The sequence below is a fragment of the Danio aesculapii genome, chromosome 24 (genome assembly GCF_903798145.1).
Source record: "Danio aesculapii chromosome 24, fDanAes4.1, whole genome shotgun sequence".
NCBI lineage: Eukaryota > Metazoa > Chordata > Actinopteri > Cypriniformes > Danionidae > Danio > Danio aesculapii.
This window is the reverse complement of record NC_079458.1, coordinates 31,422,889-31,474,496: the sequence shown is the minus strand read 5'-3', so window position 1 is coordinate 31,474,496 and position 51,608 is coordinate 31,422,889. Positions and strand designations below refer to the sequence as shown.

Below are 51,608 nucleotides of genomic sequence, written 5' to 3'. Positions count from 1 at the left end.
GAATTTAAGTTACATTGCATCTACATGCCAACTAATTTTCATTAGATTATAAGTAGACTGTTAGGTTAGGGTTAGTGTAAGTTGACATGTACTTGCAAAGTTTCTCATAGTCAATTAAATGTCTGTTGAAGGAGTAAGTGCTAATCAAGAACTAATGAATGTGTCACTCGTGTGAATAATGGCTGCCACTTATATGTATGTTAATTAATTTATTAATTAACACTTTAGTTTAAGCTAAACGTAACTCTCTGTATGAGAGAGTATTAATTAAATGTACAACTTGACCAGCATAAACTCATGACCTGTTAATGTATCATCTCATGACTTGGAGGGGCACACTATTATTATTATTATTTTTATTATTATTATTATTATCATCATGTTTTATGCATTACAAAAGTGTTGCTACTTTTTATATGGTCAAGCAAAATTAGCTTTGTGGTTAAAAAGAAAAGAAGAATGGATTGTTTCTACTGGCGTTCCCAACTTTAAGAGGTTTAATATCTGCTCAGATTATTGTTTTGCATACTTTTGCATAATATAAAATAATTGGTGGTGACCTTTTATTTGGGATTTGAAATATGTTTTTGGTCAATTAGAAGATGGAATTTTTACAACCCCAAATCAGAAAAAGTTGGGACAGTATGGAAAATGCAAATAAAATAGAAAGTGATTTCTAAATTTAATTTCAGAGCAGACAATATAACAGAACATTATTTAATATGTTCCTTATGATTTTTTTTTTAATAAACACGTCTTCCCATTTTGGTTCTTGCAACACATTTAAAAAAAAAAGTTGGAACAGCATTTACCACGTTGTAATGTTGCCATTACTTCTCACAACACTTAAAGATGTTTAGGGATGGAAGAAACCAAATGCTAAAGTGTTTCAGGAGTAATTTTGTCCCATTCTCCCTCCAAACAAGTCTTAAGCAGTTCACACACCGCATGCGCCGCTACATGGCACGCACATGACAGTTGGAAGTATCGCACTCCAGACGCGCACATTCGCATCCTATTTAAAATTCAACTATTCAGATTGCGCTTTGAGGCGCAGCAGAAATATGAAGTGTCCTGAGTCATGGCTGGGTGCAATGGACAGACGCCGACTTGTGGCGCCGGTGTGTGTAGCCTGATAGAAACCTATTTAGAATTCTGAAATGCATGTCGCCGAACATCGCTTCTGGTGTGTGACCCCCTTTAAGGTGGGCAACAGTACAGGGTCATCGTTGTCGCATTTTGCGCTTCAAAATGCACCACACATTCTCAATTGGAGACAGGTTGGGACCACAGGCAGGCCAGTCAATTACCTGTATCCTCTTCCTCTACAGCCAGGACTATATACTGTGTGTAGAATGTGGTTTAGCATTGTCTTGTTCAAATATGCATGGGTGTCCCTGGAAAAGAAGGCAGTATATTGTGCTCCTAAATCTACTTGTACTTTTCAGCATTAATGGTGCCATCACAGAAGTGCAAGTTACCTTTGCCAAGGGCACTGACACAACCCCATACCATGACAGACCCTGGCTTTTGGACTTGTTGCTAGTAACAGTCTGGATGATCCTTTTATTCTATGGTCCGAAGTACATGGCGTCCATTTTTTTCCAAAAAAATGCCTGAAATACCTGATTCAGTACACGTTTCTACTGTGTGATGGCCCATCTCAGATGCCTCGGAGCCCAGAGAAGTCAGCGGCACTTCTGGAAACTGTTAACATAGGGGTTCCTTTTGGCCCAGTACAGTTTTACTGGCAGTAAACTGGCATTTGCAGATGTATTATGCTGATCAATTAAACTTAACTACTGTGAAGAAGTTCAGCATTGTTTCATTACTAGTTCTAAAGTAACATTTATCAAATTACAAAAGAGGGTTTTAATGTTTTTTTTATTTATCTTTACACAACAAGACGGTCTACTGATCTTTCTTTTTATTTATACACTTGTGCCACTGATTTGTTGCATGAAAGTAATATCACATTCATGTGTGTGGTATACAGTACCAACACAGTTGTTATTGTGAAAAGTATTGTAGTGTTAAAATATCCCAGTGGTTGTTTAAGATTTAGTTTTAAATATAGCATTAAAATGTTATAAAATGGGTGTTATTTTTTAATACATTAATATATTTTTCTTGTATGCAACAAGTGATTGTAAGACTTCATTAAATACTTATTATCCGGTATGGTTTATTGCTGTACAAGTTTTCAACTGAAGAGGAAATGAACTGATTAACAAGCAACTGTTGCTGACTTCAAACCAGATATTTATTTCATAAGCTGTCACTGCCAGCGAATCGTTCATGGGATCAGCTGGAAACTATAGGGCCAGTGAGGGGGTAGAGGCGTGTATTTTGGCTCACTCTGTATTCGCAGCAGTTTATCGGCTCACTCATTTAATCTGACAGGTTTAATATAAAACAGGTGAAGTTTGTGGAGCTCTGAATCTCGGCTTGTTTTGGCAGAGACATGTGTGGCCTCTGCTGCCATTTCATCAAGACAAAGCGACTCTTTTACCTCCCCTCGGGTACTGACAACGGCTCATGTGTGAACATGGAAAAAGAAGCGAAATGAAACCCATTTTATAAACAGAGAAAGGTCAGTGGTGACGTGGATGAGTAGCACAAACTCACTCAGCTCACCACAGTTTGTGACCAGAAATGCGTCTTGCAATCTGCTATAATGCATGTCAACCAAATAAACAGACCTTTGCATATATTAAATGACACAGAGGCTATAGTAGGTTTTTATTAAAGTAATAAAATTTTTTTAATTATATATTTTAAATTATAATCTAAAATTAAAGGGCACCTATGATGCAAAACGAACTTTTGGAAGCTGTTTTAACAGAACTGTGTGTAGGTATAGTGTATCCACAGAGTGAAATAACCACAACAAGTCTCTATATTTTTATTTCCTGACATTATAAATAGAATCAAAATGCCAGTGATGTCTCTGTAGTAACCTATATAAACATGTCCACAGAACAGGGCTTGTAAAGAAACGGGGATCAAAAGATCTGTTCCAATTCTCTGTGATCAGCTGACCATCAAGGTTGAGTTTTATAAGTTTATAATGTCTTTATATCAGTTCATGTTTGTAATTGCGAAGAGAGTAAAACATTAAACATTCATAACCGATGGAATCACCACAGCCGCACTGTGTCAGTACAACATTGTATGAGAGCAAAAACAGTACAAAGCATTGGTGTTTAGTGCAAAATTTGGTAACAGCATGTGTGAGACTCATCATTTCAGAAAGGCTTGAATAAACTCAACTAATTTTGACTAATCAGCTGGATTTCTGTTTCGTTTGTGTGATCTCTGTCACTGACGGCTGTTTATCTGACAAAGTGAAGGATAAGCAGACACAAACGTTGGAAGGTGAGATGGAGAACCAGATGATTTGCATTTAAAGACACAAGATAGAAAACCAGCCACACTTTGTTGTGAGGCCATAATGGCCATATTCTACTTTGTATGATAAATAATCTGATGTGTATTTGAGCTAAAACTTTACAGACATATTCAAGAGACACAAAAGACTTATCTTACATCTTGTAAAAGGATTAAAATAAAGCCATTTAAAACTCACCAAGTGCCAAATGTAAGTGACATTGAATATTTATAGCAGCATCAAATTTTTAAGAATTACAATGGAATGTTGTGAGTAGTCAGTTTTTCTTTTAGATTTGCTTTTTCAGTATTGAAAAAGGCTCAATGCCTTTATCTAGCTCAAGGCTTGCAATCTATCTCAGCTGTGATGAATAATATTTATAAAGTACATTGTACAGTATACAGATATATAATAATGTCATAAAGCAGATGCTGAACAACAGAGTTGAGGATCTATGTGCAGAGTTATTAAAGAGTGGTCGTACAGGAAATGGTCAAACACAGGGCTAAACAGGTACATAAAGGCAAATCCATAAGCGTAGTCAAGTCACAGGCCTGAAATAATTGACCAAACTACCTAATACTGTTAATCACTGTTGTCGGAGAATTTTGCTTTCACAATCCAAAATAAATAAAAAAACAACATTGAAATCCAACGTCGATAACTCCACCCAGGGGCGGACTGAGACAGCATTTTCACCTGGGAAAAGTTATTGTAGCTTAGGCCGCATGTTGTGATCAATAAGTGAAGGGGGGTTGGGTTAGGCGGCAGGCCAGAGTCATGGTGGCAGGCCGGATTGACCATCAGGCCACCGGGAAATGTCACAGTGCTCCCTATGCCCAGTCTGTCCCTGACTTCGCCCCTTCCGCTACGTGAGCAAAGCTGTGTTAGTTGAGTGCGTGAAGTGTCCATCATTCCAAACTTGATTGTGGCGGTTGAATAAGTGCGTTATTGGCTATTTACAGTGCACTTACTATTTTTAGTCTTCAGTGTGAATGCCCTACTAGCATTAATTATATTACAAAATGGCGTAGAATATTGCATGAGTATAGGATTTGGGATGCACCTTGTATGTGTGGGCTGTTTATATGGTCCATGTAATCAGTCTTGAGTAACTCCCAACTGTGTGATTGTGTAATCAATGGAGACCCAGAACAGGTGTGTGTGTGTGTGTGTGGTGCCTGAAGGGAGATGTAGTTCACATGGTAGCAGAATTAGAGTGAAAGTGAATGTTCTCAAGCGATCTATAAGGGTTAGATCGCTGGTGATCGTGAAAATTACATAATGTACATTATTAATTGTACATAACAACAACAAAAGAGAAACTATGAAAACATGACATGACAAATATAGTATATAGTGTATGCATATATGTATAGAAAAAAGTTATTTTGGGCTTTTCTGAGTCATTATTGTAATATAACATGAATAAATATGCCTAATCATACTTTCCTTCAGAAAATAATTTCATATATTCACTCATTTCCAGCTTGATTTCTTCTGTATTTGATTTGAAGAAATAACAATATTCTTCCCATCATCATCCTATTTGACCTAGATTCCTTCTCAAAGGAAGGCCAAAATAGACAGTGCTCTAAAGTCTGCGCCATTTCCTGTAGTTAACGCCACTTCCTCATTTCACCAATGTGCCATTGCTTCAGTAAAACAGTAAGACAGCAGGACTTATTGTCTTTAAGATCAACAAAGTAACTTTTGGGTCTGCAGTTTAAGAATAATAATATGTGAGAAAAGTACACCATATGCATTTACCAAGACTTTCATCATAAATCTTTCCTTGGATCCGATTATTAATTCACAAACACCAGCAGCTGGGAATCTCCTGAGAGAAGAACTCGGATATTAGATGTTCTTGTGTGCTTGCTTTAAGAGACCGTACATATGGTTCACACCTGAAGCAAAACTTTGTTATGGTTATAATCTGACATCCTGTAAGAAAACGGTACAGTTTTTGTTACTCAAATGAGCAAATGTTTTCCTTGGGCTTTTGTTGATGGAGTTTTTGCATGTAATAGAATGTATGGCAGCAATTACAATTACTTCCAAGGTGGAAATGAAAAAAAGAAAATTTTTGCTTATTTAAAGATAACAATAACAGTCTTATTATTTTAACCAGTTCTAGTACATTTGAGTAAAATATCATACAAAAACCATGGCACAGAATATGTTCAAAGGAAAAGGTTTACTCAGCACAAAATGGCTGCATTCAAGTGGAAACAAGAGAAGCTTTATTTACAGGGTTCTAGGTCGTAGACTTTCTGGAATATCATGGAATTTTAAAGGTTACTCCAGAGATGGAAAGTCAGTGATTAGAGTTATGGAATATCAAGAATTTTTTTGTTTGTCATTTTTACATCCCATTTGTTGAGATTTTTTTCTGTACTATTTATAACATATAAATGGCCTATTGTTATGGTTAGACTATTTTTTACTGCATTTTTTTTCCCATTTGTCAACTGTTAAACCTGTTAAAATACCTGTACCCATTGGTGGGTGTTTTTTTTTTTTTTTTTGCAGGGGAAAATAAACTAACTGCCTAAAAATGATTTGCGTCACGTTGACCTATCTCAAAATTTAGGTCAATATTTCTACCATTTCTTTCTAGTTCTTTTTTCTTTTTGACTTTAAGAACTATATGCAAGAACTATATTCAAGAACTTATATAAATGGAACGCTTAAAGAAACAAGGAGAGAAAGTCTTTAACTCTTAACAATAACTGTGGTAAAATCTCTCCAACAATAGCTTCATGTTAACATTTTTGATATGAGAAACAGAGATTTGTTAGAGTAAGATTTGACCTACTCCTTATTGTAAAAATTTCAACCCAGGCTCATTCTGAAAACGTAGTCCTATATACATTTCTGGAAAGCACCAAATACATCACAGGAGCTACATTTTTTTGTTTTTGTTTTTGTGAATCCACCAGAGGATGTGTATGCTTTTTGAAATCTCAAATTTCTCTCGTAAATGCTATTCGCACCTGCTCTTCTCACGTACAGTTGAAGTCAGAATTATTAGCCCCCCTTTGAATTTTTTTTCTTGTTTTAATATTTCCCAAATGATGTTTAGCAGAGAAAGCAAATTTTCACAGTATGTCTGATAATATTTTTTCGTCTGGAGAAAGTCATATTTGTTTTATTTTGGCTAGAATAAAAGCAGCTTTTATTTTTTTAAACACCATTTTAAGGACAAAATTATTAGCTCCTTTAAGCTATATATATTTTCTATAGTCTACAGAACAAACCATCATTGTACAATGACTTGACTAATTACCCTAACCTGCCTAGTTAACCTAATTAACCTAGTTAAGCCTTTAAATGTCACTTTAAGCTGTATAAAGTGTCTAGAAAATATAGTCAAATATTATTTACTGTCATCAAGGCAAAGATGAAGTAAATCATTTAATAAAAATGAGTTAATAAAACTATGATGTTTAGAAATGTGTTGAAGAAAAATCTTCTCTAAACAGAAATTGGGGGGGGGGGGGGAATAAACAAGGGGGCAATAATTGAGGGGGGCTAATAATTCTTACTTCAACTGTAGCTGTTGACAGACTGACTGACTGACTAACTGACCAACCAATCGATATCCCCACCCACCCCCTTCCCTAAACCCAACTGATAATATTTGATAAAGCACTGATTGATCAGCACCCATCCACTTCCCTAAACTCAACCAACAGTGTTTTGAAAAGCAATCCATAAAATAAAAGCTCCTGATTTTTACCATGTTTTCAGATTTTACCACATTCTCACCCTGTTATTTACTTTATTTTACATTTTGGCTTTTGTTTTTGTCTTACCTGGTTTCTGGAACCGTTCTTCACCAAACTTGAACCCCATCGTCGCAGTCAACTCCACTTTGCGTCTTAAGTCTGCCAACGTACACCGCAAGCAACTATACAAACTGATAACATCGGGAAAGCTATCCATATGGCGGTAAGCGGTCAGCTGGTAAACGAAAAGGAACGGCATCATACCACCTCTTAGGTTTGTTTAATGACTAAATGCAGCCATGTGTACTTCTGGCTACATAATTTGTGATCTCCAAAAGTCTATACAGGGCTACATTTTCAAAATCAGCCTTCAAATGACGCATCTAAAACAGGTCATACACCAAAGAGCATCAACATGCCTTGTCTATGACAAATCAAGGTATTAAACACCAGGAGACCATCTTCCATACAAAAATTTAATTTAATATGAAACCAGGCAGATGGTGTGAAAGGAATGTGAACAATGTCCAGGCTGGTCCAATTTTAGCAAATTCTGTCCTCCTCTTATTTTTGCACTATTTGCTTAATTTTGCAACACATTTTACATTAAATTCAGTGACCGCAGAATCATTACATTCTAGAGTGACTGCACAACATAATCACTTTACAATTTCTAAAATTATTAATTATACTGTAGGTCATGGAAATTAAGCTTTATTGTTTGTGAAAGACATGGGAAAGTAAAGGAATTTGACATTTGGCTCAGAACGGGTACCTTGTATTTACTCAATATGAAGCACATCTGACACCTCATCTGCTGTATGGATTGTTCATTGCTGTCAATTTGCTCCCTTTTCTGTATTTGCTGTTTTTCTATTTTGAATGACAGGTTACTTTGTGTGAAATTTGTGGTAAGTTGCAAAAGGAACAGTCTTGTTATTTTCATTTGAACAAATAGGATGCTGACTGTACTTGGAGTGAGGTGTTATTAGTTCTGTTAACATGTCAGAAGTAATAAATCAAATCACTTATTCACGTGAACGTTCGCATTAATTTAAAACGTGCTGAAACAATCTGGAGTTTGTGTTTCGGTAGCCTAGATTGTAATTAAATAATATTTTAAACTCTTTCATATTTACTTTGGGTTTCTGTCTGAAATAGGTCTAATTATAAGACTTATTTGGCAGGTCAAGAGAAGCTCCTTCCACTCAAAATATATTCAATTTGAGAGTCATATTTTTAGCGCTTCCCTTCATCCGTAAGTTCAATTCTGATGCCAAGGAAAAGGTGGGCGTAAAAAGGCAGACATTACCTCTGGTCACCATAATATTTCAATTCATCGTCAACAACCTTGAGCTTGCCAGACTGAATCACTTTCAAAGGTTTAGGAAAATGTAGCATGTAAATAGAAAAACGAATGAGTAAGATTGTTGAAGATATTCCAAAGAACAGAAAGAGAAAAATATGCTGCTCTCGATTCAGTTCATCACACTGCAGCTTAGAAAGTTATTAATGGTGACTGTTATTACAAATGACTCTCAAAAAAACATAAGTCCTGAGGTTTGTCTTTCATCACTCGTACAAACATCTTCAATCTGCTGCTGCCAACCGCTGCACGTGTGTCGATGGAAAGTTGTGGGAACACCCAGCCTCATTTGTCCTGCATGAACTTCTGATTTCCAAAGACAGTCCTACATGCGCTATTTGGTCAACTGGCCCTTTTCATTACACACATCCTTCTGTTTGGATTTATACAGTAACTGCCAGTTTTTTTTTATGTACCTATTATGTACAAATATCTAATCAGTAAATCCAACCCAGACTCGTTATTGAAACGTACCCCATATACATTTCTGGAGATTACAAAATACATCCCAGGAGGTGTGTTTTTGTTTTCAGAAATCCATCAGAGGCCGCTGTGTACGCCTTTTCAGATCTCTAATTTTTTTATGAGTGCCATTCGCATCTGTGGTTCTCGCGTAAATCCCCCAGAGGCTGCTGTTGACCTACTGACTGACTGACCGACTGACTGATCCCCCCACCTACCGTCTTCCCTAAACTCAACCAATGATGTTTTCAAAAGCACCGATTGACCTGACCACCCCCTTCCCAAAACCCAACCGACAGTTTTTTCAAAAGCAATCCAGAAAAAGAAATGTCCTCACAGACACAGAATTTCTACCACATTTTTAGGTCTTACCATGTTTCCACCCTGTTATTTACTTGTTTATTTTATGTCTGGAACCGTTCTTCGCCAGACTTGAACCCTGTCACCGCGGTCAACTTCTCTCTGCGTCTCAAGTCCACCGACGTACCAAACTACTGGGCAAACTGGTAACACTGGAAAAGCTGTCCACATGGAGGTAAGCGGTCAGCTGGTAGCATGAAAAGAAGCAGAAGTTGACAGCGGAGTCCATACCGCCCGACACAGTTTGTTTTAAAGATGAAATGCAGCCATACATAGCTTTGGCTACATAATTTGAACTCCCCAGAAGACACGTTGCCACTATCACACCCTAAGCGAGTGAGCCAGGGTCAGTCGCATTTCCACTGTCACTTCCGGAGCAAGAGGGCCAGCTGGGGCTTCGGGCGGAGTGAAAGGAGAGGCGGAGAGTCTGCCCAAGTCTGGTAAAGATGGCGTGCTGCCATTACTAGTTTTCCAATCGCACAGGAGTACATGCACCAAAAAAATAATTAAATAAGGGAAAGAAAAACATTTAGCTGGTCAGTTTAAGATTCCATAAATAACCTTATAGGCTAGGGGTCTTTTTGCTTATAATCACCCTTATGTTTCCCTTTTAAATGTAAGGGTGTTGCATAAAATGATAAAGTAGTTTTAAGTATATTTTATTTCTTGCTCTTATGTCCTGAAACTCTTAACGGTTTCCTTTACATTTTTCTAATACATTTTATACTGAGTTATTACCGGATAAATTCTGTGGTTTTGAATTATGGATGGTGCGCTGGGTCATCCCTCCATTAGTGGCGAGACCACTCAATGTACAATGCCAACAGTCGGTCGGCGAGTAAACAAATATAATGAATGAAAATACATAGGCTTGTGTCATTTGTTTGTTTCGGTTGTCTCCGTTTTAATCGTTTCATGATGATGCGATGGTGTGCTGTATCTATCTGCCTGATTCTTGCTGAACTGGGCGGGTTGTGTGACGTTTGATTCAGGGGACGTTCTGGGGGCGGGGTTTGCATGACGCGCTGCAAGCTACTAGCCCGACAGTGGAAACGTGACATGATTTCGGCCTCACTGCTCATGCTCCCGGGCTATTGGCATGGCCCGGCCTGATAAAAGCCCTGGCTTGCACTGGCCTGACAGTGGAAATGTGGCTAATGAGCCTGTGTTGTGTAAATCTTATGGCAGCAACTCAATGCATTTAGGCATATTAGCTGTGTTTCCGTCTAAAGATGCAAAGTAGACTTATGCACAAAACTGGATTATTGCATAAAAAAAACATCTTCCAAGAGGTAAATTGTTTCTAACAAATAAAAGGGACCAAACGCTGACCTTTGTGGTGCACCGTAACTAGGACAGTGGTTAACTGAGAACTTGGCTCATTTGGAGAGAGCTCCATGAACTGAACTGAATGTGTCAGATAACAGATTTACAAAATGTGCAAGAAAAAAAGAAAAGAAAAAACAAACAAAGGAACAAGCAAAACACAATGCATTATAGGACAACAATTTTTCAGTGTGCTTGGTTGCAGAAATAATAAACTCTATTAGTCATGAATCAAGTTATGAGGTAAATATCATTACAAATTTTGATTTTAACTCAAAAAGATAAAATTGTTGCGTCTAATTAATTGTTAATTTTCCTAAATTAATTGTTTGGGCAACATGGTGGCGCAGTGGGTAGCGCTGTCTCCTTACAGCATGAAGGTCGCTGGTTCAAGCCCTGGCTGAGTCAGTTGACATTTCTGTGAAGTTTCGATAAGTTAAATTGTCCGTAGTGAATGTGGGTATGTCCTGTTCCTCCAGGTTGTGGGGTTGGACTAACAACGTACCGTGTGAAAAATTAGATGTTAACAACAGCATGGTGTGGCTAAATATTCATTCATTCATTTTCTTTTTGGCTTAGTCCCTTTATCAATTCGGGGTCGCCACAGAGGAATGAACTGCCAACTTATCCAGCACATGTTTTACGCAGCGGATGCCCTTCCAGCCGCAACCCATCTCTGGGAAACATCCACACACTCACCCACTACGGACAATTTAGCCTACCCAATTCACCTGTACCACATGTCTTTGGACTGTGGGGGAAAACCGGAGCAACCGGAGGAAACCCACACGAACGGAGGGAGAACATGCAAACTCCACACAGAAACACCAACTGACCCAGCCGAGGCTCGAACCGGCGACCTTCTTGCTGTGAGGCGACAGCACTACCTACTGTGCCACTGCATCACCCTGCAGCTAAATATTAACATAGATAATATTACCCTGGGAGTAAGTAATTAATTGTTTACTTTTGTGGCAAGTATGTAATAAGTGGTATAATGTTCATCAAGCCAATTGATTTGACTGAATAAAGTTTTTTTATCTTTGCTGATTAGCACATAAGTCTTTATTCTGTGAGAACAATTAGCTAGATGTACATTGTTGACTCTGCTTTAAGAAAGCAATGGCAACACTTATCTACATTTCCTACGTTATTGCTTTTTGGAGTAACTTCCCAGCAGACACACATTGTCATAAGACATTAATATTAGGTTGTATTTATGTTGCCAGCGTCTAAGGACAATGTCATTTTGACGTTCAATAATGATGTGAAATGTGACCAAAATTGAACATCGAGCCAACATCTCAGACCAACGTCATATTGATGTCAAATACTGACTTTTTTTCTCAACTAAAATCCAACATCTGATAGATGTCATATTGGTAACGCCCACACAATGTCAAGTAGTAACGTCATTAGACAATGATATTTTGTTGTGTTTAGGTTGCGGTGGAAAGTAGACGAAATACAATATCTATCCGACGTTGGACATTGATGCTCGCCTAATGTTGGGTTCTGACTTCAACCCGCTTTTCATTTCCAATAAAAATGCAATGTCACACGACGTTGGGGTACAATATCATTCTGATGTCATGTTGACATCCTGTGTCTGCTGGGTTCCATCCAAAGAGACCTAACTCCAATAAACTGGCAAAGTTAGTTATCAAGGTGTTGAAATTGTGTCATTACTATGTTAGTGGCACTTTATATTATAAGCATATGTTAGTGTGGCAGTCACCCTGCATTACTCTGTTTTGTTATGATGTCAGTGTGCTGGCTAGTAATTACACTTAAGTTGTTTCTGGAGCACAGGTGTTCAGGTGGAACACAAGCTGGATGGAGAATGATGTTTTGGACTTTGGCCATAAATAATGACTTTCAATGGCGCAGCAGACTGCGACTGTGGCAGATCTGAAAAGAGTCAGGCAGCACTGACAAAGTGGACTTCTAATAAACAAGTTATTTAAAATAAGGCATGGAGTGTATGAAACTGCAGCTGTCTAATACTCAACTAGAAGCACCTGGTTTAGTAGTTATCTACCCATCCTTCTTACCGAGAAGACATTCAATTCTTCTGGTAAATTAGATCTACTGAATCCATCAACCTGAATGAATGAAAGTAATGTGCAATTGTGCTGCTCAATAAAACGACTCTATAATCCGTGAGGGAATTGTTTTTGGGGTGAGAGAGCAGTAAACACTGAAAATTATTCCATCTGGTTTTCATTACAGACAGATGGCCTCAATCGTTTCTCTGGGTCCATGAATTGTGCCAGTCCTGGTTTTCCAGAAAATAATTACAACAATAAAAATCACATCATTATCTGAAAACACACAATATTTTTAGACATTAGGTGGGATTACTGAAGTTTATTGAATTTTTATTTTAATCAATGTGAGGTAGAAAACACAAAATAGTATGTACAGAACAATCATGCATACATTATCCAACATTGTAAAGTGCCAACTGCTAGATTGTTTATTGTTGTATCTCAATTCAATTGTAAATATTTCTATCATTCCAAATAAAGCAGAAAAGAGCACCATTTGCAAAGTTAAGGGTGTGTTCACACTTGCAGGTTTGGTTCTATTGTAGGTCTTGTTCAATACCTCTGTTAAAGCTCATGCACACTGGGATGATTATCATCCGTGATTTTTGCTGACATTTAATGCCTCATGTTTCTCAGTACTGGGCCGGAAGAGCTGTGTAAAACATATGCTGGAATAGACTTATTTCATGTGGCGCCATTTTAAAAGAGAAGTTGAGGCTGTGGTGAGAAGAAACCCAGAAGTGTTTAGCTCTGGTTTCCTCCCAAAGGAACATTGTGAACCTGGCTGTATATCTTATCAGCAAAGAGAAAGTGACACACATTTATCATTTCACCACCTTCCGAGTGACGCGACGGTCCTTTCGAAATGGATAGCGAAAATACAATGGGATTCATTTTCAGCTAAGTTAAGGAAAATGGCACTAGTTAGATAACGATTTCTTTCCCAAACACACGTTTTAGATGCCATTTATCAAACTCAAGTTAACGAACTGATTCTTTCACTATATTATACTTGTCATGAAACTGAATTTTGGAAAAACATCAATTTCCTGCTAACATTTAAGTGCTGTTGAGCATGTTCTCTAACAGTGCTAATTTGCCATAGTATTTACCATTGCTCAACAGAAATTCACCGATGTTTACCGAGTGCAAACACAGACGAGTGATCCGCTGATGACTCGACTCGACTGGCTTTAAAACGATCCAGTGTCCCTGTATCTGTGTTTGTACTTGGTGAAGAGCAGTGGACTGATGACCTTCATGGACAATCACAGTCACAAACTAATTCTGGACCAGATCACTTGAATGAGGACCTACAAACCAGGCTTTATCACAATATATGATTTATAATGTAGCTTCTATAAGTTAGTTATTATGTACACTGAGTAAATATAGCAAGGTTTGTTTTACCAATGCCTCTGAATGAAGTTATTCTGGAGCAAAAATACTGTGAAAAGCCTAACAAAAAATTTGGTTCCAAAAACATACAAAATGATAAACAATATAATGTCAGCTGCAAGGATAGCCACCAAAAGCACATAGAGGTGGTGTCCATTAATTGTGATGGATGACTGATATGAGTGGAATCCAGGAACAGGTGTGCTCTGATGAGATAAGTGTTAACCTACATATGACAAATTCTGCTCCATATACTGTAGAAATATTGCCTCATAAAACCAAATGAACTATGAAAATATTTAATATTGTAGCAGAACAGTGATTTTTGTGAAAATGCTAAATGTCTCTTAATATTTTTGGATCTAGACCAAACAAACCAAGGGAACCAACAACAAGTCTAAAATTGCCTGTCAGGGGTGTTCCTAAGATTTAATCTTCCTGAAATTTCGCTAACACCACTGCACCTTAAAGTGCCACTGTTATGCTTTTATTTCTCTAAATATTAACTTTCTTAAAGCGTTTATAGCGGTTTGGTAAAATGTAGGTTTGTTCCAAATTAAAGTAAAACCAGCTTGTGGCTTCCTGTGATTGCTTTATTTGTACTTGAGGCCTGAAAAAGTCTGGCTCACATTTTCGACATGTCCAGAAGATGCTCTTTCATTTACTGCAAAAGTAATTCCACTTTTCATGCATTTCTAAAATATGAAGACTCAGGCTCTGATACGCTTAAATCGACACCATCATTACTGTTCATATCACTGCAAAAAAAAGAGGAAGCCTCTGGAGCTGAAATTCAGATATGGTAATGATGGTAATCAGAGCATAGAAGACTCTTTTAGATCCTTAAATGAACTTTGTTAAATGACATGTAAAAAAAGAGGTGATTCTGCAATGTCTATTATGAGAAAATGAAAGTTTTTTTTTTTAACTGGATTTACATGAATGTAAATGTACAAGTATTTACTGATGAATTAGAAAATCTTTAAAATAGCAAAAAAGGGCACTTTTAGGTAGTGGGTGACAATTCACTACTAAAAAGGAACCTATTTTAAATGATAATACAGTTGAATTCATGGTACACTACATACAGTAATCTATGAACAATGCAATTCAATTCAATAGGGTATATGCACAGCTAGTGTTTCTTCCCATACTGATAAACAGTTAATGTGACATTTCAATTTTATACGGTTCCTTTTACAGCATCGATGTTGTGATATAATTAAAACACAATCAGTTAAATAGACTTCAGCATTCATTTAGTTGTCCAAGCGTAAAACCAGATAAAAAGCCATTGAACATACTGGGGTAAAATAAATGTTCATGATTTAAAGACATGGCGAGGGAAAATGTAATTTAATGCAGAGCTTCTTGTACATTCTGAAACCCACTTTATATCGTATAGTGCATCGGGAAAGTATTCATATCGCTTCACTTTTCCACATTTTTTTATGTTACAGCCTTATTCCAAAATGAAATCAATTCATTAATTTCCTCAAAATTCTACACACAATACCCCATAATGACAATGTGAAAAAGATTTTTTGAAATTGTTGCAAATTTATTAAAAATAAAAAACCTAAAAAAATCACATGTACATAAGTATTCACAGCCTTTGTCGTGAAGCTCTAAATTGAGCTCAGGTACATTCTGTTTCCACTAATCATTCTTGAGATGTTTCAGCAGCTTAATTGGAGTTCACCTGTGGTAAATTCAGTTGATTAGACATGATTTGAAAAAGCATACACCTGTCTTTATAAGTTCGCATGGTTCACAGTGCATGTCAAAGCCCAAACCAAGCATGAAGACAAAGGAATTGTCTGTAGACCTCCGAGACAGGATTGACATTGTCATTATGGACTATTGTGTGTAGAATTTTGAGGAATTAAATGAATTTAATCCATTTTGGAATAAGGCTGTAACATAAAAAAAATTGGAAAAAGTGAAGCGATATGAATACTTTCCGGATGCATTGTAAATCAATCAGGCAGTGGACATCATTGATTTTTAAAAGCAGACCTTAAATGCGCAGATTTTGTAATGTCATACAGTTCACCAGAAATGCTTGACCCAGGTTACTAAAAAAAAAACTAAAAGTCCTTCCGCATACTTCTGCATATACCCTACTAATAATTCTATAGACAAGCTTTTCGCGACAAGCTATTTACAGTGTTTAACAATGTGGACGTTTCATACAAGTTTATTTATTTATTTATTTTTTGATGTTCTTAAAATTTAGATGCAATCTCCTGCCCTGCAGGATTATCCACATTCTTCATTATCATCAAAATAATTTGCAAAAACCTTAACAAAACCTTATCAGCAGTCTTTTCTTGCCTTAAAGCAATATATAAAAATAAATACAGTTACAAAAAATAATAACGAAACTATAAATGGATGAGAACTTCCCCAACATATAATGAAAATAAAATATATCATAGATACGCTATAAAAGTTTCTGAAATGAAAATTATGCAAGACAAAAAATCCGTAAGTGCTTTTTCTCTGCAAAACAGACACCACATTCCCTGAATCTTCCCTTAATCACATACTTTTCAACCAATAAAATGGGTAATCAGCTTGATGCACTGGAAAGGCTTTCCATCTATACAGCAAATACCTACTTCATTCAACATTAGTGTGAAAGGAAATACAGGTTGGTTAGAGTGAAAAAAAAGCCTCTCAATGGCCAGTATTACAGCCTAATCAACAGAACAGGTTGATGAGTGACCGTGATTTCAGCACATGCTCAAATAACTGCGAATACTCTGAATGCCTTTCCTCCCGCTGGGTTCTGCAGGCTAAGAGAGAATACAGAAGTTAAATAAGCAGAGTTTTCTTAAACAGAACTGTGTTCATAATGACTGACATTTGGTGGAAAGCTTGTTTAATGTAAGAAGATGTAAAGTATTTGAGGCAAATCTGTGGATGGGATGGCTGTTTTTGTTTCATTCTTGTACACTATGGTAAACTAAAATAATTCAAGCTAATTTTGTGCATCATTATTAAACATACATTCTGAGTGACTAACAAAGTTTACTCTGCCATGCTTGGAGTAGAACCACTGGTACGGCTCTACCCTAATCAGCTTTCTCAGTAATGGCCTGTGATTGTAAAAGCTTAGGGAGAGACAGGCCGCCCCTTACTCTGCCTTCCACCGAGTGCACATGAGCCAGTTTTGGGATAAAGCCTACCTTTCTGAGACTATACCATTCTGGTACGATGAAGTGTATTGCTTCCTGTTGTCTGTGGGCATCACGTCGATGTAACCACCTGACTCATTACTTACAACACCAGCATGGATTGCAGACCTGCATATACTAGATTTCTGAAAACAAATGCAGAAAAATGACAAATATTATTTTTTTATAATTCTTTTTTCTTAAAAGGGTTTGTTATATGGCATATATGGCAACATATGTAAATTACATATATGATATTCAATTTGGATTGAATTGGATTGCATATACTGTATATAATTCATATGTGAAACTCATTGCAAATATTGTCATTTAAATTTTATTTGTTTAATTTTCAACCAATGAATTATTTTTTTTACTTATTTGAACTATAATGTCTTATATGTATTCATATATGGCTGTATACATACAGTTAGGTCCAAAAATATTTGGACATTGACACAATTCTAATATTTTTGGCTCTATACACCAACACAATGGGTTTGAAATGAAAAAAAAATGATGTGCTTTAACTTCAGACTGTCAGCATTTATTTTGAGGGTATTTACATCCAAATCAGGTGAACACTGTAGGAATTACAACAATTTTCATATGTGCCCCCCACTTGTTATTGGACCAAAAGTAAGTGGACACTTGGCTTCTAAGCTGTTTCATTTCCAGGTGTGTGTTGTTCCCTCATTATCCCAATTACAATGAGCAGATAAAAGGTGCAGAGATCATTTCAGTTGTGCTACTTGCATTTGGAATCTGTTACTGTCAACTCTTAAGATGGGATCCAAAGAGCTGTCGCTATCACTCAAGCAAGCCATCATTAGGCTAAAAAATCAAAACAAACTCATCAAAGAGAGAGAGATAGCAAAAACCTTAGGCGTGGCCAAAACAACTGTTCGGAACATTCTTAAAAAGAATGAACGCACCAGTGAGCTCTGCAACACCAAAAGACACAGAAGACCATGGAACCAACTTTGGTGGACAACTGAAGAATTCTTTCTCTGGTGGAGAACACACCCTTCACAACCGTTGACCAGATCGAAAACATTCTCTAGGAGGCAAAACTGAAAGGAAAATTCCCCAAGAACGAGCAGGAACTGAAGACAGTTGCTGTAGAGGCCTGGCAGAGCACCACCAGGAATGAAACCCAGCGTCTGGTGATGTCTATGTGTTCCAGACTACAAGCTGTAATTGACTGCAAAGAATTTGCAACCAAGTATTAAAAAAGTGAAAGTTTGATTTATGATTATTATTCTGTCCAATTACTTTTGGTCCCTTAACAAGTGGGAGGCACATATGCAAACTTGTTGTTGTAATTCCTACAGCGTTCACTCTTCAAAAAACAAAGATATTTTTAATCAAGCAATTTATTTTCCTCCATGGAGAGTCTCTAATATTTGGAAACATTTATAAGTCAGACGGACATTATCTTACTTGAAGCACAAGAACAACAATGCATTTTGTTCTACATTTAAACTAATTTTAAAAAGCTTTTAAAAGAATCCAATAAGCATTTCACTTTTAAAACTGTCCATAATGACCCTTCTTTCAAGCATTATTCTGCACAAAGTCTGCAATGACTCTCTCTCTCTCTCTCTCTCACACACACACAAACACACACACACTGGATTTTAGTGCTGAGAATAGTAAGCTTGGAAAACCTGTCCTGGCTCGTTGTGGTCAAATGACTTGATTAAATGAACAAAGTGAAACTGAAATCTACCAGCACATTGAATGATTTTGTCACTAACAGTGAAAACTGTTAAAATAAAAAAGACTACTCTTATATTTTGATCATACATGCAAATGAAAGTACGACATTATTTAAAACTACTTTTCTTTAACAAAACACTGTGTGTTTTGGCCTTTTGTTTTGGCTGTGGAATTATGGTAGCGGGCTTTGTCTTGTATGCACTTCATTTGACCTCAAATGTTATTTGAATTATGAACATTTATTATTGACCAATGTGTATATGTGAATCAAGGTCTAAATTACATGATCTAAAAAAATCTAAAACGCTCCTGAAAAAACTAAATCGATTAATTCAAATGGGTTATTTGTTTAATCTGATTGAATGATTTAATTTTGGGTCAGTAGTCTTCCAATAAAGTGACAAAAACCTCTTTATTTGTGTTCTGAAGATGAACAAGGGTGAACAAACCCTTTTGAATTTGTTTGAATTTGGGAAGAAAAAACTGAACAATGCTTACATCTGAATAAACTCTGGTGCCAATGACTCGAGAAAGCTGGGAATTTTCTTCCAAGCAGTTTCGAGGACAGTAAATCCTTGTGGAAAGACAACACAGGTCAGAAAGGTTCACAATTATAACAGTTCTTTCAAATACAATTGGCAAGGAACACTTCAAAACTAGGTTAAGTCTAAACACTGACAGCAGATTGAGTTTTACCTTGGACAGTGTCTTACAGGCTTTTGGTAAGGACACAGCACTGAAACTGTAGTGTCACAGGTGATAACTTTCACTGGAATAAAAGAAAGATTATGAAATTAATGGTAAAGGTACTGTATTAAATTATTTCAAATTAAAGTAGGTTTATATTGGTATAAAATAAAAAGATTGATACCAAGCAAACAAATGAAGCTGAGCAGAACATAGTAGCCCAATTTTAATTTTAACACAAGCAGTCATACATTTAGCACAGCCATGTCAGAAATGTGTTGTCAATCTAACTGCTCAAAACCATGTATTATATAGAACTATGTAACACATCATAAGATGTTTCATTAGAAAAACTTACCTGTAACTTTAGATACTGTGAAGGCATTTGCACTCTGGTACTTTCTGTGCAATGTATAATATAAAATGTTAGATGGAGTTATTTCTGATGCACTTCAAGGTTAATCTTGAACAGATTGCTCACCCATGGGACTGAAGTCCATTTTTATATGATTTAATGAAGAAGTCCTTTCTGCCCTGTCTTGTGACATCCACCCAGCCTCCATCATTGTCAATGACACCGTAATGAATGCCTGCCCGGCAAATACTGGATTGCTGAGGGCAAAGATATCGTTAGCATGAAGTGCTGAGACTACACATCATATGACACACTGAAATAAAAATGTTGTTTAAATGTTGCCATGTTTACCATGTCATAATACACAGTTCCAACCACTTTTACCATGCTGTCTAAGCAACCAGCAGGGCACTCGTACCTTTAAAGAAAAAAAATATATTTTTGAACAGCAAAAACTGCAGAGAGAAATATCAAGAAGGAAAAACAATAGCAATACTTTATTTTGATGGCTATAAGTAACGTTGTAATGCAATGTTATAATGTTCAACACATGAACTTTAATGACATTGTGATCTTAATCCGTAGGGTTTAATATGGAGTTGCTCCTCGGTTTGCAGCTATAACAGTTTTAACTCTTCTGGAAAGCCATACCATAAGACTGAGGAGACTGATGTTGGACCAGAAGGCATCCCAGTCTCCACTCTTATTTATCCCAAAGGGGTTCTGTCGGGTTGATGTCAGGACTCTGTGCAGGCCAGTCAAATTCCTCCACACCAAATATAGTCATCCCTGTCTTTATGGACCTTGATTTGTGCACTGGTGTGCAGTCATGTTGAAACAGGATTGGGGCATCCACAATTTTCGTAAAAAGTTGCGATATAATTGTCTAAATATCTCATCGCATGCTAAAATATTAAGACGTCCTTTGACTGGAACTAAGGGGCCATGCCCAACCCCTCAAAAACAACCCTGCACCATAATTCCCACTCCACCAAACTTTACACTTGGTGCAATGCAGTCAGGCAAATACCATTATCCTCTTTTAACCACCACCAAACCAAAGCTCATCCATCAGATTACCAGATGGGAGCATGATTCATTATGAATAGAGAAATGGAAATGTCCACAGGAGACTGCATGTGATACTTTTCATTATACTCTATATAAGGCCTGGATGCAGCTACTTAGTCATGGAAACTCATTCCATGAAGCTTTCAACTCATATTTCTTGAGCTAATCTAGAGGCAGCATGAAATTTGTAGGTCTGTAGCTATTCTACTCTGCAGATACTGGCTAATTATGCTCTGATTTTGTGTGGACTACCACTTTGTGGCTTAGTTGCTGTTGTTTCCAATTACTTCAACTTTGTTTTAATACCACAGTTGACCAATATTTAGTAGAGAGAAAATTTCACAAATGGACTTATTGCATACTTGGCAACTTGCAGTATCATGGCACCACACTTAAATTCACTGTGCTCATGAGACCAATCCATTCTTTCACAAATATTTGTACAACCTGCCTGCATGCCGAGGTGCTAGACTGTATACACCTGTGGCCATTGTAGCAACTGGAACACCTGCATTCAATGATTTGGAGGGGTGTTCTAAAACCTTTGGCAAGATAGTGAACCTTCATTAGTTTCATTATCAGTAAACTGTCTAATTAATATCTCCCAACATTTTAGAAACCCTGCTGATTAACGTTTAAAAGATCTCTAAACCCTGCATGTTTTTTTTTCCATTCCACTGGCCTGTTTTTGTGTGTGTGATGTTAACTGATGTATTGGTTTTGTATCGGCCAAAATCCCTACTGATAGTTTGTCTGGGTTGCGTCTGTTACTGGAGGGGCTGAGAGGGGTCTGTTGTCATTATACAGCCAATGTATCTATGGTTAGAGCGACCCCTAAAGATGAAAGTCACTGACAAAATGTTTTGACACCTGATACAGCATGCTGCACAGAGCATGCCTGGAGAGATCACCGTACATGGACAGCATTGACATTTCAGATGATCATTTAAAACACACAGCAAAACCGTATATATATTGTAAACTAAATTACATGTTTTCATCTCTATATAGTAAACACTCACCGACCACTTTATTAGGTAAACCTTACTAGTACAGGGTTGGACCCCCTTTTGCCTTCAGAACTGCCTTAATCCTTCATGGTATAGATCCTTATACAATATGGATTTTGATCCATATTGATATATCCATGATGCGAATCTTCCAATCCACCACATCCAAAAGGTGCTCTTGGACTGAGATCTAGTGACTGTGGAGGCCTTTTAAGTACAGTGAACTCATTGTCATTTTCAAGAAACCCTGTGGTCATAAAGGGATGGACATGGTCAGCAACAGTACTCAGGTAGGCTGTGGCGTTAACACGATAATCAATTGGTACTAATGGGCCCAAAGTGTGCCATGAAAATATCCCCCACACCATTACACCACCACCAGCAGCCTGAACCGTTGATACAAGGCAGAATGGAGCCATGTTTTCATGTTGTTGACACCAAATTCTGACCCTACCATCCAAATGTCGCAGCAGAAATTGAGACTCATTAGATCAGGTAATGTTTTTCCAATCTTCTATTGTCCAATTTTGGTGAGCCTGTGCGAATTGTCGATTCAGTTTCCTGTTCTTAGTCTTCTGCTGCTGTAGCCCATCCACCTCAAGTTTGGACGTGTTGTGCGTTTAGAGATGCTCTTCTGCATACCTTGGATGTAACAAGTGGTTATTGGAGATACTGTTGCCTTTCTATCAACTCGAACCAGTCTGGCCATTCTCCTCTGACCTCTGACATCAACAATCTGGAGAAATAGTAATATTCCCAGTACCTTGTTAAATCTATGCCAGGAAGGATTAGGGCAGTTTTGAAGGCAAAAGTGGGTCCAACCCGGTACTAGTAAGGCATACCTAAAGTGGCCAGTGAGTGTATATATAGTTGTGTATATATAGTGTATATATAGTAGTGTATAATAGAAAATTTGATCACATCACCTCAATTTTATCCTCCTTACACTGGCTGCCTAAACTCTGGAATAGCCTTCCTGATAACGTCCGAGGGTCAGACACACTCTCCCTATTCAAAATCTGTTTAGTAAAGCATACACTCAGTGCACCACTTAGCGGGCTTCCACACAGGTTTCTGCACCTTGTTTATATACACTATGAACAGCAGCTATGCTAATTATTCTCTTTATTCTCCATTTCCACCTGGGGATACTCTTGCCGAGGCCCTCAGACCATGCAGAGTCACTGATTCGATCCAAGACCAACGACGAGATGATCCCAAGGTTTCCATATCCTGGACCGGGCCATATCCCGAGCAGCTACTGTGGTCATGGAGGAGTGGAGAACATGAGACTGATTCCTTTGACGCTCCAGGGACAGACGAATCTTCGCTGAGGCCAGCTTCCAGCCTCCGCCGCTGAGACTGCAGCTCTGCACAAGACGTTTGGCCAGCGGAGAAATTAAAATGGCCGTGCCCAACTGAGTCTGGTTTCTCTCAAGGTTTTTTTTCCTTCACTTTCGCCAATTAGTAAAGTTTTATTTCCCTCTTCGCTGTCGCCACTGGCTTGCTTGGTTCAGGATCTGTAGAGCTGCGCATCGTTGGATTTGCTCTTCAGTGTTTGGACTTTCAGCTGTGATTATTAAACCACACTGAACTGAGCTAAACTGAACTGAACTTAAACACTAAAAACTGAACTACACTGTTCCAATTTACTATGACCTTTTATGTGAAGCTGCTTTGACACAATCTACATTTTAAAAGCGCTATACAAATAAAGGTGAATTGAATTGAATTGACTAAATGCTGCAATATTGTATGAACAACTGATAAAATGGTAATATGGGATGTTAAAACAATATGACAAAAAAACAAGTCAGAGCCAAATGTTATCTTATTTCGGTGTTAAAGTTCACGTTCATATCAAACCGTTTTGGTACAGGACTTTTTTATGTGCGTATGGGTACCAAAAGAAATCCTAATTTTAGAACAAGCATATTTCAAATACGAGTTCCTACATAGCTATATAAAGTAGTGGAGGACCCCCGCCTTGGAGGGCAATGGATTTTAAGCTGTTTTTTAACATTATAATGTCAAAGTTGCATTGCAGCCACTACCATGACAATGCTGTACAGCAATTGCTTGACATTGCAGCTTGATATTATCAATATAAAATGTTGTCAAAAAACATACAAACATATTATTCTCCATGCTTGCATTTCTTCCCCAGTACATGTGTTTCATTTACCTTAAATTTGTACATTTATTTGTATGTTATGTGTTTTAATTTGTACAGCATTAATTAGTTAATGGCAAGTACGGTCCAACCAAGCTATCGTTATCAGCAAAATCCAATACTGGTCAGCCTCTAGTGTGCGTGTTTTTTCATTCAAAATGCATTCTATTTGAAACTCACAGTGTGAATTCCCTTACAGTAAATACAAAGAGTAGCCAGAAATTATAAATATCATAAAAAAAGGCTTTTATGGCATGCTTTTTAAAAAGAAAAACGTTATCTCACCTATTGCATGTGGTCCCTTTACACTGGTCTCTTAGCTTTGTGTCACATGTCACAGTCTGGGCTGCACAACAAAGCAAAGAAGAAACACAGGCGGTTCATTTATGTTTAGACAGGCTGTATAGTTTAGCAGGGCTTCAGAAACGCACAGCTATGTTCCTGCAGTTTTGTAAAAGCAAGCTGTGGAATTCCAGCAGGAGCTCATGGTGGCCAGCAGCAGGAGATCTCAGTTTTCAGTCCAAACCCCCTTTCAGCAAAGGAAGCAATTTAAAACCCACAAGTATTCATCGTCCCTAAAGCAAACATACTCAGCAGGGAGATCACCATTATGAGAAGAAAAAAAAACTCCCCACTGCACAAAGTGACTTGTAACATTAAATATATGTTTGAAAAAGGAGAAAACGTATTGACAAATGCATGCATGGTGATCATCAAAAAAAATCCGAGTTACACAGAACAGAATGTTCTTGGAAAATATTTATATTTTAGATGAAAAAGCAATAACAACTGTAATTTTTAGAATGATCCTGCAAAGTATAATCAGTTAACCATCACTTACACATCTGTTCTTTGCTCACAACTGCATTTGGGTGTCTGGTTGGACTTGGGGCACGTAAACGGGGCCCAGGGCTGTGAGGGGCCTCTGGTTCTATTGAATTTCTTTCATGTGTTTCCTCATTTGGGCTTTGCCTATTTGTTCCATCACCTGAAAGTGAAACAATAAAAAAAAGTCTTTTTATTTTGCCTGGATCTATAGAAATTTCTAATTAATAATTGTATACAATATATGTATATTTTATTTGTGTATGTAATATTTTTTCAGGATTTAGTAAATGGAAAGCATTCAATACAGCATTTATTAGAAACGTATGCATAATGTGTGTACATTAATGATACAATTGATCAGTTTAACAATTTGGCATAATAATCACCTGTTCAAATCAAGAACAATAACCATAAAGGCAACTATATCTATTTTGATATACTCATATGCACAATGTTATTCTATTTATCATAGGTTTTGTTATGTGCCACCTTAAATGTTGCAGCACTTTTAAGCTGCATGGATTCAGTCTTTACCCCCTTTCACACAGTGATACTGGTAAATATCTGGAAAATTTCCAGAATTACTTTACTGGTAAATTTAAAGAAGCGCTGTTCACACAGGCTTCTTTAAAACATTCCAGGATTTTTTCGGAAAAACCATTCACACATCCATTCCAAAATACCGGTAAATTCTAACATCATTAACCAGAAATGAGCTCTAAATGGCTGCGCTTGTATTTGTAATAGAAAGGGTCTGGCTTTTGTTGATGGTTTCACTTTTATTTAAAGCTGTTTTTGTCCCAGAGACATCTAAAGGCAGAAGCGTGAACCACAGCTAAATGTTTACTCATTTGACTACATTCCACATTCTGTGGATGGATAAGTATTGTGAACACATAAGTATTGTGAAAACAAATGGAGGAACACTTTCGCATGTCAAGATGTACATAATATGTGTGTGCGCTGGCGCTCACCAGAGCACACCTTTACGTGCACACACCGCATCAAGCAACCGAAGCAGAGCTTGAAGGTAAACAAACAGCGGTTTATCATAAGCATTTTATCGATATTTTTTTACAAAGCTGGTATTTAGAAGGAACATAGAAACGTTATCTGACTAACATCTAGCAACTAAATGTGTCTGGAAAAATATTCAAAGGCTATTATTTTCATAAACAGCGTGGATGTGAATGCATCTGGATGTTCTGATTGGCTGGAGTAGACGTCTCACATTAGTGCGTTCTAAGCATGAACATGCTCTTTCCGGCAATTTTCCTTCTGCGTTCACACATCGCAGCATTCCAGCAAATTACCAGTAATGTTACAACTTCTCTTTCCAGAAAATTGCCGGAAGGAATTTTACTGGTATTTTCAAAAAGGGCCTGTTCACACATGATCCCTTTCCGGAAAATTTCTGGTAATTTTCCAGGAAGGTCTGTATGTGTGAAAGGGGTTCACGTTTCATTGTTGTTATAATAATGATGCAGACGCATTCTTTCACATGTATGATCATTTCACTACTGTATGACTATAGTTTCAATCCTTGATGTGAATAGGCCTAATTTGGAAAAACAGACAGAAAGAAAAAACTAATATACTGACCCTAATCTTTTGAATGGTAGTTTATATATGTAAATAATGGAAGCTGCAGCTCTAGAAGCTCATAAAAGAAGCAACAAACCTTTATAACAAAGGTTTTCTCTGCACACTCCTCCATAGCTTGGTGGACAGGCAGAGCAAGAGGTGCCGTGTTTATATGGGGCATATCCCCACCAGTTACCTCTGCACAGGACAAAAAAAAACACATAACCAGAGACAACACTGACAAGCTATCATCCTACAAATGACAGAGAACGAGCACAATATTGAATAATGAATGAAGAATCATAAATAAGTAACTCACTTTGGTGAGTAGTTGCACACAAGATAAACAGCTTTTGCCCAGATCTGGCCCCACACATTCATGTTGTAGCACACATTGATCGCACAGCCAATTCGACTACTTGTTGCCCAAACAAGCTGGAATTAATAAGGAAGCAGAACAACTATTATAATGACCTATATGACATATTTAGAACAAGGAATTTGCTCAAGATTCAAGTCTTCTTACATGAGTAATCCCTATTGTCAATTCAATGAGACATTGACCACAAGCTCAAAAAGAAAAAGAAGAAAAACAACAGAATGCACAAATACTTAGCGTTTTGAAATCATAAAAAAACTTTGAGTGAGAAATATATGGAATTTAGGCTGTCATACAACTTATTGCGGTTCATTTTGAAGTCACTTTCACAAGACTTGAAAAATTAAGGGTTTAGAACAGGTTAATAGTCCATCTATGAAGAACATTAAGGCTCAATCCCAATTCTACCCCTTAGCGAAGGGAAGGGCTAGATACCTCTTCAAACTGAGATTGTTGAGGACCATACTTGAAACCAAGGTGTAAGAAAATTTCCCAAAATACACCAGTCCACAATGGCAGCATAGCTGCACCCGGAAGTAAGGAGATCCACAAATTAGTATGTTTTTGTCATTATTATGAATTTTTACAACAAACAAGCACATGTTTTAATATATTCATAATGGCGTTTGTGTTTTACCGTCATGTTTTATAAAAAAAAACACTAAAATAAAAACCGCTAAATTTCGCTATCTATAATCCATAATAATAACTGCTGTATAGCAGTCCCACAACATACTGTCACTCGATGACACTGGAATATTCTGTCAGAAAAGTCTAGTGGCTGAGAATGACCTTTTTACAGTGTCTGCTATAATGTTAATGTTGTTTTGTGTGTTTACATAGATGAATATGGCCACGGTGTAAATGCACAGTACAGTTATGATCTTATTGCCACATTAGATCATTATGATAACATAATATTTGCCTTCAGTGATTTCCTGAAGACAAATGGAATAACTACAGACGTCGCCATTGTCGATCTCATATGAAGCAAGAGATCGTGATGACATATGATGACGTGTACAGGTGCTGTAGTGCTGTCCCATTTCTTAGGGGTACATTTTGAAGCTCTTCCTCTATACACTCTGTTTCAAGGGCCAAGGGGAAGGGGAAAAGGTAGGGGTACAAATAAAGAATTGGGATTGGGCCTAAATCTGCTTGGTAAGAAGAACTTGCAATAGAAATTTGGGACCAAGTTTTAAACTGGTTCACAGATCATCTACCAATAATGAAAGACATTGTCTCATTCAGTTTAAAGTGCTTCATAAGCTTCATTATTCCAAGTGTAAATTGAATAAAATATTTTCAGAAGTGTCACCATTGTGTGACAAATGTCAGTTTTTAGATTCCAATCTGTTTCATTCTTATGCTACGTGTCCCAAATTACAGAGTTTCTGGAACAAAATATTTCAATACATTAGACCTTTCGATTGAACCAGATCCTAGATTAATTATATTTGGAGTTTCCGAAGAATTTTTGAGACTTACATGGGTACAACAACAGTTTGTTTCATGGGTTAATCTCTGCCAAAAAATGTTCTTTAGTTTTGGAAGAAAAAAGAAATTCCAACTCTTAAATTATGACTGACAGAGTTAATGGGTACACTACATCTGGAAAAAGTCTGTTATACCCTAATGGAGTGTTTCCCAACCCTGTTCCTGAAGGCACACCAACAGTACACATTTTTAACCTCTAACTAATGAAACACACCTGAATCAACTCAGCAGAACCTTAGAAAAGACCCCAAAACCTGACACGAATGGGTAAGATAAGGGAGACATATAAAATATGTACTGTTGGTGTGCCTCCAGGAACAGGGTTGGCCTAATAGACAAGGTTTTGTTGTATGAAAAACATTTATATTCTTTCTACAAGCTTCTAATTAATATGTTTACTATGCCTTTAGTATCTACTTTTCCCCTTGGATAGCACTCGTGAGTGGTTGGTTGGGGAAATTCATGTTTATTTTTTTTGTTTAATTGGTTGTTGTTGTTTTTTTATTTTTTAAATGTCTAATTGCTAAAATGTAAGTTTTATGTTTATATTTAAAAAATCTTTTTGGATCTTAAGTTCATGGTCACTATTTGGTTGGGAATTATTGGATGACTTTTTTGTGTGAGGATTCTCCGTTTGCCATTTGGGGACACTGTTAACTTAGTAGAAATAGAAATGCTTAGCTAAATTTGTGAGGTCCCCAAGGCTTTTTAGTTTTCAATATACTACTGCATCATTCGCAGTCACTACAATTGCCTTCCAACATCTATAACTCCTTGTCAAAACACACAGATATATTGGCTCTCCAATTGTCCCCTAGTAACACACTGAAGCGGTTCAATGCTTTCCTCTATGTTGTTTTCCTGGTTAGATTCCAAACAATTAAAAAAAAAATGGCTGCAGTTGAAGAGCTGACAACCAGAACGAGGGCACATGTAACACTGGCATTACAATCTATTCACTGTGTTCACATAAATTTCACGATTGTTTTCAGATCTGTCAACTCCAACAAAGCGTTTGCACCTACTGTAAATACACATGAGATGAGCTTATGATGCATTTTCTAGTCATTATATCTACCTGAGTGTAGTGGGTGCAAACTGGACCACTGCACCTAAAAGGGCAGTGAGGGTTACATTCTTGGGGATATGGAAATGAGTAGTCTTTGACCTCATCGTACCAGGCTTGTACATGAGAAGTAGGTGGACGATACCTGGGGTGAACATTAAAACAAGCATCATTAGTAAAACCATTTTATTTGCATTGTCCAATGCAGAATAAAGCCTATGTTAAGATTGCAGCAAAAATGTACACATCGTTTTCCATAGCCCGGCCAATCATAAAAATATTAAGCAGCACAACTGTTTTCAACATTAAGGATAATAATAATACATGTTTTTTTTTTCAATCAACCTAGAAATGATTATTGGAGGATCAATTGACATTGAAGCCTAGAGTACTGGTGAGGAATTAAACTTCTATTTTATGAGTATATTCAAATAGAAACCATATACAGTCTCCGACAAAAGTCTTGTTGCTCATCTATTTTGTAGAACACCTGCACTTTAAATTCATTAATTTGTGTTAGAAATAGCTCATATGAAATGCTAAAACCCTCTCAAATTACGTTTAATGCACTGAAACAAAATAGTTTCACTGGAAAAAGATTTATCATTTAATAAAGACAGAAAGGCCAAATTTTGGCAAGACAAAAGTTTTGTTTTATATAGAAATTGAACAAATTTATTGAACAAATACAAAAATATGTCAGCAAATAAAGTAGTGGTGCTGTGAGACCCAAATTTAATATCTTACATGACTTCCATGAGCTTGAAGGACTGCATCCATGTGGTTTGGCAAGGATTCATACAATGTATTGATGAAGTCATCAGAAATAGCAAAGAAAGCAGTCTTGCATGCCTCCCAGAGTTCATCAATATCTTTGGTTTCATCTTTCATGCTTCTTCTTTCATCCAACCCCACATATGCTCAATGATGTTCATATCTGGTGACTGGGCTGGCCAATCCTGGAGCACCTTCACCTTGAGGAACTCTGATGTGGGGATGGAAGTATGCAATGGAGCACCATCCTGCTGCAGAATTTGGCCTCTTTTATGGTTGGGAATATAAGCGGTAGCTAAGATTTCTATTGATGATTATTGAAAACTATTGATGTTGCCTTGGTGATGCAGTGGCACAGTATGTAGTGCTGTTGCCTCACAGCAAGAAGGTCGCTGGTTCGAGCCTCAGCTGGGTCAGTTGGCATTTCTGTGTGCAGTTTGCATGTTCTCCCAGCGTTCGCGTGGGTTTCCTCCGGGTGCTCCGGTTTCCCCCACAGTTCAAAGACATGTGGTACAGGTAAATTGGGTAGGCTAAATTGTCCGTAGTGTATGTGTGTGTGTGGATGTTTCCCAGAGATGGGTTGCGGCTGGAAGGGCATCCTCTGCATGAAACATGTGCTGGATAAGTTGGCCGTTCATTCTGCTGTGGCGACCCTAGATTAATAAAGGGACTAAGCTGAAAAAAAAATGAATGAATGAATGAATGCTGCCTTCCACCCTGCAGATCTCTTGCAAACCCCCATAATTGATGTAACCCCAGACCATGATTTTTCCGCCACCGAACTTCACTGTTTTCTGGGTGAATCTCGGATCCATGTGGGCTCCAGTAGGTTTCCTGCAATATTTGTGATAACTGTGCTATATTTCAACAGAAGATTCATTTGAAAAATCCACCTTCTACCACTTTTCCACTTTTTGTCCATCCTTTTAGCATGATGTTCCTTGGCAAATGTCACACGTTTTTTTTTTAATTTTCTTTTGTTTAGTGCTGGCTTCTGGGCACTGATTTGACCATGGAGGCCATTTCGAGACAGAATCCGACAAACTGTTCTGGTTGACACAGGGACTTCAGGTGACCTAAAGGTCTCTTGGAGCTCTGCTGCAGTGAAAATGGACTGGCCTTGGATTTTCGAGCCAACAAACGGCCCTCTCGAGTCTTGTGGGGTATGCCTGACCTGGGCTTGTCCAAAACGTCTCCAGTCTCTTCAAATCTTTTTTTATCCTCAGTACTTAACACTGAGACACATTGAAGGTGTCTGCCACATCAGTACTGGATCTGGTCTTCAGCCTCTTGATAATCAACATTTTAATCTTAGGGTGAATCTTAGGCATGTTTGCAGAGGTCTAGTTGCAGTTGATGTGAATGTCTAGTGTACTGGGGTTCTTGTTATACACACCTAGGACCTAATTGATCCATTATTAGTCACAGGTGGGGCTCATATGACAAGGCGACAACACTCATGTGTTTGCAAAAATTGACTTACCAAGCTGGAAATATTAGAATAGTTTTATTTTCCACTGAAACATTATTACACAATCTGTTGGAATCTGTTGGGAGCCATTTTTTGTAAAAAAATATGTTGATTAGAAATATATTTCAGTGGCACATCAGATAAATTTGTACACAAGCGACAAGACTTTTGTCAGGGACTGTAATCACATAACAGTTTTGATCACATAAATGCAGCCTTGATGGACAGCAGAAGACTGTATGCTATATGCAGATTGCTACTGACAACAAAAACAAACTCAGACCTTCCCCAATGAACTCCCAGGTTCTGACCAATCTGAGGCAGCAGGCCTGCTGGTCCATGTTCCCAGAGGCAGGTCTCGGCCCATTCCTCAGCACTCCGCTCCAGTTCATTGTCCCACACCTACAAAAAAATACACACAGAGGACTGAGAATCAGATGGAAACTGGTGGCCGGTACAGCATTACTGAAACAAAGCTGTTAAACCCTTAATCTTTAGTTTGTATAGTTGTGATTATGACCTGGTTGTGATAAGGTGGTTACCAGAAAAAAAATAATGTGGTCTGGTTAAATAGTGCTTAAAAGCTGTTGGAGTTAATGGGCCCATTTACTAACTGACAACATTTACACTGTAAACTGCATTTTTTTTTCACATTTTCATTTTTAAGTACATAACCAATATGAAGATACTTTTGAGTCAGTCGAATAGCAACTGAATGCAAAGATGTGAATGGTAACCGTGATTTTTGATTTCAACCTGTGGGTTTTAGTACAATGTAATGAATATGATTTCTCTTATTTCATCTTATTTTGATGTGCATTTTACAGCACGTCCCACAATGATCATGTTGACTATGGGGTCTTTTGTGGCTGGTTAAATGCATTTGGTGACATGGCGACATGCATTATTTACACGACAAAAAAGTCTACTTCTGAGTATGATGGAAAGTGGATATTTTAGACCTTGTTTACCTGTATTTAGCGTTATTTGCTTATGAATGATAGACAAAAACATGTCTTACTCTTAAAACAAAACCTTTGTTTGATTTCATTATGCTTATCACACTCAAGTGACGCTCTAGTTCTTCATCATCATCATCATCATCATCATTTTCATTTTAAACTCGGACATAAAGTGCACACACAAAAAGCCAGTGTCTGAGTACTGCTGTAAACTAAAGTTCACTTAATGTCTTATGGACCGGGTGCATTTTTATCACATTTATGCATTTTAGGACGGTTGTGCACTGTAAAAAAATGTTGGGATCCTTAATCGATTTGTGTTGGCACAACATGAAGGAATTAAGTTAACTTGTTAGCTTTTTGAGTATAGACACACAGTGTGGACACAAATCAGTGTTCAAATACCATACAAAAGAAAAATTTTGATTTAAAGGTGCAGTAGAAGATATATGCTAAATATAGCCCGAGATCACTGAAAACACAAGTCCCTGGCTGGTGTTGTTCAATGGTCAGAAATCAGCCAATAAAATGGCTTTGCCTTTGCTTCACCCCTCCCCCACCCACTGTCTTACACATTTACAAGTGCACAAGTGAGTTTCGTAAATGGAATATTGCAAAAGAATTAGCAAAAGTCAAAGTACACTGAAAAAAGTGTTGCATGCAAAACTGTTGCAAACAATTTATTTGTGTTGAATTTAAACAAGCAAATTATATTGAGCAATGTTCAACTTTGTTTGTTTAAATTCAGCCCAAATAAATTGTTTACAACCACTTAACGTAAAAAAAATGAGTAAATCCAAGGAATCATCTTTGAATACATTTTTTCAGTGTACTGGGATTTAAATGTGTAAATGTGTGAGAGTAAAGGTGTCTATTTGCACAAACAGGGTGCACAGATATATGAATCTATTATGTTGACAGACAGTTTGGGCTCTCTATCGTAATGCTCAGCCCAAATATTTTGATTGGACGAGCATTTTCTTTGTCCAACATCTTAAAAATACAAACAAATTCATTTCAATCACTTGTCAATCACTTGTTCAATCATGTAACTTCGCGAGACTTTCAACCAGCACAACAATAGCAACAATAACGTTTCTAAAGACAGTCACCTATTGCAACTTTAATATCTGATATACTTTAATCTGATGCTCTCCCAACAGAGATTCTACTGACTAAAAGTACTTTCTACTTACTTTGCAAGCACTCTGCAATAAATTGTAACCAATGTTTTTCCAGACATAGCCCTCTTTCGATACAACAACTGATTGCAGGCTGTAGGCTTATTCTGGTTTATTTTTCTTGTGCACTGATTCAAAAAGGCACAATGAGTTTTTTGGATACAATAATGTTCTCCATATGCCGTTGTTTTTCAATCTGTCTTCTGTAGTTCCTGTTCTGTGTTCTTGGTTTTCGTTCTGAACTACACCATTCAAGGCCACTCAACACTAAGAGATTTTTTTTCCTGTCCAGCTGACCCACATTTTGGCTGTTTAATAAAAACATCTCATTTTGGAAAAACAAAATGGCGCTTTCACCTTGAATGGAAAGTATACAGAACTCAAGGTTAGACATAAATCCGAGGCAGAATTGTGGCAGGGGTGACGGGGAGTTATCTGCCCTGTCACTGCCCATACATGTAACACTTTTTCCATGGGAAGTCCCAAAGCACAGTCCAGCGGTAAATCTGGCCCAATAAGGTCCCCAAAATAGCTGAAACAATTGCCTGAGACATTAATCCTTGAAGTGAGCACCTGCCAACAGGACGTCTGCTTGGTTTTCTAAGCCACCCATCAAAATGGGCTTTTATACTGAATTAAAGGAATATTCCACAATCAATACAAGTTACGCTCAATTGAGAGCATTTGTGCAAGATTGCTGCTTACCACAAAAAGAATTTCAACTCGTCTCTCATTTTCTGTTAAACAAAAGTACAATTGAAAGACTTACATAGAAAGTGGATGGGCCCTTTTTTTTTTAATTTTTAAGTCCAAAAATAAATATTTACATAGAAAAGTTTATTATTATTATTATTATTATTATTATTATTATTATTATTATTATAGTATTTTATTAATAATTAAAATAATAATAATCTTTATTTCAAACAACATAATCTAACATAATTTTCTTTTTTACATAATTTGGTTACAAGTATTTCACATTAAAATACCAAAATTGATATAAGAATGAACAAGGGGCCTACTATGTAATAAAAAAAGAAATTAAAATTAAGAACAAAGTTACATTAGAAAAAAACTAAATCACTAATAAAAAAAAAATCTTTGTTGCCAGTTGCGATTTAGGAATGAATAGGTTATGAGATCCTTTATATTGCTCTATATTGAGACCTCTTTTGTTTAAATGTTTTTTTTTCTTTCTCTAACATCTATAAATCATTAGATCATCACCATGGTCACTGTTAAGAGTTACTGTATTAAGTGTTACTGAATTAAGGACATTTTTTGACGTTTTTATGGTTTTACCTTTAGTTATAAGTATTATAATACTGTCAGCACATATATTATTGTTGTCTAAGGTTTAATCGGTGAGCATTTGATGGATTAATACCATTTACTCAATTTAAGTGCCTCACTGGAACCAAGAATATGCTTTTTTTTAAAATAAAAGAAGGACTAATTAAAATGATTCATTCTTGTAATTCACAATAATAATTTTATAATCAATTATGAAAGGGTTGTCAAATGAGCTTATCTTTTTAATAGAATATGTATAAATAAATACTGTAGATGCACGTGTGTTAGTAACAACTGAATCCAGTAGAAAGATTTAAGTCAGTATTTATTTTAGCATGTGAGGTGTTGGGGTACCAAACCAAGCATTTCACAATCACATAAATGCATTAAATGTGCTGTATGTATGTTTTTGACTCTTCAAAAGCATAAAAGATATTTAAGATACATGCTAAGTGAATATTCTTGTTTATCTGAAAAACATTGTTAAATTCAGATATTGTTTTGAAAATGTGCATTACATGCCAGAACGCTGTCTTTGTTTTAGTTTTTTTAACCCGCCTAATGCCACTTTAACCAATTATATTTCAGCACTGCGCATTGCCTTGGTAAAAAACCACGTATTTCATTCAGGCTCTCAAAACATGCATCTGTGACCGAAAGGCAATATCCAGTGGACAGTAACAGACTCCAAAATGAGACATAGATTCAGAGTTCCACATGAGGTGGTTATTAATTAGCAAATAATATAAATATTACGATTGTAAACATTAGGTGAGCAAGTTACATTGTAACCCGTGTAATAACAACACACTATGTGACGAGATTTGCAGTGATGAGCAATTTGGCTGTTTGCACCGAAATTTAAATACAGCATTCAGAAAGACAGAATATGCACTCACTCACGAAATGATAAGGTTTATTGTCTAATTAATACATATTAAACCTCTTCAACATTATAAAACGTACATGGTGAATCACTGATATGTGTTTGTTTCGAGTAAATTTCAATTTCAAAAGGTTTATTTCATGTTCAAGATCTGAGGTGAACTATCTGCTGCTGCTTTCCATAGTATAGCAATAAATGTCATGTAAAATGGCATTCAAACTCACATTGTTAGTATTAAATTTAATATGAAAATATTAACACGAGAACACAATTTAAATCAGTCTTTAGGTTTGATAGTCAGGCACACTCCTGTTGGATCTGGCAACCTGCGCTTGCATGTGTTTTGATAAGTAATGCAATATCTAGTTTAACCACTGGGTCTCAAACTGACATACTGCACCTTTAATAGTCTAAAATTGAATCCCAAATAGTAATGATTGCATATTTCTAGCATTGGTCTATATCCTGGAAAATCTATAACCTGCAAAAAAAAAAAGGTAAACTGATTCTGTTTGTACAGCGTCCTCACTGGGAAGGCCCCAAAGAATCTGACCGCACTTAGACAGGACCAGTGAAGGAAAACATGTCCCGTCAGTGCAGACACTCACACTCTTTCACACAGCATTGTTTACTTCATTGGACACCTCATCAGCTGTACGTTTTTTCAACTGGTCACATTCCAAGAAATTAGAAAATTTCCAATGTCTCTCAGGAGGTAGAGCCACAGTAAAAGTATTCAAGTGAGACACTGCAGGCAGAAAGTGTTTTTTTTTACATGTACAGTACCTGTCATTTTTGAGATTATAGGATTTTTTGCTACACAAGAGTCTACACTAAACAAAACATTTAAAAACACACTATTTCTTTTACCACACTTTATCAGTCTGTTTGTCTGTAGATTTCAATGACATATTTTAAAGGCCATTTCCTCAAAAAAAAAATTTTTTTCAACCCAGGCTCATTCTGAAGCATTTCTGGAGAGCACCAAATTCATCCGAGGAGCTATGTTTTTATGCAGTTTTTGTTTTCATGATCCCACCAGAGGTTGCTGTGTATGCATTTTGAGATCTTAAATTTCTCTCGCCAGTGCCATTTGCGCCTGCTGTTCTCGCATAAATCTATCAGAGGCCGCTTTCGACTGACTAACGGAATGACTGACTGACCAATTGACTGACCCACCCTCCTCCTTCTCTAAACCCAACCAATAGTGTTTTCAAAAGCACCAATTGACCCGCCCACCCACTTCCCTAAACCCAACCGACCAATCCATAAAAAGAAAAACTGCCACGTTTTCAGATTTTACCACATTCTCACCCTGTTATTTACTTGTTTATTCTATTTTTTGATTTCTGCTTTTGTCCTACCTGCTTTCTGGAACCGTTCTTCACCGGACTCAAACCCTGTTATCATAGTCAACTCTTCTCTGCGTCTCAAGTCCACCGACATACATAGCGAACTACTGTAACTGGACAAACTGGTAACAGCGGGAAAGCCGTCCATACGGAGGTAAACGGTCAGCTGGTAGGCTGAAAAGGAACAGCGTCATACCGCCCTGTAGCGTTCGTTTTAAGGACAAAATGCAGCCATATGTACTTCTGGCTACATAATTCACAATCTCCAGAAATGTATATAGGGCTGCGTTTTCAGAATGAGCCTAGGTTGTTGTTTTTTCTCCTGCTCTCAGCCATAAATATCCACTTCTGCAGCATCATGAACACCAGAATCCAAGGTTCAGTTTTTCTTAAATAAACATTTTTCTTATATATGTTTTATTCAGTCACACTTTATTTTATGGTACAATTCTTGCTAATAGCAAACCATTATCTATTACCTTTAGCTGAAACTCATAATTTGTTGCTTATTAATAGTTATTAAGGTAATAGCTAGGTATTAGGTACACAGAACAAGATCGTTCAGAAGGTAATAAGGCACCAGTTAATACTGAGAATTTGTCACAACACTGTAAACCCTAATAAGTTGAGACAACTCAAATGATTTGAGGAAAGTGATTCCCTTAGTTCGTTTGAGTAATTAATTGAGTTGGCCAAATGTGGTCTCTTCATTGATGTCTCTTCATTAACTTAAATGTTTAATTACAGATAACCTAAATGTTTAAGTACAGATACACTCAAAAATATATATTTTTTAACTTGTTCAAACTATTTTTTTTTAAATGAGCTGAAACAACACAATTCTTGAGATTTCATTGGGACAACTTATTTTTTTATGCTCAATCCACATAAATTTGTTTAAAACGTTAAGTTAACTTAATTGATTTGTGTTGGGACAAAGGGAATGAATTGTGTGGAACCCTGCATTTTTTACAGTGTAAGTTAAAATGGCTTACTAAACTTCCACATTTTTCAGCTTTTATATTCTTTACTTACTCCCAGGGCCGTTTATATTGAAGTTGATATTTAGCCACACCATGTTGGTGTTTCGTAACATCTCATTTTTACATAGTGGGTTGTTAGCCCAACGCTCAACCCCCAACCTGGAGGATCAGGACATACACACATACACTACTGACTTTAGCTTGCCAAATTCAACTATAGTGCACACCAATAAAGAATAAGAATATACCAATTAAGAAAAATGTATACCGTATAAGCATTTAAATATCTACTTACTAAATTAACTTTTGTCTTTTTTCAGATGGGTTCAGGTAGTTCTCTGTTTTCTGTTCTGTTCTGCTGTGCTTCAACAAAATTCAGCATCACAAGCAAACTGACTATCTTGTGTCTTTTAACATATATCGACCAATCAGCACGGTTGTCAAGGCAGAATTTCGAGCGCAACCAATCATTTTACACAGAGACATGGTGAATCATTTAAAGAAATTAAAAAGTTCAGAGAACTTAAAATACAAAATTAATTTTTTTTTGCTGCCTAATGAGTAATAGCCAAAATGGTATTTGCAAATTGGTACTTTAAGTAATGTCAAGTTATATTAACTTAATAACTTTAGTAAGTATGTTGTATGTGGAAAAAAAATCTCAAAAATCACCTTTGACTTAATTTTGCCTAAAAATTAAACCAGACTTAAACCTTAAATCTGACATAATCCACCCTTTAGATTTTTTGTGCTGTAAATGTATGCAAATCCTTCATGTGCATATTTAAACACCAACTGAAAATTTTTGTGATAACTATTAGTTGATTTTTTAAATTCTTTTTCAGTGTCTTAAATGAGAAATGTAAAATCAGTGAAGTGTGTGTGGCAACATGAGTGGGTTTCTGTTGAGACAAGGCTCGATTTCTCTGCCGTCATCCGGAATTCTGCCGTTTTGCCTGGAATTCAGAGTCAGTTATTGTAAGAGGCAGTGGAAGACTTGAGCCGCGCATCATCACATTCCATATCTCCACATCCATCACACCTTTCCTATTACTCTCACTCTGTTGAGCTGCTCAAACTCCACTCCTGACACCCAGTTAACAATCCCTACAAGGCATCTCTCAAACCACTGCCATCTTTCTAAAAGCTATACAAATGGGGTTGTAATGTTCAAGAGGGCAATAACCTCTTCCTTTATTCTTTCTTTTTTAGCTGTTTTAGTTACATGGTATTGTTTTGGAAATCATGGGGAAAAATCCGCTTTTAAATTCCAACTTATTTTGGTTCAAGGCAAATAGTTTTAATTACAAAACTTCTCAAAACTTTAAACATTAAAGAGTTTTTTCACCCACAAAAGACAATTCTGTAATTAATTACTCACAGTCATGTCATTACAATCCCCTAACACCTTCGTTCATTTTTTGAAACACAAATTAAGATATTTTAAATGAAATCCAAGAGCTCTCTGACCCTCCAGAGATAGTAACAGTACTGATATGTTCAAGTCCAGAAAAGGAACCAAAAACATTATCAAAAAAATTCCATGTCGCTTCAGTGGTTCAACTGTAATCATACAAACCTTCAAGAACAATTTTATGCACCAAAAAAAAACAATCTTTGCTTGCTAATTTATTGTTATTGTTATTATAACCTTTATTTTACCAGGAAAGACATATTAAGATTAAAAATCTCTTTTACAAGAGCGCCCTGGCCAAGATTAGGCAGTATACATGCCACATGGGTCTAACAGACAATAAACCAAAAACAATTGACAGTTAACATGAATCACACATTGACAAACAAACTATTCAAAACATCTCTAGACCTGTGTTTCAGTTTAAATAATTTATACTCTTTTTAAAAGCATTTAGTGAAATCAATTCTTTAAACTGCAACTTAGTGGATTATTCCATGCAAAAGATGCTGCATATTTAAAAACCTTTATTTTCCCATATCATTTCGACCTACCCTAGTATACTGTACAACACACAATGATGAGTAACCCAAATAGCATACGAATGTGGGCCACTTTAGGCAGTTATGCGGCACTGGTGGTCTTCCTTCGGCCTAGACAAAATGAATGTGAGCCTTAAGTGGCTTACCTGTACAATGGCAGGGGGCAAAGAATCAAATTCATATATGGGCCATTTAAGGCAAAGATTTGGCTCTTTTTGCAAAATGTAATCTGAATATGAGCCTAAAGTGACCCATGTGGAAAATGATAAATTTGGCCCAAATGATGGAGGACAAATGTGGGCCACAGTTGGCAAAAATGTAGCATAGTCATTTAAGGGTAATCTGGGTCCAAACCTTAGGGTAAAGTGGCTCACAGGTGTAAGTGCAAATGTGGCCTAGTTAAGTTACGATATATGTGGGCCACCTTTGGAAAATATTTGGCACAGTAAGCTCTGGCTAATGTGGCTGTGAGCCTAATGTGGCCCAGAGAAAATATGGCAAATGTGACCCAGTTATTTTAAAACGTATGTGGACCACACAGACTAAAGTCACCATCATGGAGAAAAGTGTTTGCTTTAGTTGGTCTCATAGCCCTGAACCTTTTAATAAAAAAAATTATTTTGGGCTGCTGTAACTTTTAAAAACTTTGTTTGAAAAGTTGATTCAATACAGCAAACAAGCCAAGTAAAAAAAAGCACTCAAATTAAGTGACAACCTGTGATGAACTAATATAATTCACTGATGTTAACCAATGTTTAATCCATTATTAGAAGTAACGTAATAACATGCTTGCACATGCCACAGAATTATGAAGGTTTATAAGCTAAAAACATTCTATGGTTCAACTTCTGCTCACAGAGACATCAATAATCAGCATATGTACCTCAACAATGGTGACAAGTAACAAAATGAACAAAACTCACAAACATCACAAAAAGGACATTAAAAGTGAAAAAATCAACAACGTCAACATAAACAGCAGAATCAAAATCAAATGATGAAAACTGCAGCATCAATAAGCTATAGAATGTATTCATACTGCAATGCATGCTGGGATTTTTGTACTTTGCCACACCCAGCAAATGTAAGGTGTGGCCCAGAATAGGGTCAGTTCTGGTTAATTTGGTTGAATTCTGGCGGATATGTGGTATTGCTTTGGCTTATTTGTGGCCCAGATCTGACAAACGGGAGCGGACCGCCCTACAGCCATCATTCCATTCAGTATGTGTTCCAGATGTACAGGTAAGTGTGTGTGGGCCAGAAAAAAAGCAAACTGTGGCCAAGAATAGGGTCAGTTCTGATTAATTTGGTTGAATTCTGGCGGATATGTGGTATTGCTTTTGATTATTTGTGGCCCAGATCTGACAAACAGGAGCAGACCGCCCTAGAGCCATCCTTCCATTCTGTATTTGTTCCAGATGTAAGTGTCTGGTGTGGGTCAGATCTGGGCCAGAATAAAAGCAAACTGTTTGAGTTTGGGTCAGTTCTGGTTAATTTGGTTGAATTCTGGCTGATATGTGATATTGCCCAGATCTGGTGGGCCATCATTCCATTTGGTATGTGGGCCAGATGTAGGTGTCTGGTGTGGGCCGGATTTGAACCACATGAATTCTACTAGCTGGGTATATCATTATATAGTTTCTTCTATACTTTGTCAAAGATTCAAAAACTTTTTTTTTTCATACAGGCTATATTAATTTTATATGTAACCTATAATAAAAGGGTAACTTCACGCTGCTCCCTATTGTTATATTATACATGTTCACATTTGTAATATTTTTTATTAAGAACCCATGAATTTGCAAGGCCAAATTTTTACATCCAAAACCCCAATAATAAGCTGACTTCAAATTAAACCAATGCATATTTGATACTATTGTGTATTCTTATAACTAAACCACAACCAATTTAAGAGTATATGCTTCCTAATGTGTGTTGTATTCACAAGGTTGTACCATCTGAAAAGATGTTTTACCATGTACTCCATGTTTGAAGCCGGTGGGTAAACCTGTCCTCTGAGTTTGTTGTGAAGGTCCAGGATGGCCTGCATGTCACTGGCAGTGATGGCTCTCTTGCCTCTCTGTCGCTCCTCCACTCCGTCTCCACCATCATCATCATCCTCCAGGTACTTCTCCAATAGAAAGCCAAGATCTGTGGCATTAAACAACACCATGGCAAATACAGTCCGGGTCACCAGAAGAAGAAAGAGGCCTGTCAGTATTGTAAAGGTGAAGTGACCCATGCTGGACGAGCTCTGAAGATTATGCGATGATGACGTCTGAGGAGAAAAAGAAATGTTTTCAAATTGTAAATCTGAGAAGCACAGCAGAACACGAAAGAGCTTTTCTTGGCATAATATTGTGGAAAAGTGTGTACATTTGTAAATTTTACTGATTGTTCTAACAGTACATTATGTAGAATACAACTTTGCTGAGAAATATTTGGAAGGGTGTAGAAACAGCTAATTAAAAACTATTAAAGAAAAGCATGATTTGTTTCATAGGAACAAAAAAAAAAAGATATTTTGAGGAATGTCGATGAATGTCAGTGGCCACCAGTTTCTTTAAAATGTCCCTTTTAGATTACAAAAAAAAAAACAAATAAATGAAGACACTGAAACAGTTAAACTCACAATGAACCAGAAGCTGCGACCATTATTTTTTACGTATTGTAATGCAGTTCCTAGAGAAACGGAATAGTAAAAATGACACCTCATCCTGACACAATAGTGTGTGTGGCTTGTTTTTCTACTGCGAGGTGAATGGATGCAGTAAAGTAGGCACGAGAAAAGGGTAAGAGGGTTTGGGGAGAGTTATTACAAACTAACAGACACCTCATCCTCACCATTTCTGTTTGTTGTCAAAACTGACAGTTGCAGCAGCATTTTTAAATATGTTAGCCACGCCCAATTCCTAAAATTTACATAATCTAACAAATTAATTGAAAAAACGAAACAAAAAAAAACAGGAAGTGCATTTTCAGATTTCAATTAAAGATTAGACTGGCAAACAAGTTTTTGTTTTCTTCATAACATGCACAGATGAATTGTTTACCCCAAAACTAGCAATGTGAGCTATCAAAATCATATGGTTAGTTTTGATTTCTTGGGGACTTTATTGGTGAGTAAATTCTGAGTAAAAAAGATTTTAACACTAAAAAGGATATTATGAATAATATTGTGTAGGAAAAACAGCCATTGACATACATTAAAGAACAAACATTCATTTTTTTTCGGCTTAGTCCTTTTATTAATCTGAGATCGCCACAGTGGAATGAACCACCAACTTATCCAGCACATGTTTTACACAGCAGATGCCCTTCCAGCCGCAACCCATCTCTGGGAAACATCCATACACACTCACACACTAGAGACAATTTAGCCTTCCCAATTCACCTGTACCTCATGTCTTTGGACTGTGGGGGAAACCGGAGCACCCGGAGGAAACCCACGCAAACGCAGGGAGAACACGCAAACTCCACACAGAAATGCCAACTGACCCAGCCGAGGCTCGAACCAACAACCTTCTTGCTGTGAGGCGACAGCACTACCTACCACCCCACTGCGTTGCCAAAGGAACAAACAATACTACAGAATTCAATGAAGCTTTTTTCCCATCATTTTCCAGAATGTTTTGTTCTGCGTTCAACAAAACGTGTTTAGTTAGTTACAGGTTTTGTGCAATTAAAATATTAATGTTTAAGTCAAACCAAAATATATACCTTCATGTTAAATATTACAACAAATTTTTTAAATCTCTTCTCAGAAATTAGGAGATTATGTTAGAATATGTGCATTTGATCGTATTTAAAAAAAAAATATTATGGGAGTAAATTGGTGGTGAGATCTTTTTTGGTTACTGACATTCTTCCAAATACCTTGTTTTGTGTCTAGGAGAACAAAAATATTTATACAGGATTTAAATAACATGAGGATGAGTAAATGATGACAGATTCTCATTTATGGGTGAGCTATTCTTTAGGGTCAATTTAAGTCAATTAATTCATTTACTTTCATGTTGTAAATGTTACATGTTGTAGAATGTTTGTATGTAATTAGCAGGATGTGGGACAATTCAAAACTCTGAGCTTTGAGTCTCTATAACTGATTCACAAAGTGTTCCATTTGGAATGGCTCATCCCTATGCTCTAATTCCCTCTGAAGTGTTTACCTTCCGGATTGACAGCTTTGAAGGGATTAGGGCATAGGGATGAGCCCTTTTGAATAATATGCTGCATGCAACGCCAATCAACTTCCCTGAGCAAAGGGTCATGGGGGTCCTTTAAAGTGGTCAGTTTTGAGCACTTTGGTTTGGAACAACACTTCAATATGGCAGCCATGATATTTTTTTATTCCAAAGTGTCCTTTGAAGGGAGCTCCCTCCAAATATATGCAGTTTAGAATGCACTGACATTTGACCAGGACCGGTGTTCGACTTGATACAGAGCTGCAAAGACTGACCATTGTATGACAAGTACCATGACACCAATTGCTGACTGCTCCATGTGGTTTCAAACCATTCTTAGGGTGTACTCAAACTAGGCACTCTCCCCCTCAGCCTGCACTCACATTGCATTTTTTGCCATCCGAGCCTCAGCTCGCTTATGTCATCGATAATGATAACTGTCCAGTTTAACAGAAGAGAAGCATTCTCGCTCCGTAAAATGGAGATTGCTTTAGCCATTATGCTCAACATATTAGGAAGTTTGCTGAAGGTGGTAGATAATGTGCAGTGAGAGGTTTGTATCTTTAATAAACAATAACAGTTCACGTTCATTGAAAAGTAAGAATGATTAATAAATCCATGTGAAACAGTCCCCCCCGTCCCAGTCTTCAGTTTCATGGTCAGGCACATTTTGCACTCACACTACAAGCGTACCACACCAAAGCCCAACTAAACTGCGCACTAGCACACCTTTTCCAACCAGGTCAGGTCAGGCCACCTGAACCGTGCCTGGGTCTGATTCAGAGCACTCACACTTGTCAAGCAAACTGGGAAATGAGGGTCAAACGTGCCTGCTCGGCAGAGCCAGGATGTCAACATGACGTCAAATTGAATTGTACCCCAACGTCGTGGGACCCTGCATTTTGTTTGGAAATGATAATCGGGTTTACATCAGAACCGAACGTCAGACCGACGTCAGTGTCCAACGTCAGACAGATGTTTCATTTTGGTTATGTTCCAACACAACCTAAAAACAACCAAACATCAATGTCTTATGAGGTTACAGCTTGACGCTGTGTGGATGTTACCAATATAACATCTATCAGGCATTGGATTTTGGTTGCCATAGCTGATGAATAAATGTCAGCATTTGACTTCAATGTGACGTTGGGTTTTGGTCACTTTCCAACATAACCTAAAATCAACAAAATATCAATGTCATTTCACTTCCTTATTGGACATCAAAATAGTGTTGTCCTTAAATGCTGGTGACTTAAATCTAACCTAATATTAACATCTTAATACATTGTGTGTCTACTGAGTGGGCACGGTGCGGATAGCCTAGTGTGAGTACACCATTACTGCACTTTGAGGTCATAGACTTATTGGTCTGTGCAGTGCCACTTCAGGTGATATTGATTCATTTAATATATAGTAAATTTGATAGCAAAGAATGATCGGACACTGCTATTAAAGGCATATGGTTAACCCCAAAATGAAAATTCTGCTATTGTTTAGCTACTCAGCCTTCATTTGTACAAACATATTTGAGTTTGACTTCCATAGTAAGCTTTTTTCCCCAACTGTATAAGTCAATGTGCACCAGCAGCATCGGTCAAAATATTTTATTTTGTGTTTAACAAAAGAAAAACATTCTTAAAGATTGAAAACCGTGAGGATAAATAAATGATGAAGCGATTAAAATATAGCTGTGAACTAAAAGAGAGCAACGAAATGAAACTGAATATAAACATTATTTTAGCTAAAACTTTATTAGAAACGTTATCAAAGGGATTCATAATGTGAAAACTCCAATGTATGTTTTGTTTGGTTGTTTTTAATGCATGCATGCAAATGTCTTATTTGGTAATTCAGTTATTAATGCCTTTGTTTTTGTTCAATCATTGACTTGAAAAGACTGAAGAAACAAAAAAACAAATCTATTATTAAAAATAGCGATTTAGTAAAAAATGTGCGTTAAAGAAATGGCACAGACAAAACATTCTTAAAAATATATAAAATTAGGCTATCTTTTGTTTAATTCCTGAATAAAATACACACAGCAGCACAAACGGGTTTATAATAACCAATTAAACATGTTTAATTAACTTACAACAACACTAACTTTAAATCAAACTTTTCCAGCAAAGGGTATCGAAACAGTTAATAATGTGCACAACGTCTAACCACGAGTCCATAAGCAACGGATTAAAATGTCTAAAAATAACCCCGGTTACACTTTTAAATGCTGAATTACCTGATCCAGCGAGTGAGTTTTTCTGCAGGCGGTAAGTTTCAGTATTGAGTTCTGCAAGTGGTCTGCCAGTAATGTTGTTTCTGCAAGTGCCCGTCCATAGATCCCAAAACATCTGTAATCATGCTCATAAATGCAGCTGAAGCTGAACGGTCATCACTGTGCCGGGGAGACTCGGTTCCCCCTGCGTGCGGTGTGTGGGACAAACTTCAGCATCTCTTTGAATCCACACTCAACATTTTATAGAGTCGAATTCCTTTGCAAACCCCACCTACCACGTTTCAGTCAACCAACTCGTTTGACCTGGTTTCAAATGAATAATTACAATCGGAGTATGTCTGTCTTTATAACCCATGTCTTGCAGAATCAATATTGTTATTCGTATCATGAACGAACCTTTAAAGGTAAATAAAACACTTCAATAGTCCATTTTTGGCATTATGCAATGAGACTTGCTCTGAAAAACAAGCAAACATAATTTATCTAAATTATTATCATAATTTATCTAACATAATTTATCTAAACATAATTTTTCGAAACTCAGTTTGAATGAGGGACATTATAAAATTCAAGGAACATCAGAAAGTGGCCATCATAATGGTAAGTGGGAAAATTGGGGAAAAAAAACTCTTGTTGCTGCTTCAATCTTTAGTGTGTGTAGAGATGTTCTTCAGCACAGCACACTCTGTAAACATTGAAACTATCGAAATCAGTCCATTAAAAGTCATAGACAGATCTTTATGTATATATAAAAAAAGTTTAATGAATTTTGATCGTCCATTTTAGAATTTATAATGAATTTCTGCCATGAGGACACAGGGGCTGATTTAATGATTTTGAGGCCCTAAGCAATTCCAGCTAAGAGACCCAAAAGATCTAAAATGCACCTTTTATATTTACATTTTTTAATTATTATTATTATTTTGCTGTTTTTTATATTATTGGATCTTGTTATTTTACCTTTTATCTCTATGCAACATAATAATAACATGTAAAGCACCTTGTAAAACTTTTGAAATTATTTGTTTTCTTAGGTTGAATTCACAACTAAAAATAATAAATGAGCTATTTTGTTTTTAAAACGAAATATTTACTGATTTGACTGCTAGACTGGTCCATGATTGAAGGGGACACATTTGCGCAGATGAACAGTAATAATTACATTCAAATTTAAAAGTGTAGACCCTCACCCTACAAAATATGATAGAAAACAATGTTATATATATTTTATAGTATCATTTATACTTCTAGGTATTTATTTGGGAGCCCTCAGATTTCCTGGGGCCCTAAGCGGCTGCTTACCTTGCTTATTGGATAAATCCACCCCTTTGCGGACATCAGTTCAGAATACCAGGTGGCATTTTTTTTTCTCAGCTGATATTAAACTGACGAATTCTTAATCTGTAATCTGATTGACATGACAATGGTTATCTGTGAATGGTTTGTAGTTAATTTAGTATCTGTATGGGATGTTATGTGACTCACTGCTGCAAAACTAGTTACCTCCAAGGTGGAAAATAAAGGAAAACAAACAAACATGTGGCCATTTTATTTACTGTTGCCTTTGTGTAAGATTACACCTTCTTTTCACTTCTGCCACTTATAGGTTTGTATTGTATCCACTATATTGTTTCCTCAATATAAAGCAGGGGTTTCCAAACTCGGTTCTAGAGAGCCGGTGTCCTGCATATTTTAATTCCAACCCCAATTAAACACACCTGAGCTAACTAATCAAGCTCTTTCGAGGTATACTAGAAACCTCAGGAAGGTGTGTTGAAGGAAATTGGAGCTAAACTATGCAGGATAGTGACCCTCCAGGACCGAGTTTGGACACCCCTGTTCTAAAGCAATGGTCTCAAACTTCCTGGAGAGCCACAGCTCTGCATAGTTTAGCTCCAATCCTACAACTCACACCTGCTTAGTGTCTCTAGTCTCTAGTGGTCTTGAACACCTTAGGTGTGTCCCAAATCGCATACTTATGCACTATTCTATGCCATTTTGTAGTATACTGTACGTAGTGCGTTCACATTGAAAACTTTAAAAAGAATAAGTGCACTTTAAATACCCAGATGATGCACTTATTCAGCCGGGGAAAATGAAGTGTGGAATGATGGACTCTTCACACACTCAACGACCGCAACTTTGCTCATGTAGCAGAAGGGGCAGAGCTTTCAGCCACTCATGTTGGATTATTTAATTGTTTTGGATTGTGAAAGCAAAATTCTCCTACGAGAGTGCTTATACCTCCCGATGGTGAATGGGCTTATACTCATTGCAGATATTATTTGGTATTTTGGTAATTTATTTCACCAATTTGGCAACCGTCAAATGTCATCGGGGAAACGGTTTGAATTTCCGCTTAGCAAAAATAAGTGTTCCACTTGGGATGACACAACATATATACTATGTTGTTGTGTGCAAGTGCATAAGTACATAATGCGTAAGTGCATAGTGTATAGTGTGACATTTGGGATGCTGCTATAGATTAGTTGGAACAGCTGTGTTTGATTAGGGTTGAAGCAAAACTGTGCAGAGCTGCGGCCCTCCGGGAATTGAGATTGAGACCTATGCTCTAAAGGGTCTGTTGTGCTCAAAAATCCCAGAATATCTGTAGTTACAATTACAATCATATTTCTTGCCCAGTATGATTAAAATATATATGTATTGTATTTTTCAGATTATGATGCATAATATGATCATACGTTCTTGAACAAATGTAAGAAACTATCTCTTAGACATTCTGACATTCACCTTAACTGTAATTGAACATACTTGTATGTAGCCCACCGATGCCAGGACTCTGTTTTGCCTTCATGTTTTGTTGTTCTCTCTCCTCATGTGCTTGCTATCCAGTATCTCCCCCTCATTGATTGAGTTCCCCCTGCGTTTAGTAATTAGTTTCACTGTGTGTATTTAAATTAAACTTCAGTGTTTGATCAGTTTCCTGCCGTCTCTCTTTTGTCATCCTTGTGGTTGTCTCCCCTTTTCCTGTTATCCTACAGTGTTCTCTAACAGTCATTGTATGTGAAGGTATACTTTAATAAATGTTAAAAGATATCTCTGTCATTTGCTAGTCATTCCTCAGCATTTTACATTTTTGACAGAAGACCTGACCAAAAACAGTTTTTGAGACATTTCATTTTCTGTTTTGAAGAGGTCAGTGTTTGTTTATACTGTTTTTTTGCTTCCCTATTGTGTTTCCATAGACCCCACCACACTCCTTGAATTCCTTCTCCTGCTGGTGGAGCAGGGAGTCAGTCGATCAGTGTTGACCCCGTCCCCAAGCCCTGTCCAGTGTCAGCCTAATTCCCTGGGCCCAGTACAGTGTCGGTTTCCCATAGCGATTTCCAGTGACTGCTTCAGTCCTCCTCTCAGGTCTGTAGCGCTGCTGACATGACAATACACTGCACTTCTACCTGACCACCAATCAGTGCACCCTCAGTCCAAGCCTCAATCATCTCCACCATTTCCCTCCTGTTGACATGCTCCACCATTGACAAAATCAAGTTTCCAGTTGAAACTTTCAAATCTTGAATGTTTGAGGACAACTGGAAAATGATTGCAGGAAAAGTAGAAATAAATGCAGAAGTTGCAGAATTTCATATTGAATAAAAACATATTTTAAAATCAAGTGCCACTGGAAACAGATTTTAAATCCGGATATATTATTATTATTAAACAATGTGTAGGATATGAGGTACTGTCGGTGGGCCCCCTCTAACTCATGGCTCCATTCTTCCTGGGCAAGTTTAATGTGCAGTAACTCTTGGTCGCTGATGATGTAGAGACTTGAGTTTACCTTTTTTAGAAGATTAGCCAATGGGCTATAATGGAGCTATAATTCTTGATTATAGAAATTAGAGAAGCCTAGGAGTTCTTCAAGGTTTTTTACAGAGGTAGTTTGTTGGCAGGACGTGATTGCAAATACCCTTCTTTTTTCCATCTTGATGCACTGATCACTGATTTGGTATCCCAGGAACTACATGGATGATTGATGAAAGGTACATATCTTAGACTTTAAATACAATTGGTGTTGGTGGAGTCATTTGAGGACCTTAAATATGTGCTGGTAATGGCCAGCCTTGTTCTGGGAATATGCCAGGAAATCATCAATATAGACTAGGACAAACCTAGGAAGTAGACACTCCCAGAGCACCTCACTTATGTAACTTTGAAATACAAAGGGGGCATTGACCAGCCCAAAAGGCATGACACAGTAGCTTAAAGTGGCCAGTATTGGCCACAATTCATCCCCCATACATATCTGAATGAGGTTGTAAGTATTCCTGAGGTCCATCTTTGTGAAGTACAGACATCCACTTCCCCTCATCCCTGCAGCACTCGAGCAGCTTCACAGAGATAGGTTCTTAACTCTTATGTTGCTGAGTGATGGGTAATCAGTACATGGCCACAAGCCTCATTCCTTTTTGGCCATGAAAAAACAGCTGGAAGCAGCAGGGGAAGTTGATGGTCATATAGAGCCTTGTTGAAGAATCTCCTTAATGTTCTTCTCCATGGCCTTCTTTTTATAGATGGAGAGTGAGTATTTTATCTTTGAGCACTGGTTTGTCAGAAAGGAGTTCGATGGCACAGTCCTGTGGTCGGTGTGGTGCAAGTTTGAAGGTTGAGTTTTGGCAGAAGACATCACTGAAGTGAAAGTAACCTTGAGGATTATCTATGGAAAGATC

At 37.1% G+C, this 51,608-nt stretch overlaps 1 protein-coding gene across 1 annotated transcript; it reads right to left on the bottom strand.

Annotated features, from left to right (window-relative positions):
- Window positions 1-13,002: 13,002 nt before the first annotated feature.
- crispld1a (cysteine-rich secretory protein LCCL domain containing 1a) lies at window positions 13,003-47,109 on the bottom strand. The gene is made up of 15 exons (XM_056451106.1): window positions 46,924-47,109; window positions 42,479-42,781; window positions 32,171-32,289; window positions 29,655-29,787; window positions 27,020-27,135; window positions 26,798-26,898; window positions 25,130-25,276; window positions 24,574-24,634; window positions 20,386-20,452; window positions 20,161-20,291; window positions 20,038-20,081; window positions 19,689-19,761; window positions 19,491-19,566; window positions 17,283-17,416; window positions 13,003-16,889 (listed from the first exon to the last, which is right to left on the bottom strand). The coding sequence occupies exons 2-15, from the start codon at window positions 42,743-42,745 to the stop codon at window positions 16,838-16,840; spliced, it is 1,521 nt and encodes a 506-aa protein (XP_056307081.1). The 5' UTR covers window positions 42,746-42,781; window positions 46,924-47,109; the 3' UTR covers window positions 13,003-16,837.
- Window positions 47,110-51,608: the final 4,499 nt, after the last annotated feature.

What these genes read in the sequence shown, in the direction of transcription:
- crispld1a (XM_056451106.1), bottom strand. Translation starts at nt 42,745, where the DNA reads ATGGGTCACTTCACCTTTACAATACTGACAGGCCTCTTTCTTCTTCTG. An exon ending in CTTCAAACATGGAGTACATG is followed by an intron (nt 32,290 to 42,478) that starts GTAAAACATCTT and finishes ATTTTTTTGTAG; the next exon opens with GTGTGGGACAATGAACTGGA. An exon ending in AATGGACTTCAGTCCCATGG is followed by an intron (nt 20,082 to 20,160) that starts GTGAGCAATCTG and finishes TACATTGCACAG; the next exon opens with AAAGTACCAGAGTGCAAATG.